We start from the raw sequence: 72,089 nt of genomic DNA on the forward strand, positions 1-72,089 counted from the left end.
GGGCAGAAAAATGGCAAATGCAATTCAATATAAACAAGTGTAAAATTATGCATATTGGAGCAAAAAATCTGAATTTCACATATATGCTCAAGGGGTCTGAACTGGCGGTGACCGACCAGGAGAGAGACCTCAAGGTTGTAGTGGACAGCACGATGAAAATGTCGACCCAGTGTGCGGCAGCTGTGAAAAAGGCAAATTCCATGCTAGGGATAATTAGGAAAGGTATTGAAAATAAAACAGCCGATATCATAATGCCGTTGTATAAATCTATGGTGCAGCCGCATTTGGAATACTGTGTACAGTTCTGGTCGCCTCATCTCAAAAAGGATATTATAAAGTTGGAAAAGGTTCAGAAGAGGGCAACCAGAATGATCAAGGGGATGGAGCGACTCCCTTACGAGGAAAGGTTGCAGCATTTGGGGCTTTTTAGTTTAGAGAAAAGGCGGGTCAGAGGAGACATGATAGAAGTGTATAAAATTATGCATGCCATTGAGAAAGTGGATAGAGAAAAGTTCTTCTCCCTCTCTCATAATACTAGAACTCGTGGACATTCAGAGAAGCTGAATGTTGGAAGATTCAGGACAGACAAAAGGAAGTACTTCTTTACTCAGCGCATAGTTAAACTATGGAATTTGCTCCCACAAGATGCAGTAATGGCCACCAGCTTGGATGGCTTTAAAAGAAGATTAGACAAATTCATGGAGGACAGGACTATCAATGGCTACTAGCCATGATGGCTGTGCTGTGCCACCCTAGTCAGAGGCAGCATGCTTCTGAAAACCAGTTGCCGGAAGCCTCAGGAGGGGAGAGTGTTCTTGCACTCGGGTCCTTCTTGCGGGCTTCCCCAAGGCACTTGGTTGGCCACTGTGAGAACAGGATGCTGGACTAGACGGGGCCACTGGCCTGATCCAGCAGGCTCTTCTTACATTCTTATGTTCTTAAGCACTCCAGTTTTGCATATAGCACCTAACTAAACTGTCAATTGTCTTACTTTAGTTCAGAAGGGATTCCGGCTGCTGTCACAGTTGCTTCTCTGATGGGGCAAAAGTTGTCTGGCCTCCACCTGTTCTGGTTCTATGCTTTTTCTCATGAATGTACACACACTTAAGTCATACCTCCTCAGCAGTGAACAGAAAATGAGCTCTGCTTATTGAGTAATGTGCTCTTAAACACACACACACACACACAGAGAGAGAGAGAGAGAGAGAGAGAGAGAGAGTAAGTTGTTGGAACCTCACATTTAGTAGGCCCTACAAAAGGCTTTACTCCAGTACTTGCTCTCATGAGTAAGCCCCACAGAATACAAGGAGATTTATTTACTGAATTTAATGAAGAGGATTGTGTTAGTAATCAGCAGTACTTCAAAAATTCATTTTAAAAATAAACAAAATACTTCAAGTTCATCCAAATGCACTTTTAGTCCATAATAATTTCTGCCTGACACAAAGCTGTTAAAGGCACAAGAGTGCTTCTCTCCCCCAATGCCAACCCTAAACCATACAGAGAATTCAAGTAAAGATTAAAAAGAAAAGATAAGCCACATTTTGGCAACTTGGTAATATATTTTAAATTAAAACAAACTTAAAAAGAGCATTTGTAATTGTATAAATGTGAAAGTTAGAGTGTTGGGCTAGGACCTGAAAGATAAGGGTTCAATTCTACACCCAGTTAAATAAAACCAGTGGGGCTTAATTCTAAGTAAACATGATATGATTATTGAATTATTACAGCTAAATAATACCTCCTTGTTGGTATACTTAATCATTACATATGTGAGACTATGTGGCATTTCCATAAAGAAAACAACAAATATTTTGTTCAGAATTATTATGTTTTATTTCAGCTATGCCTGGCTTATTCCCTGATTATAGGTGTACCCCTGAACTCCTTAATGTGTGTATACCCACTAGAGGCTCACAACTGCACCCTGAGAGCATAGCAAGATCTTTTGCTGGAATTAAAACCCGCATATTGCTCTTATGGTGTGTGTGAATCCACCCACAACCTTGAGAAAACCCACAAAAAGTAAAATAAAGGTTGGTTTATTGAAAGAGGAAAGAGGGAAAATATAAAGTTTCAATTACAATTCATTAACAGACAAAAAAAAGCCTTGTGGTTTAAGAACATACATATAGCCAACAGATAATTCTATCAAACTTTAAAAAGCAGGGAAATTGGGCAGCTATAGTGAATGCACCAGGGGAGCAGGAGACCTGACCTCCTCTCTGAGATATTGTACTGCCCTACAAATTTGTAAAAATGCAAACACCATTTGGGTTGGTCTTTCACAGTCCAATCCACTTCCTGTGTAGCTTGGAAGAATTTGGTAACATGTGCCTCTGAGCACATGGTGAGTGGTGGCAACACCTGCAATCAGGACTATACCTCCAAATATGGACAATTACATTTTTGTATGTTTGTTGGTATTCTTCTTACTTTGCTTCTTTCCTGTGCTACTACTGTTTCTACAGAGAATATCATCTAGAAAAGTATATTTCTTTCATTATTCATCCTAGAAATCTGTATCAAATTTATTTTTTATTAATTTCAAAGCCTTTTTATTGGTCAAAGTCATATGATGGTGAAGACAGCCTTTTGTCTTTCAAACTGGAGGTTATGTTCTATTTCTATTTTGGGTGCATTAGATTCAGTTGAATCTGAGAATGCAGTTTGATGTCAGCAGAAATATCTGTTGGCTATAGGTATGTTCTTAAATTGCAAGTGGTTTTTTTTTTTGCCTATTAGTGAATTTCTCTGCTTTTTATTCCCAGAGGTAAGAAATGTTGGCAAGTAAAGGGTTCCTGACTGTATTTTTCATAGCAGAGCAACAAGGCCAAGCAGATCACATGTCTGGAGAGTCCGTGCAGGTTTCAAGGACGTGTTTCCAAGACAACCAGCTGGCCTTATCTATAAGACTGGGAGGGTTAAGCCAGTCGAGTGTGGGGGGAAAGTTTGTTGGCAGAGAGAGAGAGAGCTTGCAATCGTGTGCTGAAACTTTCTTGTCAGTAAAGTGACTCTTAAAACCTAGTGCTTGTCTGGCTGATTGCTTTCAACGGGATCTAGCCTGTCACTATTCTATCCGGCATCCTGGGCCATCCACTGTGCACGATCTACACATCCAACAAGTGGTAGCAGAGGATGGTTACATGCTTTCATGGTTTCAATGCGCAGACGGATGTCCAGAGAAAAGCCAGAATAGGAGCAAAGAGGACAGGCGTGCGAAGAGCAATAGACGGCTAAACCGAAAGCTGAGCTGAAAGCTGTGAGAGCGCCGTGGGAAAAACTGACTGAAGGACGGAGGTGAGAAGCTCTAATTACAAAGGTGAAGAGACATGAAAGCGAAAGTATGTCTACGTCGTTAACAGCCGGGATTCCTCTCGAAAGGCTGAATGGGAAAAATTATGCCAGTTGGAGACAGAGAATGCAGGCGTTTCTAGTGAGAGAAGACGTTTGGCAAGTCATCGCTGAAGACCCACCCGCCATGGTGCCGATTCCAGCAGCTTGGGGAAGGCTGGATGAAAGGGCGAAGGCGTTAATAGTTCTTGCTATAGATGATTCACAATTACTGCACGTGCGTGACGCAGCAACAGCTAAGTTAACTTGGGAAACTTTGAGGAATATTCATGCGAAACAGACTGCTAGTAGTAAAATATATCTAGCAAGAAGATTGTATCAGATGCGCTTATCTGAAAACAGTACAATGTCAGAGCATTTATTAGAAATGAATAGACTGTTTGCTGAACTAGAAGAACGTGAAGTGGAATATTCTCAATTACAGAAAGTATACATTGTGTTGTCGTCTCTGGATTCAAGTTGGAATGCAGTTGTGAGTTCAATGGAAGCGATGCAAGATGCAAACCTGAATATGGACTATATCGAGGGCAAGCTTTTGCAGGTATATCAAAGAAGGCAGGAAATGGCAAAGCAAGAAAAGACTGAGTCTAAACACATGGGAAATCTGAACAACAGAGCAACAGAAGAAAGACTGTATGGACAAAAGGCATGTTATTTTTGTGGTTCCAGGCAACATCTACAGAGGAACTGTGAAGCAAGAAGAAGAGAAAAAGGAAGAAAACCATTTGTACAGGTGATATGTGCTAGCCTTAATAAGCAACGTATAAATAATGAGCAGGACAATAAATGTAATGAATTATGGGCTTTGGATAGTGGTGCTTCACATAGTATAATTAAAGATAAATCATTGTTTCATACTTTTTGTGATGTAGAAGATCAGGTGATATTAGCTGATGGAACTAAGAAAAACATAAAGGGAAAAGGGACAGTTAAACTAGCAGTTTTTAATACTATTATGACAGACGTGCTATATGTTCCAGGCATTGAGAGTAACATAATGTCAGTAACAAAACTCAACGAAATGGGGTTTGATGTGTTATTTAAAAGGGGCTCATGTCAACGAATGAGATCAGATCAAGGGGGAAAATTCACTGGACACTCATTAACTGAATACTTAGATAAAAAGGGGATTAAACAAGAGTTAACAGCCCCCTTTACTCCGCATCAGAACGGAATAGCCGAACGTTGGAATAGAATGCTTCAGGATTCGATGAGAGCAATGTTGTGTGATTCATCTTTGCATAATGGTTTTTGGGGAGAATGTGTTCTGTATGCTGCATACATTCAGAACCGATTATTCCATAAGGCTATTGGAATGTCTCCTTACAAGAAAGTATATGAAAGAAAACCCAGGTTACAACATTTAATTCAGTTTGGTGCAAAATGCTGGGTACACGTTCCTAAAAGTAAAAGGTCAGGGAAGCTGCAAAAGAGAGCAGACAAGGGGTTCATGCTGGGATTTGAAAACACATACTACAGGGTCTGGATGCCAAAACAAAGGTCTGTAGTATTAAGCAGAAGTGTGCAAGCAATAGAGCAGGATTGGGAAGAGAAAACATACGTGGATTTGGGACACACTGACGTTAACAATGCACAAGAACAGGTTGACACAATACCAATAAAACAAGAAGAAAAAGACAGCAGTAGTGAAACTGACTCCACCAGTTCTAGCTCTGACAAAGAAATAGAGGAAACAAAGGAAAAAGTAACAGTACGTAGGTCAGAGAGAACTACCAAAGGAATTCCACCAGAAAGATTTCGTATAAACACCATAAAAGGTCTAAACATTGGTGAATGGAAAAGATGGGATGATGGGTTACATGAAGACTAAACCACTAAGTGAGGACAGATTCAGAAAATTGGTGGGTCACTTAGGCATGAAGAGTAAATGAAATGAATAAAACATAAGAGATGCTGAATGTACACTGTTAAATGTAACTGTAAATGCAGAAAGGATGAAATGTAATGACTGAAATAAAAGGTGATGCTGATGTAAATATGACATGTAACATAAAGCATACTTAGAAACGTATAAATGTAATGTAATGTTGTAATGTTAAAAAGATATGCTAAAGCAGTAGGCTATGAAAAATAGGTGGGGGATGTTGGCAAGTAAAGGGTTCCTGACTGTATTTTTCATAGCAAAGCAACAAGGCCAAGCAGATCACATGTCTGGAGAGTCCGTGCAGGTTTCAAGGACGTGTTTCCAAGACAACCAGCTGGCCTTATCTATAAGACTGGGAGGGTTAAGCCAGTCGAGTGTGGGGGAAAAGTTTGTTGGCAGAGAGAGAGCTTGCAATCGTGTGCTGAAACTTTCTTGTCAGTAAAGTGACTCTTAAAACCTAGTGCTTGTCTGGCTGATTGCTTTCAATGGGATCTAGCCTGTCACTATTCTATCCGGCATCCTGGGCCATCCACTGTGCACGATCTACACATCCAACAAGAAAGGGGATCCTGTGCAAGTTTGCTGAGAATGGATTGATCATTTGCATGGTTATTGAGTTAAACAGGATTTACTCCCCCTTCTCTACCCCCTGATTATATATTACTAGCAGCCTCACACCCAGCATTGCTTGGGAATACTAAGAAACCAAAATATCAGTGCAGTTTTGAAAGGTTTGGATTGCCATCTTGATTCAAAATGATATCCAACTGTATACAAACATAAAAAAAAACAATGTTCCTTTATCTCAGGAACCATCATTCAAAATTTGGTTACAATATCTTAAGGGGTGTTAAAATGTATAGTGAACAAACAACTTTCCAAAGCATATAGTAGATAACTTTTTACATTACAAAATCGTCAATATCAAATGGAATGCTTTTCACCCTTAATTCGGGATATTTTCATTTCCATTGATGGAAACAATTCAAAAGTGGCTAGTTTCATTTCTGCTTAAAATTAATTCCATATAAAAATAAGAGGTTGATCCATAAAAGTAAGTGACTCAACCAATAAATAAATAAGACACTCACCAGATGGTAAAGCTCAGCTGCAGATGGAGATAAATGTAGGTCTAAAATGAGGACAGTTCCACCTAATGTGGGTCATTTGAGAGGTAGGTAGGATATACAATTTGTTCTGATAAATATTACTTTTGCACAAGTATCACAGTAATCATGATGAATAACTTAGTTCTATAAATCACCCAGGGACCCATGTGACAGAGGAGATAAGGCCTTTAGATTTCTTAATGATTTTTGAATGGGTCGCTGGGAAGGAAAAATCTTGCTCTTCTGCAATTTTAAAAACTTGCATATTATGGTTGAGGGTGAATAAACCAGCAGTCGCAACATTTTCCCCATATATTTGCTGCATCACTTCTTCATTCATTTCCTTCTGTGTGAATATCTTTGAATGAATGAACAAATCACCATAAATTATGTGCATAGTTGTGGGAAAGCATCTATTATGCCTGTGTACATTGTCATGGAATGTTATGATAACCAAACTTTCTTCAAGGAAGGATAGATGGGTAAGGTGAAAATGTTTAGAATGCATAAGTCAATCAATCAAAGTTTGTTAAGAGGCTGGTGACCAAGAGTGTTTTGCTGGTACCTGTAAGCCCATATAGAGTTAGACTATTCTGCCACACATTGTATTTCTGCACCTGAAGAAATCATACTTACCTCTTGGCAAGATGGTACTGAGGAAGACCAAGCTATCCTGAAAGGTCAGAAAGTGTGGTGAGGGAAGAACAAGACTTATGTGTCATCCTAAACATTTGCAAATTCAGCTCTGTACATTCTGTAACTTCAGGTGGCTGCCTTCCCTTCCTTCTTTCTACCATTTCCCCTCATGCCTACCATAACAAGGGCATAGCTCAGTGGTAGAGTATCTGCTTTACATGCAGAAGTTCACAGGTTCAATTCCCAGCATCTTCAAGCAGAAGAACTGCTTTCAGTCAGTGTATGAAGTGGCACAAATGAGAGTCCCCAAAGTGCTTCATGCCACCCCAGTGATCCAGATGTCAGAGAAATGTTGCAAACAAGCATCTACTAAAAGTGAAACTAAATGTATCTCAACTTCCCATATAAGGAATAACACTAGGGTGGGCAGATAGGGAAAGGGAAAGAAAAGACCAGAGTAGAAGAGGACAGAGGGAGAGCTCCATTGTGACTAGGGATCTGTCGATTTTGGTTTTCATAGTTTCTCATTTTTTTTAATTTTAAATTTGGTTCCCCACATTTCTGCAGCAATTTGCAATTTTTTAAAAAAAACTCATGAAAATTGCTCAGCATTTTAGTGTAAATGTCTCCTAATAAATATAATAATAATGTACATATTTTTGCAAGCAATTTATCCTAATATAATGCATTTTTGTAATTTTCACCAATATATTCATGTTATGCACACTTTTCCCTAATATGTGCATTTTTGTCAACATTGCTTGGTTAGAGAACTGCATCACAAAATTGAGATGTGCAAATTTCAAAGGGTGGCTGTATTTTGGTTCTTATCTTGTTTTGGAAAGTGAGAATTTGCTAAATTCAGCTTAAAATGCAAACGGAAATGAATTTCTCTCCCATCCCTAGTTGTAATTGACAGATCAAACTTGTAATCAGGGGGAATGATTACCCCAAAAGTAATTTTTTAGTTCTTTCCCCCCAAAATCAAATTTTAAGGTGCCCAGCACAAAAAAAACCACAGACCCATTTGTCTACAATTGGACGTTTCGTCACCCGTGGCACCTCTCTCATATCTGCAATTTTTAGACCAATTGCCCACATAACACTAGAGAAGATTAAGTGATTCCTTCTTTATTCACCCAAAAACTTGAACAGCCGCCCTTGAACCAATTCTGAAATTTGGCACTGAATCTATTCTGAAAGTTGGATTCATCACTTCAAAAGTCTTGACTGTGTAGATCCGATGTAAACCACCCAGAGAGCTTCGGCTATGGAGCGGTATATAAATGTTATAAATAAATAAATAAATAAGTCAGTTGTCAGAGGAATTAACCATTTACATTAATAAAAGAATAGTATCAAATGCAACCATATTTTACAGGTGCACACAAATGAGAAGATTCTGTCGGGGTCCTGCTTCAGTACTTCAGACAGTGGGTTGCTTCGCTTAGATTGATTCAAAGTGTTATTTGACTCATGCCCAAAATAGAGCAAGGAAGCATGTTTCACCATTGATTATCATGAAAAATAAAAAGGAATTAGTTAAACTTTTAAATTTTGACACAATTAGTTAAACTTTGCAGAAATATGGGCTCCTTTTGAGTGGAAAAAGTCCAACAAATTCCTGACAAATAAGTGCTTGGGGTTCTCTGCTAAATATTTCTGCAGTTAAAGTTGGTTGTTGTTTTAAATAGGTATGCCTATAACTTCTTGACAGAAGTGGATGAAATGTGCAGGTATAGTTGCCCATTGTGAGGAAATGAAGCCTACAAATTTCAGACAGATAGGTGCAGAAAAGTTTGTGTAAGGGGGGGTCTTTAAATTTGAGAAGGAAGGGATTAGCTCCCCAGCTCTATTTTGTAGGCAATTTGTATGAAACTGGTATACATTGCATAAATGTCCCTAGGCAAATAACCTGAAGAATTTCAGAGAGGTGAAGAATTTATTTATTTATTTATTTATTTGCTCAGCACAAAAATCTCAGAATGGTTTACATGGGCTGCCTTCACTCCTGGGCTATATTTAAGGTATGGTATTGACCTATAAAGTCCTGAATGATTTGGAACCCAAGAGTCTGAAGAAATACCTCTTCCTGTATCAGCTTGCCCAGTGCTTTAACCTAGGGGCAAGTACATCATGTAGAACTACTAGAGAGAGCCACTGGCTCCAAGTGTGAAATGCCCTCCCTCTGCAAGTATGGCTGGCACTGATGCCACTGGCACTTTGGCATGAGGTAAAGAGCACTTTCTTGTCAGGTCCTTTATGAGATGTTAGCTGCCACTGCAGTGAGGAGTCATGGGTGATTCCATAGGGATTTTATGACTGAATTTGTTAGTGGTAGTTTTATATTTTACTTGCTCTTAATATGTTTCTGGAAATGGTTTGTGCTTTAGTTGTATTATCAACCACTCTGGGATCACATGACAGAGACACTAAAGTTTTAATATATCTTTAAAATATAATAATTAAATGTTTTGTCCAAGTGGTCCTCAGGTAAAGAAATGATTAATGGTATCAATATATGTTACATATATTTAAAACAAATTTTCTACTATTACATTAAATTATATAGCTTTCACCAAAAAATAAAAGGGAAATATATTTGAAACAAAATTTCCCTAATTCACAGTTGTATCTAGCCCTGCTTCTATCAATCCAATACTTTGGAAAAAGTATTAATATTGATATTTTAAAGGAAATATTGATATTTTAAAAGGAAATATTGATATTTTAAAAGGAAATGTTGATAAATTAAAGGCAATATCAATAAATTGAAGGAAATATCAATCTCAATAAAATATATTAATATCAATATTTTAGACATGGATTTTTTTGAAAAAGTCCATTTCTGAAAATAGCCGTGGAAGATCACTACATAAAAAATCCGATCTGCAATAATAGTGAATAAGCAAATTAATGGAAAATTCAGTACCAAATCTGAATAGGGTAAAATTCTATGTACTCATCCCTAGTATATATGCACACCAAAACAAAAACAGATATAATCGTATATAGCGTGCATACAAACACATGCATGCCCACACACACATTCCATTTGACAGGCACAAATTACTAAATCCCTTTCACTGGATGCTTTCCAGGCCAAAAATGTATAGAAGTGGACAAGGAATTATGGATGGGCACTTGCAATTAGTGTTATTATTATTTTGCACAGCAATGCTCACAGCTGTAATACTCCCCTGAACTAGGAGAGGCATTTCAAATTTCACAGAGAGAACAGCAAGATCCAAAGGCCTGCACTTAGATACACTGAAGGTTTCAGTTGTTGAAAGGAGTTCCTCTGAACACAGGCGGATGGGGGGAGGAAGGCAAATGTTCACAAATATTTGCACTAGTCTGTGTTGATTGATTACATGCAATCAATTTAACTGTTCCAGCCTCCATAATTACATCAATGGCATGAATTATTTCCTGTATCAGTGCTTCATAGTCACTGTTTTAGCCCTTGCTCTGCATTGTGAAACAGCTTGGAATCCTCTGTATTTATTAAATTCTTTTATTTTGACATTCCCACCCATGGCTAAACTCTTAGCAGCTTTGATACATCACTCTGTTGAAATGCTCTAGAGTTTTCATGCTGTGGGCCATCCTGAACGACACTTAACATGATGTATTTCCAGGCCATATGACATGCCAGCACAGCCCACTGGGTATTCTAGTGAAGGGGATAGCCATCCTAGGAGCAACTCGTTCATCTTTCCAACTATCAGCAGGAAGCTGAGGGGGAAAAATAGCTAGAGTCACAGAGATATTATGTATGATGCTACAAAAGATTGACAAAAAGAACACAACTTTTTTCCTGGTCTTATGGACATAACTTATTGGGTGAAGTGCTTATTGGATGGAATTCATAGCTAGGAGTTTTGAGGTGCTGGTCGATCCTCAAGTCTACAGTAAGGTTAATAGATTATTGTCAGAGTGTATTGTAACAAAGACCCACCTGAGATAGTTCTATTCTTGTCAAGTAGAACAGCTTTCTCCTAGATCTGTCATGAGAATTTAGATGAAGATTCCTAGAAATTACAGAGTAACCAAAGTCCTTGTCAAGAAACTTCCAAAATCACTTTGAATTGTTATTTTGGTGTAATTATGGTAGCAACTGAAATGTATCATGAAGGAAGAGGCCTGGGGCTGACTCAGCAGTTCCTGGTATGGCAAGCCTGGAGGGCAAATACACTACACCCCTCCCCCCTAGCTCTCATAGTCCTGAAGAAATTTGGGACAAGTCCTGGTGCGGGTCGATCAATGACAATTTTGCATTGAAGCTGATAGTGCATCCCCTAGCTCTTCATTTGGCTCTGATTCATGCTGGTCCACTTCAGGGTCCAGGCACAGCTGCTCTTGTCTGGCATCGGAAGCAGCCACTGGCTCATTTTCTCTTTCCACCTGAGTATTTCCAGCATCCTGAGAGAGAACTTATGGAGCTGGGCTTCATCCTCTCATCTGGTCCACATGTCAACATAGCACATGACCATCTGGTGTTTCAGCCCTGTAGGACAATGGGCCCGTGGCTTGGGTCACAGTGGCCGGAATCCATGTTTCACCAGCACTGTAGTTCCTGACATACACAGGGTCACCTGGGGTGAACACCCATGCAGGTTCTTGGTCAGTCCTCAGTCAAGTCAGGATGCAACTGATCAAGCAGAGTCGTTAGTCATCTATTTATTAATAGTTCAGCTGAGCTCCTACCCATTGTGGCACAAGGTGTGATATGTTGTGTCAAGAGAAAACTTGCAAGGTGTCAGTCCCAGTCACCTTCTACAATCCATTTCAGTGCATCCTTTGTGGTCCTGACCATTCTATCGGCCTGGCCATTGGTTGCTGGATGAAAAGGGGTTGAAGTGGCATGCTGAATCAGCCCATCAGCCAGGAATGTGTGGAATTCCGCAGATGTGAACTGGGCCCCATTGTCTAAGACAATGCTGTTTGGCAACCCATGTGTTGTGAAAAACCTGTGTAAGGTCTTGATAACAATACAAGATGTCATTGACGATACTGGGACCACTTCTAACCATTTGGAGTATGAATCAACAACAATCAATAAAGTTTGTCCCAGGAAGGGGCCTGCAAAGTTGATATGAAGCCGTGACCATGGTGTTTTTGTTGATGCCCATGGGTGCATTGGGGCATGTGGTAGAGCTGGTCTTCAAACCTGACACTTCTCACATCTCTTGACACATTCTTCAATCTCACTGTCCATCTTGGGCCACCATACATAGCTGTGCCCCAGAGCCTTCATTTGTACTATACCAGGGTGTCCCACATGTAGGGCCTCCAACACCCGATGTCTCAACACAGTAGGAATGACAACTCTATTTCCCCTCAGGAGGCATCCCTTGTGCACTGACAGTTCATGTTGTTCGGATACAAATGGTCTGAATTTCTCCTCAAACTTCCCTAATGGCCATCCCCTCCACACCCAGTTGATGCTATCCCATAATGATTCACCAATGTGGTGGACCCCCGTGAGAGCAATGCCCAATGGTTCAAACCAGTCTAAGCCAAGGAGACTGATGCGATGCCCTTGAGCAACCAATAACTGTAAAGTTCCATGGAAAGTTTGGTAATGCACCTCAACTTCACAGACACCCTTTATTGGAACCTGATTTTCCTGGTAATCAGTAAATTTGGAGTGGAAAGGGACAATTTGTGGGGCCCCACAAGGAAATATTTGCTGGTAGGTTTCCAATGAGATGATAGTATAACCTGAGCCTGAATCAACTTCCATGGTGCATGGAGTGCCCTGGATGGTGACTGTCACCTTCACCTTCCTCACATTGGCGGAGTACTGCAACCCTGGCTTGATGTGGTTAATCACCTCCTCTGCGTTGTCATAAGTGGAAAACGTCTGTACAGTATGTGTGGTACTGCTTTGTGTCCTTGATGGTGTTTTCCCTTCCACCGCATTTCTGGGGGAGGCTGCTTTCGCTTGGCATACTCGCTCAATATGCCCAACTTTTTGACAATACCAACACTGTGCACCTGTGAAACGGCAGGCACACCATTCATGGGATCCGCCACAGCTCTTACATTTCACTGGAGAAACTTGTCTGTATCTTGGAGGTCCTGTAGCACCTACTCTGGTTGATGAGCATTTGCACTGCAGCCTGTGCATCTCTATAAGTTGTTGATTTGAATCTTTAGCTAGCTGAGTTTCTGAATAGGATGTTTCTTGCCAAGCGCACTTCTCAGGTGCTTGCTGCTTCTTCTTCGGTAGCCAGAGCTTCTTCTAATGCAGTCTTGAACGAGAGCTGTCCTTTTGCAGACGCTTTTGCAGGCCCTCATCATGCAACCCACATACTAGGCGATCACGCAGCATCTCCTCAAGGTTTGGGAAGTTGCAGTGTTTCGCCATGCGTCTAAGTTCAGCAACATACAGTGACACACTCTCCTTTGGGCCCTGATTTTGTTTGTAGAAAGAATTACATTGTGCTATTTCAGACAGTTTTGGAGAGAAATGTCCTTGTAAAGCATTCAGGATATCCTCATAAGATGTATTAGCAAGTTTTGCTGGTGCTAGGAGGGCCTGGGCTAAGTCAGAAATGTCTGCCCCACAGACACTGAGTAACACAGCAAGCTTCCTCTCTGACTCTGTAATGCCATTTGCTGCCAAGTAAAACTCCTGCCTGGCTGCATCACTTTCCCACTTGCTGGGACATGCAGGGTTAAATTCTTCAAGATGCCCTTGGGTGGCCATGTTCCACAATATACACACTGACCTGGAGTGCTTTGCAGTGGTTTCCACAAGGCCCAAGGAGAAATGTTCTCTCCCATTCAGTCTCTAATGCACGAAGAAAACACTCTGTGTGCCTTACAGAATCCGCTCCTCGTCACCAGTGAAAAGTATCATGAAGGAAGAGGCCACATAGATGATCTAAACAACAACAAGAACTTTATTATAACTAATCATATACAGGGAACAAGGCCCACAATCTGGTGCTGCTTGTAAGGCAGGCTTGGAACTGAAACTACCACAGCCTGGGGCTGACTCAGCAGTTCCTGGTATGGCAAGCCTGGAGGGCCAATACAATACAGCAATTTTAATCTTAGTTTTGCAGCCATAGATGTGATAGTTCCATGGAAAAACTACTAAGAGGGGCTTTCTCCAAATTCATTAGGATAAAGAGGGCTGTTTCTGCATCAGTCAGAGACACTATGGTCAGGATCTCACAAATTAAGCTCCATAAATAAAAACTGGCCAGTGATTAGTGTGAGTCAATGTTAAAAGTGAATGGTCCACTAAAAACCATGTTGTATTTTTAAGTTCACCCTTTTTCAGAAACCACATGTAGAATCCATAAACTTTGTTCCAGTCTGGCCTTTAGCTGGTTGAAAAATAGCTAAATTCTTTTCACACAGTTTGCACATTTTGAGACATTTTAACATGAAGTTACAAGACTAATATTTCTTAATAAGTATCTCCTTCCTGCTGACGTGAACAGACTAGTCACACCATTAATTTTATGGAGTGGGAATAATTGGAACCCTGTAATTATGCATTGAAATATACCTTGGAGTAATAATACACTAACTGTCTATGTATGTTGTATATGAAAACCAATCTTAGATTAGCAGGGCTGGTATGAATATCACCACACATGGTTTTTTATCTATGTTGGAAAATATAGCTGCTGCAACTCACAAGGAAAAAAATTTTTTTTGTTCCAGTGTCACCAACTACTATGAGCTTTCTTTATTCCTTTTCAAAGAGGCATTTACTGGAAACATATTAGGGGTAAAACAAGTTTTCTGAATTTCCTTGTTTTCCAGGCTTGACTACTGATGTATAATGACACAAACTGAACAGGTCCCCGTTGGCCTAATGATACCAATATAGGCATTCTCAGGCCATCCAGCTTTTCAATGGAGTTATCAGCATCCCCCCCCCCGATTTAGCAGCTCAGAATGAAGGAAAAATTTGGATCATTTTTATTTTTAAAAAAGAAAAGTGAAATGCTTTTTAAAAATGGAAGTTAAATTAATAGGAATCCTGCTAAGAGATCCAGAACATGTAATACATCTATCTTCTACAAAGATAAGATTTTAAACATGTAAGACTAAATGTAGAACACCTATTTAAATACATGATCTTGCCAAAATTAATTGCTTAAAGCTGCATTCCTTAACACATTTAAGGAGTAAAAGCATGTCTACTCAGAAGTGTCCTAGTGAATTCAGTGGGGCTTACCCCCTAGTAAGTGGAAATATGATTGAGGCCAAAGTCTCCTTGAACTCAGTTGGACTTCCTTGAGTTAACATGCTTACGATTGTGCTGCAAATCCCATTGATTTGAATGAGTTAGATAAGTGTGTGCTTAAATCTCTCCAGCTCAAATAGATTGGGACTTCAAAGGGACTTTCCTCTAAGTACAATTATTTGGTAGAATAGCATGAACTGTATGTGAAATATGTTCCAAAACTGCCTATCTCAGAGATGGGAATACACTACCAAGAGCAGATGAATGGCTAGTTGAAGCATTTCAACTTAGCCTGAATAAAGCACTTTACATATTTTTAATTTGAGAAAATACTCAATTTCTAGATCTTAGTTTTATAACTCCAAGTGTTGTCATGCCGATGCAATAATCAAGCAAATCTCTTCAGGTGGTATTCAATACTACTATTCTGAGTAGACCCATTGAAATTAATAGACATGACTAACTTAGGTTCATTCATTTCAATGGGTCTACTCTGAATAGGACTTAGTTGAAGACAACCCTTGGTTTTCACAATGATGATTAATCACTCCTTTTTTTTTTTAATAATTTTTATTCAAATTTTTCCAAAAACAAACAAAACAAAGTCAAAAAGACATAACAATACATCAACAAAAAAATGAAAATAAAATAGTTGACTTCCGATTTGTCGCAGATCAGCTATAAGTATATAATATACATCAAACCTGTCCCTTAATGTATACATACAGAGTCCCTTTTCTCCATAGGCTGTCTTAATTAATCTTCAAATCCCAGTATCATCATTTTATTTTGATCTTTCAACAAAAAGTCTAAGAGAGGTTTCCATTCCTTAAGAAATGTATCTGTCGATTTTTCTCTAAGTAAACATGTCAATTTATCCATTTCTACTAAGTCCATTAATTTCAATAACCATTCTTCCATTGTTGGTGTTGATTCCATTTTCCACTTTTGTGCATATAATAATCTTGCTGCCGTAATCATATATAATATTATTCTTCCATATTTCTTTTCTATTTGTTTATCCATAAAACCCAATAAAAAAAATTCTGGTTTTGACTGAATATTTATCTTTAGAATTTTTTGCATCTTCCTACCTATCTGTGCCCAAAATAATTTCGCCTTTTTACATGACCACCACATATGATAAAAAGATCCTTCTTGTTGTTTACATTTCCAACAAACATTAGAGACATTACTATACATTTTTGACAGCTTTTCTGGAGTCATATACCAACGGTACATCATTTTATAAAAAATTTCTTTAAGATTATAACATAATGTAAATTTCAAGCCTTTTTTCCACATATTTTCCCATTGATCCATTTGTATGTTATGACCAAAATTTTTTGCCCACTTTACCATGCACTCTTTTACTTGTTCTTCCTCCATATCCATTTTCAATAAAAGTTTATACATTTTTGCAATTATGTTTTCATCATTTGTACACAAACCTATTTCAAAATCAGATTTATTTATTTCAAACCCATACATTTTCTTGTCCATTTTATATCTTTCTAACAATTGTAAATATGCAAACCAATGAAAACTATATCCTTCCTTTATCAATTGTTCTCTCTCTTTCATTATGTATTCTCCATGTACATTTTCTAATAGTTCTTGATAAGTTAACCATTTCTCTTTTCCAGACATTTCTCTTCTATAAAACGCTTCTTGACTTGAGACACATAATGGTATTTTCGAATAAAACCTTGGTTTGTATCTATTCCATATTTTCAACAGAGGACGTCTTATAAAATGATTATTAAAGTCTACATTTACTTTTACTTTGTCATACCATAGATATCCATGCCATCCCCACTTCAGATTGTGGCCCTCCAAATCCAATAGTCTTTTATTCCTCAATAAGATCCATTCCTTTATCCAGACTAAACAGCAGGCAGCAAAATAAAGTCTCAAATTTGGTAATCCCAGTCCTCCTCTTTCTTTAGCGTCTTGAAGTAATTTAAATTTAACTCTTGGTTTTTTTCCTTGCCATACAAATTTAGAAATATCTTTTTGCCATTGTTTAAAAGGTAAATCAGAGGATATTACAGGTATTATTTGAAACAAAAACATCATTCTCGGTAATACATTCATTTTTATCACAGATATTCTACCCATTAATGACAGTTGTAGTTTATCCCATCTTAGCAAGTCTTTCTTAATCTCTGTCCATAATTTTTCGTAATTATTGTGAAACAACTTTGAGTTTTTATTTGTCATAATAATGCCTAGATATTTCAACTTTTTTTCTATTGTAAAATCTGTCTTGTCCATTAACTCTTTCTGTTCCCTTAAAGTTAAATTTTTCACCAACATCTTTGTTTTTTGATTGTTGATCTTAAATCCTGCTAAAGGTCCAAATTCTTTTAATTTGTCCATCAGTATATGAATTCCTTCCAAAGGGTTTTCTAGTACAATTAATCACTCCTAAGGTCACCACATGCTTTGCAGAAATAATAATAACCAAATCAGCAACAGAAGATCAGATACTTCAGATGTGGCTGTGAGTAAGTTTTAGTTGCTTGTATTATTTTCCTCCCTGTATCAATGTTTCCATTCCATTTGCTTCTTATTAGTTTATTACAACATCCATATAGAGAAGGTTTCTGACAACCCTTCTCTCTCACTGGTGTACTCCTTCCTCAGTTGTTTATTTTCTCAGCCTCACTTTCCCTTATGGGTTTCCTTTGATCCTTCCTCATGTCACAATTCGCAGATCGCTTTTGCCTTCATGACTCCCTTGTCTTCAGCTACCTTCCTTTCAAGGCCTTGTGCGGACTCTGATTCCACTCAGCCTTCCCACCTTCTCAGGTCCCACCCACTCTCTTTGTAAATGAGAGCTATATTGGAAGTCAGCAGAGTTACACAGCAGTTGCATCATATAAGTCTGTTAAGATCACTGGTAAAGGTCAGAAAGAAAAGTGAAGATTTATTCATTACTAACATACATATCCATCTTATATGTCACCTCTATAGACTGAGACCCCATCTACATTTAAAGACATTTAAAGCAGTATCATACCACTTTCAACAATCATGGCTTCCCCCAAGGCATCCTGGGAAGTTTTGTTTGTTGAGGGTGCTGAGAGTTGTTAGAAGACCCTTGTTCCCCTCATAGAACTAAAATTTCCAGAGTTCCCCTGGAAGAGGGATCGATTGTTAAACCACTTTGGTAAAATGCTTAGCTCAGCTTCATTTTATATGTATGAATGTACTAAGCTTGCTTCCCATGTCTCCTGATCCTGTACAGATTATTCATGCTCTTTTCCATGAGACAGAATTAATTGGTGCTGCTTCCTTTTGCCAGACAATACCTTCACCTTGTGACAGTCAGCTTTATCTCGTATCTGTTGTTGGATGGAATTGAACTAGCAAAGATCAGCAGAACCCAAGCTTCATAAAGTTTGATGTGGGAAGCAGTGAGAAAGGGACCAGGGGCGTCACTACTGGGGTGCGGGGCGTGCAGATTGCACCCAGGTGACACCATGAGGGGGTGACACCCAGAGCCGCACCCCCCCCTCACTCCCGCTAGTGATGCTGCTGCCCCCTGGCACCCGGTCCGGTGCGCACCAAAAGCAGGCGCCTGCTCGCTGGCAGTGAAGCCTGGACGGGCCTTCCACTGTCAGCCTGGAGCATATGCGTGGAGAGACCAGCCACCCCTGTCCATGCCCCTGGGAGGGCACGCGCCGGAGGTCTGCACCCCCCCGTACTCCCGCTAGTGACGCCGCTGAAAGGGACCCCAGGGTGATTAGTCTTAAAAAACCCACAGCTGCTTCAGTGGAAAGAGTTGAAGATTTGTCCATGAAGAAGTGACTCACTGGAACATGTCCCACTGGGACAAACTGGGATTATAGCATTAAGGCAGGAGTTACTTAATTTATTAAAATTTGGTTGAGCAATTAATGTTACCTTTGTGGCAAGTCTATTCTGAAGGGCAGAATTTCAGGTGTCTGAGTGGGGAATTAATTGAACTGCTGTTGTGGTGGTGGGAGGCCATCTATCCTGCAATCCCTGACAGCATTGCTTATTTCATGGTCTATATTCTAATTACCATAATCTGCAAGTTAATGTACTGTTATGTCCCCCATACAAATAACTATATGTAACAAACGTTTGACTTTTTATAATAGTCTTGAACTAAGAATATTTCTTCCATTTTTTCTCTCTCATAATATTTTGGTCAAGACACACTTATGACTTTGACTGAAAATGTTTGTCTGAAGCTGTTATTCAAGCCTTGGCCAGTTGTTTTTTTTATTTTGTTGTCTTTCCAAATCTCATGCATGCAAATGTGTTGCTCCTTTCAGAAATAATTTCATTCATAGCCCCATATGCACTGCTAGCAATTTATTTGCATCCCTGGGGTCTCAGAACTAAAGTGATGCCCTGTCACTAAAGCATGGAGCTTAGCAGGTTACAAAAAAAAGATGTCAGCCTCTTGGACTACTATGAATTTTGTAAGTTCGGGTTTCAAACTGAATGTGTGGTTTCACAGGAACCAATTTGCCTGTTTTTGGTTTTTTTATTCTGCTTTGCCAATTCCATGCTTGATTCATCAAACCTTTATTTCTTGGTCTATTGCTTTAAAAAAGTGCTGAAGCTTCTGCTTCTTTTAAGAAGAAAAGAGATGCACCTGTGCCTCTGTTTTCCAGGGCAGATTACTACTTTCTATTTGAAGAGTTCCCTGCAAAATCTTGCAAATCTGTTTGCAATTCCCTGCAAGCTCATGCAAAAATCACAGCAAGTGCTAACTTGACATTATTCCAATTAGAAGATTGTGAAATTTATTTTCTCTCTGATAACTAGTGAATAAGAATGCAAAACACCAGCAGTTTGTCCCGCATAGGCCAACACCCATTCTTAGGTGATAAAGGCCCTCTTTCCCCAGTTCCAGTTTAATATTCTTTAAAGCAGACACAAATGTAGGCAGCCATTGAAAATTGAAAGGAAATCTGATGTTCCAACCACCTTTTGCATTGTTTAATTGTTTTTAATTGTTTTAACTATTATGCCCTTGGGTACCAGCCTGCTCTGGGCCCCTCCACTCCTCCTCCGCGATCCACAGAACTTAAGCATCTGCAGACCGCAGGACAGGAGCTTCCGCGCCGCCCGCCATCCCCTACTATCCCCATGCTTCACCTACCTTTCTGTTGTTTTTTATGGCGCACGCAGGTTTGCCATCAATCAAAATGGCAGCCAAGGTTTCCCTAAGGGGCTGAAGTCTCTGCCACCATCTTTGTTGATGGCAGCAACGTGCGTGTGTAGCACGCATGCGTCCCACCAGCCAACAAGGCAGCAGAGGCTTCAGCCCCTTAAGGAAACCTCGGCCACCATCTTGATTGATGGCAAATCTGCACGCCACAAAAAACAATGGAAAGGTAGGTAAAGTGGGGGGATAGCAGGGTGATGGCGGTCCACGGATGCTTCCACTGATTGCGGAAGGAGAGTGGAGGACCCTCTGTAGCTCCAAGGGCCTTCGGGCCAGTACCCCACCTGGCCGCCCTTTAGAACTGGCCCTGGTTGTAATCCACCCTGGGACCTTAGGGTGAAGGGCAGGTAATATATTAAAACAATTACGATAATAGGAATTTGCCCATGGGATGACACTACAGCTAATAAGTCATATTACTCAATTTGGCATCTGTTGGTTCTTTACCAAGTTCAGGATCTAAAATGTAGCATTAATATGACAAGAACAATTCTGTTTACTTCTTGTCTCTGTCTTACAAGGAACTCATGTGTTAAACTAGGGGTGGGGAACTTGTTGCCCTCTGATGTTGCTGGACTATAACTCCCATCTTACCTGCCACAGGCTTCCCACATCTGTGCTAGAAAAAGATATAAAGAGCTTGTCAGGATCCCACCTGCTGCCACATCCTGTCAGGTCCCTCCAGTCAGGATCCTGGTTTTTATTTGTTCTCTCACTGGCTCTAGCACAGATCTCGCAAGATCCCACTGCTAGGCAGCACCACCAGCCGCTCCCTATTTCACAATGGTGCTTTGAGACTTTGTCTTAGTCTCCTTCTGGCTTATTGTTACTTTGTGTCTGGGTGCACTTGAAGGCCACAACCCCCCTGTATCTTTGTGACAATAAAGCATACAGCCCTGGATTGCCCTGGATACTTAATGATACACTATCTCTTCACTGCTGCCACCATTTGATACTTTTCTCCACCTTGGTAATTACCCTGCCCTCCCTTCTGGTCTGTGTAAACCCCAGCCAAGAATCAGGCTTTTGGTAAACCAATAAAATATTTATTTATAAACACCAGGAAATAACAAGATTACTTAAGGTATATTTAACAAGCGTATGGTTTCATATATTGTGTTCCTCTTTATGTTTCTAGTCATATATAATCTGCCTCAATACCACCCAAATATAATCCAACCCACAACCAACTCCAACCCACAACAACCAACTCAACCAACAGAACTCTTTCTCAACTGTCATCCTCTCATTTATACCTTCAGCCATTCAAACGCTCAGCCAATCACAATACAGCATTCTCCAGCATTCTAGCCCATGTACTCCCCCCTCACTCACTCTACTTACCACATTTACCCTACAAAACCGGCACTTACCATATTTACAGTAATATCTACATACAGGGACATCACAGAGCTCATGGACTTAGTTTTTTCAAAAGGAAGTAGCCCTTTCTCCTTCACCTCAGCATGCCTTGCTACAACCTGATTTTTATTTTTTTTTGTTACCAGGACTAAGTGAACTAAATCTGCCTAACACCTCCCACACAATTGCATACTGCAGCCTTGAACTTTTCATCATGCCCAACAACATTTTCTCACCCCCCACCTTTTTCTCCTTCAAATAAACCTGAAGAAAAGTTAAAATAAATCCAAAAGCTTACCTGCTTGCTTGTTAGTCCTAATAAGGTATTATATTTTTTTAATATCGGTTTGGAGACTTTTATGGCCATGATGGCTGCTTTTATAGTCGGAGGCAGTATATTTCCAAATACCAGTTGCTGGAAAAAATAGGAGGACAAAGTGTTCTTGTGTTCAGGTCCTGCAGGTAGGCTTCCCACAGGCATCTTCTTACATTCTTAATCATCCTGCAATTTTTGTTAATCTAGGGAGAAGGTTTTAAAGTCCAAGCTATAGTAGGGTCAGCTATCACTGTACGTTTGGTGCCAGTTGAAGAAGCAGGAAGTACCTTCATGTGGTTTTTTTTTCTGATGAGCAAAGCTTTGCCTCACTCCAAAACCAGATGCTTACAAATTATTGCCTGCATCACCCTAAGGACAGAGCATTTATTATTGGTGTTTAATTTGTAATGAGTTTTGGAATTTCTTTTCCAAGCCATTTACAAAAGAAGTCTTTGAAGATGGAATGACATTTATCAGACTAGAGGAACACTAACAATAGAAATGGAAGGATGCCTATTTGCAAAACATTCAGAAACAGCAGGCCATTGTTATCTCCCATCCTTAAGGGAGTGCTAAAAGGAGAAGCACAAGGTCAGATGGCTAATGCTGTTATGTTAACATCCTCTTTCATCCATATCCATCTGGCCCAAAAGCATTGGAGGGGAGAGGGATGGAGGAGGAGGTCACCTGCTGTATCTGCATGACCTGGTGCTTCTCCTTTCCCTAACAGGTCTTTAATATTTTAAAATTAATAATTAAGCAGCAGCAGCATCTTGATTTCAGCCCTGGTTGGCCCCAAGGACTCTAGCATTTGCCCTGTCATGTTGTCCTAAGGAAATAAAGGCATTTGGGGGAAAACAAAGATGGGGACCTCATTAGCTATCTGAATTGTGCCCATTCCTGCTAAGCTTGGCAGAGGGGTCCAAGGCGCATTCCATCTCCCAAAGCTCCAACTAGTATCCTCCCTTACAGGGTGGGGGTAGGACTCTGCCTAGGCTTATACGACTTTCCCCTGACCTGAATGGAGAAGCACTGAATGGATGCCTGCTGCTTGTACTCTTTGCGGCCTGCCACAGAGTAAGATTGCTGTAGGGGTGCCATCAGGAGGGATTCCTCCAGGAAGGTGCTGGAATGTCAAACAGCACCTGGCTGAGAGCCCCTTCAAACTGGTGCCAGGCCCGAAGAGATCAAAAGTCATTCACAACACAAAATTGTCACTTGACTCTTCAAATGATTTTGGTCTGAAGGAAATAAAGGATTTCTTCCATGTGTGGAAGGGTTTTCAATCCAGCAGCCAGATGGAAAAGATGGGGAGGAAACTTTTTGCTGATTCTTCCAGCCCCTATGCCACCAGCACCCAATTCCATAGAGTTAACCATCTCCAGAGCAGATATTTGAGGGGCACAGAAGGAAAAATCACAGCTCTCCCCTTCAGCATCTGCTGGTGGGAGCATTCCGTGATTCTCCAAGCCAATGTTTGGTCTCATTTATTTATTTATTACATTTATATTCTGCCCTTCCTCCCAGAAGGAGCCCAGGGTGGCAATATGGATGACTCTAATATGGAATCATTATGGTTTACAGGTGAGAAACTACTGGTGGGCAGTGGGGATGTTGCCACCCTGCTTACAGAAGCTTGGCTGATATGATTTATGTTTGTAATGAGCCATCTTTCAAATGGATCTCTGATTATGCATGCTGCTCCATATGTGCTATGATTTTTGATATCAGGGTAGACCAGAAATAACTTTAAATATGTTTCTTACAGTGCCATTCAAATCAAATGTAAAAAAATACAAACAAGTAATATGCTCTGCAAGTCACTCACTATCCAAATCATAAGAGAGCACTAGGAGGTTCCCTTCTATTAGTGCCAGCTGTGTGTGGCTTAATTTAAAAGTAATTCCAAATGCTTAATTCATTCACTTCATTTTGAAAAGAGGACTTTTAATAGTGAAGTACACACACCTGTTACAATGTAAATACATCCCTTGGTCTGATTTATTATTCTTATTATTTAAATAGTCCTTTTAAATAAATATGACGTCCAAATCACCAAATCACAGTCAGTTGCACAGGAAAGTAGTTTTGCAAGATTTCTTTCCTGCAATCTTATCTCACAGCTGCAGGTTGTCTGTTGATAATGCTGCCTTCATGTTAGACAAGCAATCAAATTATTTGATTGTTCTGTGCCTCAGAGCTGTGCTTTAAAAATTAAGACTGCTTGTGTCTTGTGGTGTGACAAAGTCTTTCAGTTTATTTGTTGGCAAGTTTTGAAAGCTGTGGCTTTCACGATATTTCCTTCCTTCTCCCTCTTCACACAACCAATTGATGCAATGTGTTTCCTATATTGAATTATTCACACCTTTATCCTGCTGTGAACTCCTTTCAGTGTTCTTCAAGCAGGCCAGCTGATAGGATTCTATGTGTCTGGAGAGAAAGGTAAGAATAAGGCTGAATTTGACCCATGTAGTAGAACATGTGGAATCCTGTTATTCAGAATATGTCTTTAGTCTATTTAGTATGTATTTAAACTTTGCCACATGGGGAAGAAACCACAGAATAATTAAAGAGGTTTCACACCTCATGCTGAGATCTTCTTTTAGCAATGATAAAGCAAAGGATGGGAATACTGTAATACTGGCTACTTTAACTATTATTTCTGCTGTTCTTTTTAAATGACTGATGAAGACACTTAACTGCTCAATGACCCTTAATAACTTAATTATTGTTTATACTGGTTCCCTTTAAACCAGGGTGGGGAATTTCAGGGCCAGGGGCTAAGACCACATTCATACCATATATTTGTACCACTATTATTCCACTTTAAATAGTCAGGGCTTCCTCTAAGGAATCCTGGGAACTGCAGTTTGTTAAAGGTGCTAAGAGTTGTTAAGTGAGTCCTATTCCCCTCACAGAGCTACAATTTCCAGAGTGGTTTAATAGTCAGTCCCTCTTCCCACAAAACTCTAGGAATTCTTACTCTATGAGGGAAATAGGAGTCTCCTAATAACTCTCAGCTCCCTTCACAAGCAACCCGCCCCAAGATTCTTCGAGGGAAACCATGAATGTTTAAAGTGTAATAAATGTATAGTGTGAATGTGGCCTAGATGTGGTTCTCTATACTTCTCTGTCTATCCTTTGGGACTATTTCTATGTGTCCTTGAAGTGTCATAATGGTTCTTATTTGCCTGGAAGGAGGTGTGTGTGTGTGTGTGTGTGTGTCTGTGAGAGAGAGAGAGAGAGAGAGAATGTATATCATAAATGTAAAAGTAAAATGTTAAAAAGTATTCTGCACCTATTAATCTGCAACAAAGTCCTCAAAATCATGATATTACTCTACAAAAGTAAGAATCCCAAAGCAAAGCACCTACTTAGTTGTAACTCAGTTGGATTGGCAACATTCTCTATGTAGGGCTAGTGCCCAGAATAAATGCCCTATTAGTTCCATAGATGTCACATGAATGTACAGGTGCACTTTCCAAATAAAGAAAGTAGATAAGTTGTTTAGGTAGGCTGAATTTTTGAGAAGAAACGCAGCATGCAAGTTTAAAAAAGCAACACAGTGTAATCTTAGGGATGCGTGAATAACATGTTTGCTCCATGCTGTGTGTTCTGATATGAAGAAAGCCTTGTAGAAAAGAACACAGAAGGAAACCAAGTAGCCTGGGAAGCTTCTATGTTACTTTTGTGTGTGTGGCTTCTGATGGCAAGGTATGAGGAGTAAGCAAACAATTGTACACACAATCTGGGACTGAAAAGAGTCCACAACTTTGTTTTCCAAATCTTTAAATGGACACCAGAATTGGTCTAAAACCAATGCAGGGACAAGTCATCACACCAGGTTTCCGGACCTTATCCGGTTACCAAAGACATGAGATGGGGAAGGTGAAGCTCTCCAGATTTCGCTGAACTACAGTTCCCATCATACCTCACCACTGGTCATGCTAGTTGGGGCGGATGGGAATAAGCATCCAGCAACATCTAGACAGGCACAGGTTCCCCACCACTGGCATGGGCTGGGAGGAAGAAGTCATTATGGCATGTCAATATACCATTTACAACAACATGGTATTAGAAAAGTGACTAGTACAGCTAGGGCCCTTTTATTCTTTGCCAGTTCTCAGGTAAGTAGCTCCTCAGTTTGGGTGCATATTTCAGGTCCCCCTACCTGAAACAGAGACCCTGCTCAGAAATAAACTTCCAAAAACTAAACTGGAACCTGAGAAGTTGTGATAGCCTATAAACTCCATGAACCGCTCACCCTGAAGCTTATTACATGGAAGGTGTCCCATGGTGGTCCACTAACTGGTGACCGATTGATATCCATAGTGTTTCCAGGGGTGTAGTTCTTGGGGTTCTTGGGGGGGTGTCTTAGACCCCTTACTTTTTCAGGAGCAGGGTCCCAGAATAGGGTCCCTATGTCTTCAGCATCCTATGAGCCATTCACATGGAAGGAGAGTATGTTAGCTATTGAGAAGATTCTTCTAACATGCTTCCTTGTCCTTTCCTGCTGATTGGAGCCAATCAGAGTGAGCAGAGATAATCAGCCACTGAGAAGACTCTTTTCAATAGCTAACACTTGCCCCTTTCATGATTATTGGCTCCTGGACATCTGCTGCTGTGGGAGAAGTCATTAACAAGGTTTTCATTGTCAATCCAGCAGCAAAAAAAAGGTGTGTGTGGATGTGACTATAATGAAGAAACCCTGCACTTCTGAATTTGCCACTATGCTGTTGAGTGTTCCTAACTTGAAAAGTATACATCAATAGACCCCACATTATGGGAAGACATGACCAAACTGATACTGGCCTTAGGAGACCTTTTGCTTGTTAACTCAGCAGAATTAACTTGAATTAAGCATTCTTAACTCAGGTCACTCCGCCCCCAGCGCTGATACTGAAGTGTGAGACTTGCCAGGGAAAAGAGATGGCTGGTTTCCATCTGCTGACCTGAACTCCTCCTCATTCCTCCTCCGCTTCTGGGCCACATGATCCAACCTGTTTCCACAGCTGGGCAGAAATATTAAGGAAGCGCATCAGTATACTCATCTGACTCCAGATTCACAACCTGTGAGGACTTGTGCCATATAGCTAGAAATGCTGTAGAAACTGAGCATTTTCTAACTGAATTCTCAGATAGTTTAATCCCATTTACCTCACAGTTGACATTTTGTTCCTTAAAATAAAGTTCTGGCAAATAGGATGAATTAAATGGTTAATCTTGAAATGAAACAGATGTTTCATTCAAAACACACAATTTGCAACATTGTTGAAATGATTTATCAGTGCTGACAAGTTTGAGGAAACAGGTGTCAATAGTCTCCCATCCCAGCCTTGCATCCCAAATATATATGAGTGAGTGAGTGAGTGAGTCCCCTGTATTCTTTCTTATTTCAGTATTCTGGTATATCTGGTGGTAAAATAATGCTTAGGAAAGAAATGTATTTCCCAAATGTCACTAGAGCACCAATATAACTTACTCTAGTAGGAAGTATTTGTTGGAAGTGGGGCAAGAGCAACTCCTGTTTTGTTCTTTTGTTTAAGCTCCAGAGGGAAGATAGGGCTAGGGTCCTCCAGATGGATAGGCTTCGTTTACCTTTTACCTGTGATGCTCTGACTGACTTCCTTCTGTTGCTAGACCGTGACGCCTTTAGGGAAGCTTACCTGTCCCTCCTCCTTCTGCCCTTTCCATTCCTTTGTCCTCCTGCTGACCAGGAGAGAGGAGACTCTCTTTGTCTCTGCTCTCTCTCTGAGCGTGGGGCTGACTCCTACACCTGGGAGTTATGCCTCCAACTTAGCTAGTTAGTTAGAACTAGGTTTGCCTTTTCTATCTACTATGTATTTCTATGAATAAAGTAGCTTTTCTTATTTTACTAAGTCTCCAGTCTCAGTGATGCTGATGCAGGGTAAAAGCCTGCTTTCTTAGGCAAACGCACGCACATGCTGGCACACTCGCATTTCAACATCTGCTGTTACTCTCTGCTGCTGTGGTGCTGCTTTTAAACGAAATTAGGCAACACAACTACACACAGCGCAACAGTATTAGATATATATGAATGCTTGGACTTCATTGACTAATGGTAATAGGGCATCAAAATGACTAGGGTACTTTCAGAACAGTTGGGGGGAAAGTTTGGTACATATAGTGTCCAAGACACACTGATTATTAAAAACATAAAATATGATTAAGGTGAAGAGAGGGATTTGCAATGATAGTTAAGAATATATCTCTTCATGAGATAAGCCATGCATGAAGCAGAAAAGAATGGTGTGGGCATTCCCCCTTCACATAAAGTCAATGCTGAAGTTTTGAAAGGTTTTTCATTGGGTTTTCCATGTAGAAATGAATATCTAAACTGGAACCACATAGTAGCTTTCAGCAATCACTTCCTGTCCTAGAAATATATATGAGAATGCTTCTATGAAGCATTAAAGGCTGAAAGATGGGATATAAGTACTTTAAATGCATACATATATTGAAAATGTTTATAGTCACAGAAGTAGCCTCTGAAATCTTCTGTGGTAGAGTTGGGGAACCTTCTCTGGCTGGCAGGCCAGATTCTTATCTCCCCACCCCCGGAGGGCCAAATTTAATGGGTGAGTGCGGCTGCCCAGTTGTCAATAAACTAATATCACAGTGACATGCTATGTTTTGCTATGTTTTGAAGACTTACTGTTGGGACATCAAAGCACAACATGGGGCTGTTTGAAAGCACTTCAGGAAACAGCCCTGCACTGTTCTTTAGGAGTAGTGTGAGGCTGCTTGCAGAAAGGCTTTCAAACAGTCCTGCATTGCACTTTGGCTGCATGCACCTGTTCCCTGCTGGTGAGCAGGGATTAAATCCTTTTCAGTTTGGCTGTATGTGCCAGTTTCCAGCAAGGGAATGGCTGCGCACAGCCAGTGCAGAATTAAGTCTACCCATCAGCTGATGTCACTTCCCCATTGGAGTTATGTCAGCTGATAGGCAAGTAGGCATGGTTTTCAAAAAATGGTCTTGCAAGCCAGAGGTTCCCCATCCATGTTTTGTGTGTTGTATCCCAACTAAGCTCTACTCAGAGTAGACCTATCAAAAGTAATGGACCTAATGTCCAATGATCCAAAAGCTAAATTGCCATTTACTGCAAAAAGCAGGACAAATCCTAGCCAGCATGGGATCAGTTTTCAGCAGGAAACTGGTGTGTGTGCCACAATCTAGATCAGGCCCCCACAGCTGGTTGTTCTTCAAAATGAAAGTGGATTTTTTAAGGACATTTTAAAAAAACAACGAGAAGATGAAGATAAAGAAAAAGAAGCATGAATAGCATGGCATATATTGAAAGCAGCATTGAGCCCCAAACTGTATGTCATGCTATTCTGCACAGTCTTACACTTCAATATGGCTTGAGTTGGGGAGCAAGGAGTTAAATTATTTCCTATGGTAGCCAACAGCTGAATAAGAAAAATAGTAACATACCATTATGCCTCATTTTTAGAACAATCTACAAACGTTTCCACAAAAATGCTAGGAAAAATATTTTCTCTTTTTCTGTTTCTATCAATATTTGTTTTTGGTGTGCCTGGATCATGTTTTCTTCATCTTTAAATTTGCCATCTGTGCTAGGACAGCCATCAGTGTATTATTATCTATGTAGTATTATCAGGTGGCCTCAGCGGCTAGGACTGCCTATTTCCAGCTCTGACTGGATCGCCAGCTAAGGCCCCTTTTGGACAGAGATGACTTGGCAACAGTACTCCATGCTCTGGTAACTTTCAGATTGGATTATTGCAATGTACAGGCATACCCCCCTTCAACATATGCAATGGAACCGGAGCATGTATGTAAAGTGAAAATGTACTTAAAGTGAAGCAATTATCTATGCATGTACTGCACTGCAATCGCCACTAGATGGCAGCGGCATCATGCCATTAAGTGTCCGTAATTGCAAAGCACATGTACGTTAAGTGGGATATGGTGGCGTATGGAGCATGTACGTTATAGTAAGGTGACGTTAAGTGAAGCAACATTAAGCAGGGTATGCCTGTACTCTATTTGGGGCTGCGCTTGAAGATGACTTGGAAACTTCAACAGGTCCAAAATGCAGCGGCCAGATTATGTGCTGGGGTTCCTTTTAGAACTCAGATACCCCTGTTCTAAAACAGTTGCATTGGTTGCCAGTTCGTTTCCAGGCCCAATTCAAGTTGCTCATGTTAGCGTTTAAAGCCCTAAATGACATAGGGCCCAAATTTCTCAGAGACCGTCTCCTTCCCTATAGACTCTTTGGGGGACTGATGGGATTTTCTTGGTAGGGGGCCTTCTTGGTAGTTCTGCCACCCTCAAAAGTTTGGGGGATGGTGGCGTGGGAGATAGCTTTATGTGTGGCAGCCCCTAAGGTGTGGTATTCCCTCCCTACAGAGATTTATCTGGCATCCCCTCTCTATAGTTTTCGGCAAATGCTAAAGAGACATGTCTTTACCTTGGTGTTCATCTCCTGAGATGTATGATTTCAGAACTCACCCTATTCTTGTGATTGAAATGTTAATTCTTTTTAATATTGTATTTTAGATTTTGTAACCCACCCCGGGACCTATTGGTGAAGGAGAGGCAAATTATTATTATTATTATTATTATTATTATTATCATTATTATTATTATTATCTGATTTTCTGATGTTATATAGTAATGCTAGTTTGCAAGTAAACAAGAACAAGCGATTGTCACCTTATTTTCCAATTTGCATTTGCTATGGTGGGCCTTTACAAACTGCTTTCCCAGCTGTACTCATGTTTATTTATTTTAGAAAATGAAACTGGTATTAATTTACAAATCTTGAAGGAAGGTTACCAGTGACAACTGTTAATTAGCTGGCACATCTGCCGTGAAGGTGTTTCCACAAGCCTTGTCTTAAGTATTTTCCAGCCTCTTCCATTTTGGGGATCAATGCTAATTTCCAGTGCTTACTAGCAATCATAGATGACTAGCAGTTAAAAAACCATCAGCCCTGTCACGTTTTTCAGTGAACAGAATCCCCTTCCAGATGGCCCATCATTTGGATAATGGACAGCCTGAGGGGATAAAAATGTCACCTGTTGAAGTGAGTTGATGGTATTAATATAAACCTCCATTCATGAAGTGGACAGCAACCTGAAATAGTTCTATGAATTTATTGTGCAACCATGAACCTTTATGGCTAGCACTTTTTACGTCAAAGATTTTATACAGCAGAAATCCTCTGCTGTATACACAGCTCTTTTTGTAACATATGCTGCTTCTCCATGGATCAGGATAACTTCAGGTGAGATAATTTATTTATTTATTTAAACCAATATGTAAACACAAACTGATGTAGAAAAGATTTATGGCCTAATCATGACACATAAATGATTGTGCTAGGAATTGGACAAAACCTTTCCCAGATTTCTGTTACTTCTAAAAAGAACCCATGAAAGCCAATTCTGTTATCTTGTAAAACCAGAGCCGACTCCAGGTTTCTGGGGGCCAATGGGTAAAGGCTATCAGTGTGTTCCTTGCCCTCTTGCTTTCCTTCTCAAAGCTCACTCCTCCTCCCTCTTGGTCTTACTCTTTTAAAGGAAAAGAAAAACTGGGGTGACAGAGGAATCAGACCAGGGGGGAGAGACAGAGAAGGAATGCCAAACCTCCTCCCACAGGACTGTGAATGCATTGGGACAATCCTACCATGGCTCCAGAGCCCCCCACTGCTGTCACCAAACACCTGCTACTTACCCTGCTGCGGAGCATACCATGCAAGGAAGCCTCCTTTTCCTCCTTTCATCCTCCATGATCCAGCCTGACTGCTGCCACAGCCACCATTCTGCCCATCCTTCATCTTGAGGGGATTTAAGGGGTTAATACCATAGGGATTTGGAGGCAACTAATCTAGACAATCTCAACATCAGCACTGAGTGAGACAATGGCCAAGTTGAGCAGGCCCTCTGGGCTCAGCATTTCATCTCCATGGTATTAACCCCTCAATTTTCCCTCTTCCCTCCTGATAGAGACAGAGAAGGTAGTGGGGAAAAAACACTTCCAGTCCATCAGGATAGGATTGGGTCAGCAACAAGCAGCAGATATCATACCACTCAGGCCAGTGAGGAGCCCCTCTGTGCTCCTGGGCCCCCAGCCAGTGCCTCACCTGGGCCATTGCTGGAGCTGGGCCTGTGTAAAACCAAATACGTAGTGATTCCACACTAGCATCCCCCCCCCCCGTGGAATTACCACCTTTGATAATTCTCTTTTTTACAGAATCTACAGATGGCCTTATTTTCCAGTTGGAGACTTCCAGTGAGAATGCTGCCTTATATCCGAACTAGACCATCAGGGGCGGCTCCAGAGGCCAGCCAAGTTGGGCCCTGGCCTGGGGGTCCCTGAAGGGACCCTCCTTAGGGTGAGAGGGTGGCACTCCCATTCCATGATCCATGGCAGCATAGGGTCCTGCAACCTGACCCTGCTGTGGATCACAGAGAGGGAGCTCCCAGGCACACCCCAATATAGACAGTGGAGGCTTCAATAAGCCTGTATGCATGCCCTGCCCCACCTACCTCTCTCATCAGTGTGAATGCTGTGCACACTGTGTGCACATGCCTGCCATCACTCAAGATGGAAGTGGGGCCTTCCCTACGGAGCTGACGCCCCTGCTGCCATCTTGGTTGATGGTAGGCATGCACTCTACATGCACACAGCATTTGCATGACACAAGAAGTAGGTAGGGCACATGGGTGGGCTTATTAGCCCCACCCTTCCTATATGGGGGGCATTGGGTTATGGTGCTGCAGGTCAGGATAGGCTGGTGTGCAAGGGCCCAGTCATGCTTGGCACTGGCCCTGTAGGCTATTGGTCCAGTAAGTTCTGTATTGTGTACATCGACTGGAAGCGGATCTCCAGGATTTCATACAGAATTCTTTCCAAGCCCTACCAACCTGGACATGAAATGATTCAACCTCAGACATTTTGCATGCAAAGCAGATATTAAAATAGGTTTCCCCCCATGTTCTTTTCCTGTGTTTTGTAGACCAAATTTGTGGCCATTTTTTAAAAAAGTAAACCCAATTGTAACTCCCTAGTCTGGACAGACAAAGAAGTATTAAGGCTTTCCAGGGTCTTCATGCCGTTAAGTTAAACATTTCCTCCTAGTTTTTGAAGGTATTTCTTTCTATTAATCCCTGCTGGTGAGAATTTTCCTCTGAAAAGACCATGCAAATTGCCCAGTGTCGGGTTTTGTTTCTTTTGTAGGGATGGGAATCTTTCGTTATTAATTTCCTCTCATTAATTTTTCTCTTATGTAAAGTGTATAGTTTTTTCCTCTAACTACTATTATGACTGGGGATAGTCCATAGGGCTGTGGTAGAGCATCTGCTTTGCATGAAAAAGGATCCAGATTCAATCCTTTGCATCTCCAGAAAGAGCTGGGAAATCCTGGAGAGCTTCTGCCTGTCAGTAAAGACAGTGGTGCTGAGCTATATGGACCAGTGGCCTGACTCAGTATCAGGCAGATTGCTATTGTCATGAGCCCTGCACAGCAGTCCTGGAGTGATGAAGAAGATGGATACAGAATGTCCTAGCAACTTGCAACCAGGAAGTGCTGAGACAGCAGGTTTCAGTACTTTTGTCTGGTACAGGTCCTCCCTCTTAGCTCCAGTTACAACAGAAAGAACGGTGGATCAGGAGCCTGTCCTTTCTCCTCCCCTCCATCCCCCCTCTGTTCCCAATGTGCTACCACCACACACACCTCCTCTAGAGGAGGAGGATCTCAGTGAGGAGACACAGCCCCATCACCTCAGGCATGCTGACAATTGAGAGGGCAGGTTCAGCTGGCCCCCAATTTCCTACCTAGGAGGAGCACTTGTGTGTGTGCACATTCCCATTCTGTGATACCTTCCTCACACAAGTAGAAAGAGCCCACCTGAACCTACGTAAGAGTTGTAAGGGGGTGTGTCTAATTGCTGTGACAATGTCTTAGCTTTGGGTAGTCATACCTAGTTATGCTGTGTATAGATGCAGAATCTTGTGTGACCTGTAAGCTGATCCATGAAGCACTCTAAACTGAAGTTTTTCATTAAACGTACTGGAGAAGACATACCAGTTTCCATACTGGAAAACATACTGATTCCAATGGGCTTGGCCAGGATACCTATATTGATTATTTATTTGTTTAAATATTTACACCCCACCTTCCCTAAAAATAATCCAAGGCAGCTAACTATCCTAACTATTAAAGCAATAGAAGATTTAAAATTCATTTACAAAATGTACACATGCATATAAGGGCGAAATAAAATGTAATCTATAAAAATGGTTCAGAAAACAAAACAATAATTGCAACTAAGACTTCATCACAGTAGCATAAAACCATCTCAGCTGGTTATTAAAGATGAGCATTATAGCCCAAAAGGGTCTTCTGTAAAGAATGGTCTTTGCTGTCAGTCAAAATGTCATACCACAAGGGGAAACGCAAACTTCCCTCAAGAGAGAATTCCAGAGCCTTGGTGCAACTAGGCTCTTTTCCTGGACGCTATTATAGCTAGTATGAGAGCCAGTGTGGTATAGTGGTTAAGGTGTTGGACTACGACCTGGGAGACCAGGGTTCGAATCCCCACATAGCCATAAAGCTCACTGGGTGACCTTGGGCCACTCACTGCCTCTCAACCTCATGAAAATCCTATTCTTAGGGTCGCCATAAGTCAGAATCGACTTGAAGGCAGTACATTTACATTATAACTAGTACACTAAAACAAAGTATCAGTCTCTTGGAAGTGCCACTGAAATCCATGTCATGTATCTCCAGCTAAATGTCATGATTGAGATGTGAAGTTTATAATGCCAGCCAAAGACGTTGTGCTGCCTGAGGTGAAGGGCAAGATCCCACTTCCTCAATTCCATGTACAGAGGCCAGCTGGACAGGCAATTGAATCTTATGGCTTCCTGCATTGCGTCTGTGAGTGCCAGGCTAACTTAGGAGGCACAGGGCAGACTGTGTGTAGAACACACTGCTCGGTCTTTCAACATCTCACCACCACTCTCAGTCCCCAGCACCTGAGGCAGCTGACTCACTCTGTCTAATAGAAAGGCTGGACTGATAACATGTTTTTCAAAATACAGTATTGTAATATTTGAGTTTTTACATTTATGAATCTGAAAATATTTTCTTTGACGAAAGGCACTAGGTCCTATACCTCAAGCACATAATACCACTGAATTTTATGGACAGCCATTTCTACAACAGACATGTTAAGTGCCCACAAATGATATTCAAGAGATTTACCAGAAAAGACTTTGAACTATTTATAATAGATCCATTTTAATGCTATAAATAGTTCAGTGTTTCTCCCAGTTTTCAGCAGATATTCATAAAGCATCATATTTTATCTCTTCTTGGGAGCGATATTTATTCATCCCTGTGCTGTGGAAACACCGCCATTTCTGTTCTTCTTTACTAGTTTCAGCTCTGCTTGATGGTTCTGAAGCCTTTCCCATATTATTTTTCTTCTTCCCTTGGGTTGATCCTCTTGAAAAATGCAGAACCTTCTTTATCGCTTCACAATGAAGCCTTCAGGTTTCCTTCTCTTTTTATCCTCATGACCAGGTCCTGCATCTCCACTGTGTTCTTATCATCCATTTGTCCTGCCCACCCTCATAATTATTCAATGATGGTGTTCTTTTTAACTTACCGTATTTTATTTCCTTGTGTGACCCTTTGGCTGTGTACATATTACCAGCTTAATACGTAGGTAGGTCTTTCTTTTTCTCAATTTGGATCACAGCTGGTTTGGAGGAAAACACATAAAAGCAGTATTTCATAAGCAATGACAGGATAGTTATGGACTGTGGCTAACATTATGTGTACACCACTTCCCAAACTAGTGCTGAGAGCACACTGGATGCAGTGTGTACACAGCCTACGTGTTTCTTCTTGTTGGTTAATGTATGTCCAAGTTTCTACCCTGTGCACAAGTTACATGTTCTGAATAATACTCCTTTAAGGTAATGTGTAGAAGGGCATTTAAAGACATGTGCATGTCTTTAAAAAAGAGAAAGGCATATGTGTTAATCAGTTGTGATTATAAACTTACTAGCATAATTGTAAGATAGCAGGCAGAAGCATGTGTATTCCCTCAAAACATGGATTTTTAGAAATCTCTTCTATGTTCTTTTGGTTTGTTTTCTAGTCATTATTCCACATAGAGATTTAAAAGTGGGGGGGGCAATCTCACATTAGAATGAATGAAAAAGACTTCAGATGATTTGGGGACAAGATTCAGTGCCCTGTAAAGAGCCTTCTCCCTGTGATTAGCATAAGCAGAATAAATTATACAAAATAAAATATGCAAATATACTTCACTTGTGTAATGTATACAAGTTACAGAATACCATTTTCATTGATGCAGAAAGTTGGTTTTTTGTTGTTGCTTTTCTTTGTTTAGTTTAGAACACACAGTTCTCAAGACATGGTAAATGGAAATGGACTGCCTTCAAGTCGATCCCGACTTCTGGCGACCCTATGAATAGGGTTTTCATGGTAAGCGGTATTCAGAGGGGGTTTAGCATTGCCTCCCTCTGAGGCTAGTCCTCCCCAGCTGGCTAGAGCCTGCTCAGCTGCCACAGCTGCATAAGCCAGCCCCTTCCTTGTCCGCAACAGCCAGCTGGGGGCAACTGGGCTCCTTGGGACTATGTAGCTTGCCCACGGCTGCACAGGTGGCAGGGCACATAACCCCCAAGCCACTCACTGTGGGGGTGATCTTTAGCTGGCCCTTTACACCCAGGAGACACGAATGGGGATTTGAACTCATAGACTCTGGACTCCCAGCCAGGGTCTCCTCCCCACTTTGCTGATCCATAAAGATGGTAAAGACAACATAATAGGCCTGTGTGTGCTATATGGAAGTCTGTTTTACAACCAAAGGCTTAAATTAGTGCTGTGCATTTTTATTTATTTATTTATCAAATTTATATCCTGCCCTTCCTCCTAGCTGTAATGGACCAGCCAGATATTGGCTTGAAATATGCCTAAAATGTGCTGAAATTATTTATATTTGCTTATAATGGCTAAACTTATAACTTAGTACCACATAAGTGGCATAGAGGAAAAATTTTCTCTTTTGAAAATGGGTTTTTCCAGCCCTCCCTTCTGATCAAAGCAATGTTTTCTTATGAAGCAGAGTATAAGATAAGGCATCCAGGCAGTCAGCCAACATTCTGCCTGTTTAAGAGGTTCCTTATATGATACAGTTAATACCACAGCATTCGACTAGTTCTTGACACTAGCCATACTTGCTGTCTCTAGGAGAAGGCATAGAGAGGCAGCTAGGACTACTTCTAACAGGCAGCATAACAAATAAGGCCATGGGAACACACCTTCCCTTTGATAAGAAAGGGTATAAAAGGCCAGGTTTTATAGCACTCATTACCCCTCAGTTCTGCTGGAGTGGGGGGGGGGTGAAAGAAAGCAGGAGGAACCATCCATCTATTTCATCCATGACATCTGATGGGTGATATTTTGACATGTATTTCCATGTGCTTTGTAATTTTGGCTCTGCAATATGACTTAACTCAGTCCTGCATCTATTGTAACTTGTTTTAACTAAGATGTGCCTTCAAAGTCTTATACTTTGATGTTTAATGGATATCCAGCAACTTGTTTCATGCTGATATGTATTCCTATTTTTCTGTTTCTGCAGTGTTGGCTAAGGCCACCTAGAATGCATTTTATTAGTTGCAGTGTACAAGATATGAATAAATAGCATATATTTATTTATTTATTAGATTTATTAGTTGCCCATCTGGCTGGTTGTCTAGCCACTCTGGGCAACGTACAGAATAAAAACATACAAATACATTAAAACATTAAAATCTCAACAGTAGTAATAAACCTAACCCACTCCAAAAGCCTGTCTGAAGAGCCTGGTCTTCAAGGTCCGGCAGAAGCTCATCATAGTGGGGGAATGACGGAGATAATTTGGGAGGGAATTCCACAGAGTGGGAGCCACAATAGAAAAAGCCCTCTCCCTAGTCCTCACCAGTGTAGCTGTTTTAACTGGTGGGATAGAGAGGACACCTTTTGAGGCTGATCTTGTTGCGCAGCATCCATATATTATAAAGACTGTTCTGCTGTCTGAAGTCTGACTCCAAATTGAAAATTTGTGGTACCTCTCAAGCCTAAGGAATTCTGGAGTGGTGTCTCCTCAAACCTCCGCCTGCACTGGACGACTGCTGTTGATAACCTATGAGCTTAGGTGAACTTGCATTTGACATACAAGGACTCTATGCAGATAGTGGGGGAAGGGAGAATGCAAGAACCCTTGACCCTGTGCATTCACTGGCAAGGGGACCGGCCTTGCAGGTATCAGAGCTCAGAGCAGCAATAATTTTTGCTTATGTCATCATGTTCTACAAATATCATTCACCTATGTCATTCACTTAAGGGCAAAAGAAGAAATAAGAAGTATGAGGAAATGCAGGACTGTTGATAACTTTAGAAGTGGGCTCATCTAGTCATAAGGCAACCTTGACATGTTTTGCTTTCTGTTATGAAACTGCACAAACTCATTTTCATTACTGAACAAGGTAGCTTATACATCATCAAAGATTATGAGAGATGAAACTAGTTCATGTGACATAAATTAGGAAGAAATGTGCTGCAAATGTCAGATGCTGAAAATAGTAAAATATTCATGTGTCTCACAGGCTGGTGCATTGCTTGTAATCAAAGCTATCCAAATTATAGGAAATAGTGTGTGTAGCAATCTTCTGTTCCTATTTTTAAACAGGCAAAATTTAGTGAAGCATTTTTCAAGCAGGGGTATAAAGAGAGACTAGTCTGTAGTATTCCTATCTTCTTATGAAAATGAACCTATGATAACTTGCTCCCCCAAGAATATTATCAAGAGATGGATGTAAGCATTTCTTAAGTGTATGCCAACAGCTATGCTTACAAGCTTTAAAATTAAGAAGAAAAAAGTGGAAGATGTATTGACTTGGTATCACTGAGCAGGCAGATGCCACTGGACCAATGCTAAACTCTGACTCTGACAGAGCTGTAATGGAGGGCTTTTCACAGAGCCATCACTCTGTTGCATTCTAAGCAATGGTGTAGAACAGTTACTGGAAATGGAATGTGTATGTATGAACTCTACGATCTGTGACCTGATAAAATGAGAAAAATAGATGGACATGCCCTTGAGTAAAATAACAAATCTAACTGGACACAGAAGCATGGTGAAAACACCCCAGGAAATAATGGTTGTTCTAAGTGCATTTTTAGAGCTCACAGTTGAAATTCATGACAGAATTAATAATGGCTAATCAATGCAATATTTTCATTTAAGGAAAATACACATTTGTGAATGCAATGGTAAACTCTAATACTGACAATACTTACTTGCCAAGCAGTTTGCAGCCAGCAGGGAACCATTAGGCAGAGTGTGGAAGGTGCTTCAGGTAGGTGATTTTGGGAGCCATGAAAGGGCAGCATTTTATTATTGTTGTTGTTATTGTCATGCTGGTCATTGACCGTAACAATAAAGATTGTTGTTGTTGCTATTATTACTACTACTACTGCCAGGGGTGGGGAAAGGAGCTTGTGGGATTTTCTGTCTCAGATGCCAACATAACTTGGCCAGTCTTGGGTACTGTGCCCCTTGACTTGGGCAGGGAGACATAGGCCTCTATCCAACGAAGTTGTCCTATTTGTGCAAGCACTTCCACTTGTGCAAAGAGCTTTCCCTCCCTCCCCTGGCCCTGCATAAGCCTTCCCCCCATCTGCTCTGGAGGGTTGGGGAAAACCCCAGAAGAGATCTGGGTCGGTGCACAGGGTGAGGAGAGGAGGGGTAAATTCTATTGCCGAAGCAGAAGTCCTTGTACACATGGGATAACTTCACTGGATACAACCCATGGTTCCATTTTCTGCTCTGCCTCATCTTTGAATAATAGTTCTAATTGATTAATGTAACTGCCCTTATCAGTATTCCCCCACTCACCCAATAAGCAAAAGTTCAGAAAGGCATTTATTTTTAACATACTCTAAATGCAGCACAGGAAACATATACCAAAATAAATAGTATAGCTGCCAATCTGAAAAAGAAAGCAACTGAGCATGCTGCTATGAAGCTTCTTCTGTGCACAATATCAAATAAAGTCACAGTTTTATTTAGGCACTTACAATTGTGTACAATGACTATTTTTATCCAAAGTTGTTTTCATAATGAATTCCTATTTCCTTATTTTCAAAGTGGCCTTAGCAGAACGGAGTGATTATAAAGCATATTAATCTTCATTTTTCACACTGAGATTCATTTCCTAGGGCTGGAAGCAACAACATCTAAAACCATCAGCATTTAGGATACAAGAATGTAATGTAGATTGAAAACCAAACACAAGGAATTAGTCAGCGACTTTGGTGCTTTGATGATTTCTAAGTAAATAGGCTTAGATTGATGTATGGGATGGGGCGAGGGAACCACGCAGGTAAGCTAGATAGCCAGAATGAAGATGTTTTAGAAAAGAAAAGAAAACATTTACGCTTTCATTATTATTATTATTATTTGCACATTTAATGGAGGGGGAATGAATACAAGTGTCTACTGTCAGTGTCGTCCTAGGGTAAACATTCATATGGAGCTGAAAACTCCTGTTGGTTGTAAGGAATATTTTATACTGTCATTTAGAGATGGATACGTATTTCAGATTGAAGGGGTCCTGATACCCTTTCCTATTCATCAGCCTGTCCAAAAGGGGGAATTCACCTTGCAGGCCAGGATGGAGTAGCAAGCACTGGAAACGTCTGTCAAGACTTTCCTCCTTTCCCCAGTTATTTCAGAACTTAAGATGTCCTGTCTCCTGTAAGAAAAAGACACACAAAAGCTTTTGAAAAATACTGTCCAATGACTGCTGAATAAGTTTAGCAGTCATGGGATAAGAAGAGTGGTTCTCTTGTGGACCACAAACAGGAAGCAGAGAGCAGAAATAAATAAACAGTTCTCCCAATGGAGGCAAAGAGAAAGTGGAGTCCCCCAAGGATTGGTATTGGGACCTGTGCTTTTTATGTTGTTCATAAATGATGTAGTAAAAAAGGTAAAGGTGTCCCTGCACTTATAGTGCGAGTCGTTTCCGACTCTTAGGGTGCCGTCTTGCAACGTTTACTAGGCAGACCGTATATATGGGGTGGGATTGCCAGTTCCTTCCCCGGCCTTTCTTTACCCCCCAGCATATGCCGGGTACTCATTTTACCGACCACGGATGGATGGAAGGCTGAGTGGACCTCGACCCCTTTTACCGGAGATTCGACTTCCTCCTTCCGTTGGAATCGAACTCCGGCCGTGAGCAGAGCTTCGGCTGCGTTACCGCCACTTACCACTTTGCGCCACAGAGGGCCATAAATGATGTAGAGTTCGAGGTAAACACTGATATGGGCAAGCTTGCTGATGATACTAAATCGTTCGGGGTCCTTAAAACAACAAGGGGCTGTGCAGAGCTCCAAAACAGCCTCTCCAAACTGAGTGAATGGGTGGCAAAATGGCAAATGCAATTTAGTGTAAAAATGTGTAAAGTGATGCATGTCAGGTGAGGGGGAATAAAAGCTTTTATGCTGAGCATGATTATATTAAAGGTCATGAACTGAAGATGTAATCAGCAAAATGAGCTGGCCTGGTTTGGTTTGGGCTGGATTGAAGCAGTTATCTGGAAGGAATAAACAAGTCATAATTGGTTAATTGTAGGTAGCTTAGGGGGAAAAGAGATAAGAGGGTGATTGGATAAAATTTGCCAAAGTATTGAGTCAAAACTCTGTAATAGGCTGAGAAAGTGGTGCAGTGTGACATAGTAGGGGGTATAACTGCTCTTGCTAGCTATTGTGCAACACAGAATTTCCTGTTTTTCTGTCCTGCAATGCTTTGCTGAATAAAGCTGGTTTTTACTCTTTTGGACTATTGTGTGAGCCTCCACGTTTTGAACCTTATTAAGGGGAAATTTTCCTGGCAATTTTGGTGTTAGCAGTGGGATGCATGGAACTCTGGCTGGCTGGTTGGTGTTCAGACCAGGAAGAGCGGGATCTCTGGAAGGCACCCAGAAAAGGTAAGATATTTTCTTTTGAAAATCTCCCTGGGGTTCCCGTAGTCTTCCCTGCCCAGCCCAAGAAGTCAGACTATCAGTAAGCGCTCCCTACATTATTTTGTACTAGAGTCCTAGAGTAAAATATTTTTCTGAGTGTGTTGAGTCGGCCCTCACTGAAGGGGCTTCGGCCCTAGGAGTAAAATCCACTGAAGATTCTGTTTCAGTTACTGTTTGCCTAGGCTGGTAAGGAGTCATTTCCTCTTTTGGCTTATCTCTGAATCTGCGCCATTGTGTTTTCTTTGGTCAAGAATGGAACAGTTTTCTGTTCTGTCCTATTTGTCAGGGACGCCTGATTCTGCTTTCCAGATTGCCTCTTTTCTTTCTGTCCACCCCATGACCCGAGGATAACAATGGGTGGAAAGTTTTCTTGCCAGACCTGAAAATACCTTTGGGATATATGTGCAAAAATTATGGCACATGATTGGGCCCAAAAACTGACCAGAAATTAGTGGACCTGGCCCATAGATGGAATGGCTTTACCTATGCAAAGCCCGATCTGCAGATTCTGGATGAGGGGACTTTCGACATTGACAAACTGACTTATTTGTGCCACTACCTAGAGGACAATAAGCCCAGACAAATGGACTATTGGTTTCTCTGGGATGAGGAGGCAAATAAACGCTGGCAAAAAATGCTATCCTTATAGATACAAACCAGAAATTAAGAGACTAATTGGCTGCCTAAGAAGAGAAATTAAATCTTAAAAATGACCCAAATTATAGAACAAATCAGCTTCATGCTCCATTATACCCATCCTTGGCACCCAACACTCCTCCTGTCTGTGACAGTAGAACCGATGACTTACTAGATGACTGGGTACCCCAACCACCTCTGCAAGGCCCGGAAAGCCTAAGTTCCTACCCAGATGCCGGAGGATCCAGTGTAACCAGAGACTTTAGCTACAGCAGCTCACCATGCAGTCACCCCACTGAATTTGCCTACCCTGCCATAAACTGAAGAGTGTTCCCTAGGCTGTACCCCTGACCTAGACCTGAAGGATTTTACTGAGGCAGAGGTACAAGCAGCCATGCCAAGGGAAACTCGGAAGAAATGGAGAGTAATAGGAAGAGCTGTAGATGACCAGAACCGCCCAAAAGTGACTTTAAAAAATTCTGGTGCCAAAATAATACATGTTAGTTTTAATGAAGTTAATTTCCATGCATTATTTCCAATCCCAAAAGGAGCTTTCCCACTCCATGAGTACCCACCAACTGTTCAGGGAGGGAGACCACTACAGTCCATGTTCCTTGGACACCGAGAGATGTAATGAACTGGTCTACTACATTCCTGAAACTCCAAGAGTCTCCCCAGGAATTTAAAGCTAAATTAAGCCAGCTTTTCTCAATATATAAGCCAAGCTGGGGAGACATAGAAATGCTCTTATCAGGCCTGCTAGCACCTGAGCAGAAAACTTCTCAATTGCACTAGAATTCCTGGGAAAGGAAGGAGGGAGTGGCCTCACACTGACCAGGGCCATGCTATCCCAGCCCAGCGAGCTGCTTTAGATGCAATGAAATAAACCTTGCTTGATGCAATCACAGAGATGGTGCCATCCCAAGTGGACTGGTCAAAAGTTGAACTTTACAAACAGAAACCAGATGAACATCCGGCTGAGTACAATAGCTGCCTTGATGCCATCATGGGGTGTCATGCTGGCATTGACCCAAATGATGAGGCTCTTCATAGCCTAGCGGTCAGCATGTATGTTAAAAACCTCCTACCAAAGATTAGGGAAAGATCAGAATCAGTTGTACTAGTTTGGAGAGTTAATTCTCTTGACTTCAGCAAAGCTTTTGACAAAGTGCCCCATGATATTCTGATTAGCAAGCTAGCTAAATGTGGGCTGGATGAAACAATTATCAGGTGGATCCACAGTTGGCTCCAGAATCATACTCAGAGAGTGCTTATCAATGGTTCCTTCTCAAACTGGGCAGAAGTAACAAGTGGAGTACCACAGGGCTCTGTCCTGGGCCCAGTGCTCTTCAACATTTTTATTAACAACTTGGATGAGGAGGTACAGAGCATGTTGCAAGTGCATTTGGAGGAAGCGGATTGTCTGGATCCATTTCAATCAGGCTTCAGGCCTGGACATGGGACTGAAACAGCCTTGGTCGCCTTGGTGGATGATATGTGGAGGGCTTTGGATAGGGGCGGATGCACCTTCCTTGTCCTCCTGGATCTCTCAGCGGCTTTTGATACCATTGACCATGGTATCCTTCTGGACCGCCTGAAGAGGTTAGGCATAGGGGGCACTGTATTGCAGTGGTTCCGTTCCTTCCTCTCTGGTAGGTACCAGAGAGTGGCATTGGGGGATGAGGTTTTGGATCCTTGGCCTCTCACTTGTGGGGTGCCACAGGGCTCCATCCTCTCCCTGATGCTGTTCAACATCTATATAAAGCCGCTGGGGGCTATCATCAGAAGATTTGGGCTGCAGTGTCACCAGTATGCTGATGACTGTCCAGTTCAAAGCGAGAACCACCAGTGGGAGATGAGGGTGCAATAAATTCTTGTTTTATTAAAGTAATGGATACATCAAAGGCGCTGCGCCTCATAGAAACCCTTATGCTAACTCACTACAATCCCTAACTGCACTCTAGACATGCTCTGCAACTTGTGAGGAAAGTTGACTCAGCGCCCACTTTTGGGCACGGTAGCCTCAAATAGAAGAGGTCTTGGTTCGTAACCACTCACTCTGTCGCACACACGCCTCCTTCTGCCCTGTCCGTTTCTCCCAACATTGTGAGCACGGTGAGGCGAGCCTCCGAGGGCTCATTGGAAAGCACAGGTTCCTGATCGGCAGGCGGGAGAGCGGAGGGCATTTCTAAGATACTGCTTGGTGAAGGAGGAGTGTCTGCTCTCTCAGAAGCATCCCCCAACAGTCCCGTGGGAGTGCTGGGGGCCTGAGCGCTGTCGCATTGAGGGGCAGGACCAGCCATGGGAACTGGCGGGGCGGGTGTCTCGTTCTCTTCCCCAAGGTCGGAGTTAGACTCAACAACAGCTGGATCATCCATGCTCCCTAACGGCTGAGGCTTCTGAAACTCAAGCCTTCCTCCTTCCTCAGGAAGGAGGCTGGGTCCATCACCCCTGGGCTCAACAATGACACGCAGCTCTATATCTCACTTAAATCTTCACTGAGGTTGGCTGTAGAAATCCTATCCAAGTGCCTGGAGTCGGTGAGTGGCTGGATGGGAAGGTATAAGCTGAAGCTGAACCCTGACAAAACCGAGGTACCGTTTGTGGGAGACAAGGGAAGGTTGGGAATGTTGACCTGGTGCTCAATGGGGTACAATTATCCCTGAAAGACCAGGTCTGCAGCCTAGGGGTCATTTTTGACTCCCAGCTGTCCATGAAGGCTCAGGTCTCAGCTGTGAGCCAGGCAGCACTGTATCAACTCCATCTGATATGGAGGCTATGCCCCTACCTTCCCAATCACCTGCTCCCATCAGTGGTACATGCCCTGGTCTCCTCTCGCCTAGACTACTGTAATGTGCTCTACGTGGAGTTACCCTTGAAAACGGTCCGGAAGCTGCAACTGGTACAGAATGCAGCGGCTCGCCTGACTAAAGGCAGCCGCCGGCGAGATCACATCACTCCAGTGCTGAAGGAGTTGCACTGGTTACCAGTTGTTTTCCAGGCCCAATTCAAGGTGTTGGTTCTGACCTTTAAAACCCTATACAGTTTTGGCCCAGTCTATCTGAAGGAGCACCTTCAACATCATCAGGGATGCCGCTCAACAAGATCAGCCTCAAAAGGCCTTCTCTCTATCCCACCAGTTAAAACAGCTAGACTGGTGAGGACTAGGGAGAGGGCTTTTTCAATTGTGGCCCCCACTTTGTGGAATTCCCTCCCAAATTATCTCTGCCATGCCCCCTCTATGATGAGCTTCCACCAGGCCTTGAAGACCTGGTTCTTCAGGCAGGCTTTTGGGGTGGGTTAGGTTTTATTATTATTGTTGAGATTTTGAATGTTTTAATGTATTTGTATGTTTTTACTTTGTACGTTGCCCAGAGTAGCTGGACAGCCAGCCAGATGGGCAACTAATAAATTTAATAAATAAATAAATAAATAAAATTCGCAGATGATACAAAATTGGGGGACATAGCTAATACTGTGGAAAATAGAAACAAAATTCAAAGGGACCTTGATAGGCTGGAGCATTGGGCTGAAAACAACAGAATGAAATTCAACAGGGATAAATGCAAAGTTCTACACTTAGGAAAAAGAAACCAAATGCACAGTTATAAGGTGGGGGATACTTGGCTCAGCAGTACGACATATGAGAAGGATCTTGGAATTGTCGCTGATCACAAGCTGAATATGAGTCAACAGTGTGATGTGACTGCAAAAGAGGCAAATGCTATATTAGGCTGCATTAACAGAAGTATAGTTTCCAAATCATGTGGAGTATTAGTTCCCCTGTATTCAGCACTGGTTAGGCCTCATCTTGAATACCGCGTCCAGTTCTGGTCTCCGCATTTCAAGAAGGATGCAGATAAACTGGAACAGGTTCAGAGGAGGGCAACAAGGATGATCAGGCGACTGGAAACCAAGTCCTATGAGGAGAGACTGAAAGAACTGGGCATGTTTAGCCTGAAGAAGAGAAGATTGAGGGGAGATATGATAGCACTCTTCAAGTACATGAAAGGTTGTCACATAGAGGAGGGCAGGGATCTCTTCTCGATCGTCGCAAAGTGCAGGACATGGAATAATAGGCTCAAGTTGCAGGAAGCCAGATTTCGACTGAACATCAGGAAAAACTTCCTGTTAGAGCCATACGACAATGGAACCAATTACCTAGAGACGTAGTGGGCTCTCTGACACTGCAGGCATTCAAGAGGCAGCTGGACAGCCATCTGTCAGGAATGCTTTGATTTGGATTCCTGCATTGCGCAGGGGGTTGGACTTGATGGCCTTGAAGGCCCCTTCCAACTCTATTCTATGATTCTATGATTCCATGACACAAATCCTTGTATCCACTACTCAAATTTATGATGAATTAGCTATGGAAAAGAAAGGAAGAAGGATTTATTGGCTAATTTGATGACTCAACAAACTAATTTGAAAATGGAAAATGGAAATGGACTGCCTTCAAGTCGATTCCGACTTATGGCGACCCTATGAATAGGGTTTTCATGGTAAGTGGTACTTTATTCAGAGGGGGTTTACTATTGCCTTCCTCTGAAGTGGAGAGGCAGTGACTGGCCCAAGGTCACCCAGTGAGCTTCAAGCTTCATGGCTCTGTGGGGATTCAAACCCTGGTCTCCCCAATCCCTGAGAAACAGAAACCAGAGAGACTTTAATGTACAGCCACAACACCCACAATTTCATAATGAGAGCACTCAGAGGTACCTCCAACAACAGCAACAGCCCAAAAAGTGCCCAATTCTGATGACATCTGTAATTACTGCATAGGATAGGGCCACTAGAAATTTGAGTGCCCAAATCGCAAACCGAAATTTGCACACCCAAAACCCCCATGGGCCCCAACGAAGCTACGACCTGTAACCCAAGGACTGGTTTTTTTCCAATGACAATTTCAGCAACCCTTGCCTAACAAGTCATCTCTGAATGCACTAGCTATGAATGTCGACTAGCCTGAAACATCTGTTCCTGTAACTGTGAATGGACAGAAAGTTGTGTGCTATTTGTCAGTGACATATTCTATATAAATGTTTTGCATAATTTTAATTAAGATACATTTTGTAGTAGTAGTAGTAGTAGTAATAATAATTCACATCTCAGTAATTTTGATCCAGGAAGTACAAAATAGTTAATGTTCCTAGAAAGCCCTAAGTCACTATGGTATGTTATCAGTTTTTAAAACTATTAAGTTTGCTATTGGAGAATTAGATGGGGAGGGATGGGACTCACGCTTGAATGCATCTTGTCCTCCAATTTTGAAAAGATCCCAAAGGGTGTGTTTTTGGTAATTGCTTATTCACTCTCAGAGCTTTTTGTGTTATCAGATAAATAAATGAGCAAATGTCAGAGAAGAAATGCTAGTCAGAGATGGGGAAATGCTAGTGGTTAGCACTTAGAAAATGGCTCATGCAGCAGGTGTGTTTTTCTGCCAAGGGTTTTGTTTCCTATTTAGAGAAAATGGGCCTCAAGTTGATACCAAACTCAAGGCCATGACTGCTGAAAAGTTGGATAGTTCCTCCTTTCAAATGTTGCTCAGAAAATATACTGGGTGCTTTTCTGAATCAATATTCACTTCTAGACTACACTTAAAAAACAAAACCTGTGAACTTGGCCAGGAGGATTGAGAAGAATGTATGTAAAACAATTTTGCTACAAGGCAGGAATGTGTATACGCCCTTACCCTTTTCTCATTTTTCTAAGACATTTCACAGGGGTGCCATATTGTCATGGAGTTTTGACCTTATTCACCGAATGGAGATTATCCCACAATACTGAACTAGAAAGGCTTTGGCAGGCATTTTTCCACCATAGAAGCAGAATCTTAGCTACTGTAGTGAGTAGACACTCTTTCTGAGAAAGTCATCCATTAAGGTTGGCTTGGCAATTTTGCAGGTTTTTTCCATCTTTGTCTCCTCCACTTTGCCACAAAAGGGCCGTATATCCTTCAGTTTATTCTGCTCATTAGAAATCACCTCTGAACATGATCCATGTAAGGAGATGAGATCTGTGGAAAAATATCACATTGGGAGCTGAATGTAGTGGATCCTAGCAAGAATGCTTGTGTTAAATACTCTTATCTTGGTAAATGGCAGAGAATGGTTGAGATGGAAATGCCTATCTCAGCTTTGTATTAAGAACTACCAGCGTTATTTTCTACAGAGTTTCACTGAAGACCTGCATTACTATTTTTGATGCTGTGATGGTTTTCTGTTCTGGTAGCCTATGCCCTATCCCCCCCCCCAGATGCACACCTTAACATGGTGAGGGGGTTTGAGAGTGTCAAAGAAGCTGAGAGCAATGCCGTCAGGAGTCTAGACCAAGAAGCTAGAGTCCTAGCAGGGTCACCCAAGGTGGAATAGTCAAAGCTGAGACACCAGACTAGGATGTATCCAGACTCGGAGGAAGTCAATGGTAAACCACCTCTGAATACCTCTTACTATGAAAAACCTATGAATAGACTATCCACAGTGCAACATGAGATAGTGCTAGAATATCAGACCCCCAGGTCAGATGGCACATCAAGCTACCGGAAGAAGAACGGACAAGTATGAGTAGCGCTGTGAGTAATGATGCAACTGGGTCAAAGCTGAAAGTAAGCCCAGAGGCTGATGCGCACAGATGTGAAAGGAGAGTCTGGAGTTGTATAACATACATAATAGGGACATGGAATGTGAGAAGGATGAACCAGGGAAAGTTAGAAATTGTCAAGCAAGAAATGGAATGCATCAACATAACAATACTTGGTGTGAGTGTATTAAAATGGGTGGGAATATGCAGGAAATGATAAATTAAGAAGAAATGGGGTTGCTCTAATAGTGAGCTAACAAAAGCAGTTAGAAGCTATAATGCAAGGTCTGAGCGAGTGATTATACAGCCACAAGAGTATATAGCCAGCGTGGATTTCTCACATTCTGCAATGTTAAATTGAAAATACCCCCCATGCCATTCTGATGCTTCCCATAAGCTCATTTCAAAACACAACCTTACAAAACGTATAGTACTGAACTCAGAAATGCTTGCTTAACAACCCTCTCAATTTTAATGGCGATAAACAAAACAGTCAGAAAGAATTGAGAGTTCAAAGTCTAAAGAGAGAGAGAAGAACCCCAGAGCCCTTTTGGACTTTTTTCTGTCGGAGTTCTCATAATCTATTGAAATTCATTAAAAATCAGCCATGTTCACAGAGGACCTGTAATCCTAATACTAACCTTGCCCCATACTCTGACCTTCATCTTCTGCAGTTTCAAAGTGAAAAAATGCCTGGCTAATTTTTAATTAATTTAAGAAATGGTGCATTAAACTGAATGATAATGTGGGGCATGCTCAGTAAGAACCAACTGTCAGTGTTCTAAAAGCCAGACTCACAGCTGCTTGGCTTGCCTAATCAAGGGGCCACACCTACACCAGACTTTGATTTCACGTGAGAAAGTCATGGCTTCCCTCAGAGAATCCTGGGAAGTGTAGTTTGTCAAAGGGTGCTGACAGGAGACTGCTATTCTCGTGACAGACCTCCAGTGGCCAGAGTGGTTTAACAGTCAGCAGCTCTGATTGAAGGTCTATGAGGGGAACAGGGCATCTCCTAGCAACTCTCAGCACCTTTCACTAACTATGCTTCCCAGGATTCTTTGGGAGAAGACATGACAGTCTAAAGTGAAATAAAGGGCTGGTGTGGATGTGGCCAGGGATAACTTTGGTTTAAATTTGAGTGGGAGGCTACATGTGCCTGCTGTAGAATAAAAAGTTGAGGGAAACCCTGAAAATCAATGATACTGTTCACAATGTTTTATTTTGGAAAGAAAAGGGGCTTTCCCACTGCCCAGTGCCCACCCATCCAATCTCCTCTCCTCCCCTCCTCCTCCCCTCCCTGCCCCTCCCCCAGGTCCGTGTTGGACTTAATCCTGGTAGACCAGGGTTTGAATCCCCACACAGCCTATGCAGCTCACTGGGTGACCTTGGGCCAGTCACTGCCTCTCAGCCTCAGAGGAAGGTAATGGTAAAACCACCTCTGAATACCATTTACCATGAAAAGCCTATTCATAGGGTCGCCATAAGTCAGGATCGACTTGAAGGCAGTTCATTTCCATTTTCAAACATGATTGCGCAGAAATAAATCCCATTGAACTCAAAAAGTATGCAACTGATCAAACCCACCCTCCCTTCTTCTCTCTCCTATACCCTCTCTCTTGCCCCTTCCCTCCCCCTTCCTTTGCCCCTCCCTCCCCCTCCCCATGGACAGTTTTACCTATCTTAAGCATGATTGCATGGGAGGAAATAACATTGAAAATAAGCATGCAAATGATCAAACCTGCCCTCCCCTGGAAGATGAGATCCCCAGGTCAGAAGGCACTCACCGAGCTACGGGGGAAGAACAAAGGACAAGGACAAGTAGTGCTGTGACTAATGACGCAGCTGGGTCAAAGCCAAAAGGAAGCACAGAGGCTGATGCACACAGATGCGAAAGGAGAGTCTATAGTTGTACGGCGCACACAATAGGAACATGGAATGTGAGAAGCATGAACCAGGGAAAGTTAAAAATTGTCAAGCAAGAAATGGAACGCATCAACATTATAATACTTGGTGGGAGTGAACTAAAATGGACAGGAATGGGAAATTTCCAATCAGGCAACTACAAAATATTTTATGCAGGAAATGAGAAATTAAGAAGAAATGGGGTTGCTTTAATAGTGAGAAGTTATGTAGCAAGAACAATTAGGAGTTACAACGCAAGGTCTGAGCGAGTGATATCAATGAGATTAAACGGGAAACCTATCAACATAACCATCATCCAAGTCTATGCTCCGATGGCAAACGCAGAAGATGAGGAATTGGAGAGATTTTACGCATAAGTACAGGAAGTAATTCATCACACACCAAAACAAGATGTGCTGATAATCATGGGGGATTGGAATGCAAAAGTAGGGAACAAAGAAGAATTAGGAATTGTGGGGAAATGGGGCCTAGGAGACAGAAATGAAGCAGGAGAAAGACTTATTGAATTCTGTGAAGCCAATAATTTGTTTCTTGCGAACACATTTTTTGAACAACCAAAAAGATGACTGTACATGTGGACATCAACAAATGGACAATATAGGAATCAAATTGACTATATAATTGGTAGCAGAAAATAGAGAAGTTCCATACTTTATGAGAAAACAAGACCAGGAGCGGACTGAGGTACAGATCATGAACTGGTTGTATCGAAAATCAGAGTAAAGCTAAAGAAGAACAACAAAGCAATCATAATGCCAAAATACAATTTAAATAACATCCCAGAAGCATATAAAGTTCAATAAGGAACAGGTTTGAGGCTTTAAACTTAGTTGACAGAGAACCAGAAGAACTATAGAATGAAGTCAGAGACGTTATCAGGGAAGAATGCAAAAAGACAATACCTGTAGTTAAAAAGAGAGAAAGACCTCAATGGATGACTGCAGAAACTCTTAAAATGGTTAAAGAGAGAAGGAAAGCAAAAGCAAAAGGAGATAGAAACACAGTCAGAACCCTAAATGCAACAATACAGCGACTAGTACGTAGGGACAAAGAGAACTATTACAATAGTTACTGTATAGAAATAGAAGAGGACAACAAAAAGGGAAGAACAAGAGCCCTGTTCCAAAAGATTAGAGAAATGAAAGGGAAATTTAAACCAAGAGTAGGGATGTTGGATAATCAACAGGGGAACACACTGACTGACAGAGATGAAATAAAAGGAAGATGGAAGCAATACACTGAAGAACTCTATAAAAGAGATGCAAGGATGACAGATTCATTCATGGAGGAACCGTATGATGAAGAACCAGAAATTTTAGAATGTGAGGTGAAAGCTGCTCTTAAAATACGTGGAAGAAACAAATCACCAGGAATAGATGGCATACCAATAGAGTTGCTACAAGCTACTAAGACTGAATCTGTCCAAATTTTGACTAAAATCTGTCAAGAAATATGTAAAACTAAAGAATGGCCCACAAACTGGATGCATTCTATATACATCCCAATTCCAAAGAAAGGGGATCCCAGGGAATGCAGTAATTATCGAACTATTGCCTTAATATCCCATGCAAGTAAAGTAATGCTCAAGATTCTACAACAAAGGCTCTTACCATATATGGAGTGAGAAATGCCAGACATTCAAGCTGGATTTAGAAAGGGAAGACGTACCAGAGATCATATCGCAAACATACGTTGGACAATGGAACAGAGCAAGGAATTTCAGAAGAAAATCACCCTGTGCTTTATAGATCACAGTAAAGCCTTTGATTGTGTAGATCATGAAAAACTATGGAATGCTTTAAAAGAAATGGGGATGCCACAGCATCTGATTGTCCTGATGCGCAACCTATACTCTGGACAAGAGGCTACTGTAAGGACAGAATATGGAGAAACCGATTGGTTCCCTATCTGAAAGGGTGTGAGACAGGGATGTATTTTATCAACCTATTTATTTAATCTATATGCAGAACATATCATACAGAAATCAGGATTGGACCAAGATGAAGGAGGTGTGAAAATTGGAGGAAGAAATATCAATAATTTAAGATATGCAGGCGATACCATACTACTAGCAGAAACCAGTAATGATTTGAAACAAATGCTGATGAAAGTCAAAGAGGAAAGCACAAAAGCGGGACTACAGCTGAACATCAAAAAGACTAAAGTAATGACAAAAGTTTTTTGCAACTTTACAGTTGACAATGAGGACATTGAACTTGTCAAGGATTATCAATATCTTGGCACAGTCATTAACCAAAAGGGAGACAATAGTCAGGAAATCAGAAGAAGGCTAGGACTGGGGAGGGCAGCTGTGAGAGAACTAGAAAAGGTCCTCAAATGTAAAGATGTATCACTGAACACTAAAGTCAGGATCATTCAGACCATCGTATTTCCGATCTCTATGTACGGATGTGAAAATTGGACAGTGAAAAAAGTGGATAAGAGAAAAATAAACTCATTTGAAATGTGGTGTTGGAGAAGAGCTTTGCGGATGCCACGGACTGCAAAAAAGACAAATAAACCAGAACTATCACTAGAAGCTAAAATGATGAAACTGAGGTTGTCATACTCTGGATACATCATGAGAAGACATGATTCATTAGAAAATATAATAGTGCTTGGAAAAACAGAAAGGAGTAGGAAAAGAGGAAGGCCAAACAAGAGATGGATTGATTCCATAAAGGAAGCCACAGACCTGAACTTACAAGATCTGAACAGGGTGGTTCATGACAGATGCTCTTGGAGGCCACTGATTCATAGGGTTACCATAAGTTATAGTTGATTTGGAGGCACATAACAACAACAACAGAATCATTGCTTAAGTATTTGATTTTACATCAAACTGCAGTTTCAGATTCAACTGTTAATGCACACAAAATAGAAATAGAACATAACTTCCAATTTGAAATACAAAAGGCTGTCTTCACTCTCATATGACACTGACCAATAAAAAGGCTTTGAAATTAATAAAAAATAAATTTGACACAGTTTTCTAGGATGAATAATGAGAGAAATAAAATTTTCTAGATTAGATTGCTGCCCTGGACTCCTGCTGGGAGGAAGCGTGGGATTTAAATCAAATTTATTTATTTATTATTTGATCTATATCAGTAAATAATAAATAAATAATTCTCTGTAGAAACAATAGTAACACAGGAATGAAGCAAAGTAAGAACACCAACAAACATACAAAAATGTAATTGTCCATCTTTGGAGATGGCAGGTGTTGCTACCACTCACCATATGCTCAGAGGCACCTGTTACCAAATTTGTCCAAGCTACACAAGAAGTGGATTGGACTGTGAAATACCAACCCAAATGGTGTTTGCATTTTGACCAATTTGTAGGGCAATCCAATATCTGAGAGAGGAGGTCAGGTCTCCTGCTCCCCTGGTGCATTCACTATAGCTGCTCAATTTCCCTACTTTTTAAAGATGGATAGAAATATTTGTGGGCTGTAGGTATGTTCTTAAACCACATTTTTTTTTTGCCTATTAGTGAATTCAGAGGTGGTTTTACCATTGCCTTCCTCTGAGGCTGAGAGGCAGTGACTGACCCAAGGTCACCCAGTGAGCTTCATGGCTGTGTGGAGATTCGAACCCTGGTCTCCAACACCTTAACCACTACACCACACGGGAAACCTATTAACATAACCATCATACAAATCTGTGCTCCAATGGCAAACACAGGAGAAAAAGAAATGGAGAGATTTTATGCAGAGGTACAGGAAGAAACTGATCACACACCAAAACAGGATCCTCTGATAATCATGGGAGACTGGAATGCAAAAGTAGGGAACAGAGAAGAACTAGAAATTTTGGGGAAATGGGGCTTTGGAGATAGAAATGAAGCAGGAGAAAGACTTATTGAATTCTGTGAAGCCAATAATTTGTTTCTTCAAAACACATTTTTTGAGACACCGAAAAAATGACTGTACACATGGACATCATCAAATGGTCAATATAGGAGTCAAATCATTATATAAAAGAAGCAGAAGACGGAGAAATTCCATACTTTTTGCAAAAACAAGACCAGGAGCAGACTGTGGTAATAATCACCATGGGAACACATTGACTAACAGAGATAATATAAAAGGAAGATGGAAGCAATACACTGAAGAACTATATAAAAGATTCATATTCATTCATGGAGGAACCATATAAAGAAGAACCAGAAATTTTAGAATGTGAGGTGGAAGCTGCTCTTAAAATACTTGGAAGAAACAAATCACCAAGAATAGGTGGCATACCAATAGAGTTGATACAAGCTACAGAGAATGGATCTGTCCAAATTTTAACAAAAAATTAACAAATATGAAAAGAAAAAAATGGCCCACAGACTGGAAGTGTTCAATATACATCCCAATTCCAAAGAAAGGGGATCCCAGGGAATGCAGTAATTATGGAACGATTGCCTTAATATCCCATGCAAGTAAAGTAATGCTCAAGATTCTACAACAAAGGCTCTTACCATATATAGAGTGAAAAATGCCAGATGTCCAAGCTGGATTTAGAAAGAGAAAAGGTACCAGAGATCATATTGCAAACATATGTTGGATAATGAAATGGACCAAGGAATTTCAAAAGAAAGTCGCCCTGTGCTTTATAGATTACAGCGAAGCCTTTGATTGTGTAGATCATGAAAAAGTATGGAATGCTTTAAAAGAAATGGGGGTGCCATAGCATCTAATTGTTCTGATGCACAACCTATACTCTGGACAAGAGGTTACTGTAATGACCAAATATAGAGAAACCAACTGGTTCCCCATTGGGAAGGGAGTGAGACAGGGGTGTATTTTATCACCCTGTTTGTTTACAAGATCTGACCAGGGTGGTTTATAATAGATGCTATTGAAGGTCGCTGATTCATAGTGTTGCCATAATTTGTAATTGACTTGCAGGGATATAACAACAACAACAATATGCAGAACATATCATACAGATAGTGAGTTTGGATCAAGATGAGGGAGGTGTGAAAATTGGAGGGAGAAATATCAATAATTTAAGATATGCAGACGATACCATACTACTAGCAGAAACTAGTGATGATCTGAAACAAATGCTGTTGAACATTAACGAGGAAAGTACAAAAGCAGGACTACACCTGAACATCAAACAGACTAAAGTAATGACAACAGATTTACGTAACTTTAACGTTGACAATGAGAACATTGAACTTGTCAAGGATTATCAATATCTTGGCACAGTCATTAACCAAAAGGGAGACAATAGTCAAGAAATCAGAAGGCGGCTAGGACTGGGGAGGGCAGCTGTGAGAGAACTAGAAAAGGTGCTCAAATGCAAAGATGTATTACTAAACACCAAAGTCAGGATCATTCAGACCATGGTATTCCCAATCTCTATGTACGGATGTGAAAGTTGGACAGTGAAAAAAGTGGATAAGAGAAGAATCAACTCATTTGAAATGTGCTGTTGGAGGAGAGTTTTGCGGATACCATGGACTGCAAAAAAGACAAATAATTGGGTGTCAGAACAAATTAAACCAGAACTATCACTAGAAGCTAATATGATGAAACTGCGGTGATCATACTTTGGACACATCATGAGAAGACATGATTCACTAGAAAAGACAATAACGCTGGGAGAAACAGAAGAGAGTAGAAAAAGAGGAAGATCAAACAAAAGATGGATTTACTCTATAAAGGAAGCCACAGACCTGAACTTACAAGATCTGAACAGGGTGGTTTACAACAGATGCTATTGGAGGGCACTGATTCAGGTCACCGTATGTCATAATTGACTCGAAGGCACATAACACACACACACACACACTAGTAGTTCTATACCACTACTATTCAAAAATGAAATAGTACACTATCTTGAATAAGATCAGGTTGGCTGGCAAGATGTAACAGTGCATTTATTTATACAATTTATAGCATAATTCTGTTGGTTGTGCAGGAGTGGAGAATGGCATACCAGATTCACTCTAAGTGTGAACTTTAAAAAATTCTCTACCCCAACTAGTACTTTGTAGTAATGGAAACATAACCCTGAATGGTAGGGGTGTTTTTTAATGTAACCATGTAATGAGCTCCTAGAAAAGAGGACTGCAGCTGTATATCCTATCTTGAAATTTCAAACTGTTATTGCCCATATTAGATCGAATCATGTAACAATCCTAAAACATTATTAGCACCCAATGATGTGGAGTCAAGTGCTTCTAGAAATGGCCTCTTAAGTAGAGTACAAAGAAAACAACAGCCAAGAAAGATTTCTGACAGAGGACAGCATATTAAAATGCTATGAGATGATATCCCAGCTTAGGTTTAAATAATTAATGAAGAACAAATGTTCCAACTGACATGTAAGCATGAAATTCTCTCTGTGGGCTGACCTTCATTCTTCTGCAGTTAGCTAATGAGGGTTTTCTTTGTTTTCTGTCTTGCTGGAGGACCTCTGGGCCTTGTATCATTATTGAATGAGCACAATGTCACCTCAGCTGGCAGAAATGTTTTGTCTTTTGTCAGGGAGAGAAGTTTGCTCATGCCAGCCAGTGAAAAGCATAATATGGCAACAGGCAATTGAGATCAGACATTTCAATTCGGTTAACTTAGCCCTGTGGAGATGTTTAACCTGCTGCTGTTGTTTAGATCAGAATATTTACGCTTCCTTGTTATATGACTCTTGTAGCTACTTCTGGAGTTTGGAAAGGGCTGTTGTAAATTAATGATCAGCCAAAGCAATTTATCTTGAGATCTGCTCACCACATTCCCTTTTAGCAGTTAATTATCATCAGTGGGCTGAACGGTATATATTTGGAAAATGAATACTTTCAGAGCAGCTGCTTTTTATCTTATTCATAACGGCAAGTATATTGTATCTATCAGTGATACTTACAGTTGGGAAAACACATCTGCTCAGGGAGAATTCTAAAGGCCTGGTAAATTGCATTGTTAAATAGTTCAGCATTTAAGGGAGCACCACAACGTACTTTGATAACAGACATAGCTTTGCAGATGGGCAAGAAGTCGTTTCAATAACTACAAGTGATTTTGTATTTGATTATTTTTGGAAATGGCATTTGCCTTTCGCTTTTGTAAAATCTGTTCTGAAAAGCCAAGTAAGACATTGGGAAAACATTTTGGCCCAACTCTGTTGTATATTTACATGTTATTAGTACACATATTATTGGCTTCTCAATGCCAATGCCTGGAGGCACTGTGGGGTATTGCAAGGGGGGTTGGCAAGATTGCCTGGAGGAGTGGGGGAGACTGGGGGTTGGGATTGGTATTTAAAGCATACAAAGGTGAAGCCCCTAGGTTAGTTTGTTTTTAATGCGTATACAAGATGATGAGCAGGCCTCAGCCAACACACAGTCTTGTCAGCTGTTATGGGCCTATTTCTGCAAAAGTTTGATCATCCCTAACATTTCAGACCTTTTTTCACTAAGCATATATATTATTCAATCCCCCTGTTTTTAGGCTAGGAACAACGTGACACCAATATGTAACTTCCACATGCATAAGGATTTTCTTCTTCCCTGAATTGCGAGGGGCAACATGTTTTCTCTTCCATTTCCAAAGACTTCTCGAGCCTATTTCAGACATGCACTACACCATATTATTTCTCTGCATTTGATTCCCATGTGAATTGTGACTACAGACTGATTGTTTGTGCTGACTCCATTGAAAAGCACTGCACTGGAGGTATTATGAACATTGTGTGTGTGGTATTTTATCTGAAGAACCATTTGCACATGCTGCAGCCATAAAATGAGCAACTTTGACATGTGCTTTATGACCACAGCTTTCAGTTCATTGGTATAGATTTTCAGCTATACTAGTCTATGTGGTTAAATGGTTATGTGCATGTTGATGCTATGTCCTCAGTTCAGTGGAGATTGCTTATTACCATAAAGTCATTTTGAGGACTGACTGCAGAGCGTAAGAATGTGGAGTTACATTCAGTATATAGCACTGGCATGCACATAACTACAACATGTGTCAACCTTCGTTGGAAGTCAACCATAGATTTATTGAAAACTGTGATGGTTAAATATGCCGAGAGGGATATAAGAATAGTCTGTCAGAGGCATTACTCATGCTCTGTATACATTCTGGGCCCAATTCACAGTACTGGCCTTAACCTTTAAAGCCCTAAATGGCTTGGGACCTGTATTGCCAAATGCCTAGCTCTGGCTGGCAAGAGACAAATTAATTTGAGATTTCAAAAAGCAATGAACACTCTGGCAATGAAGTTAAATGGTTTATTAAAGCAAAGCTAAATGGTATTGGCATTTGCGAGGCAATAAAACACTAAAACAAAACTGATGGCTTTCTCCCTCTACCTTTGCCCTTATCTTACATTTCTTCCTCACAGGGCTGGAAGCCTTACGAAACAGCCCAGCGAGGATTATTGCTTGATACTCTGCTTTCAAGACCCCTTGAGGCTTGGTTCTCCCTTGATGGTGCTTTGAGGCTTTTTCAGCCCTTATCTGCCCAGATCAAGGGTCCTATTTTTATACCCAAAAGACCCTCTGGGAGAGGGCACCTTATACCTATTAGATTATTATCTTCCCAGCATCCAGGTTGCTGGGGTCTTACACAGGTGGCCTTTGTTTAATTCTCATGACCCTGAATCTGCTACAATCTGGCCTTGGAAATACAGCTGTGACATTTATTCCCAGGTTTTGCTCATGGGCACAACTGCTTTATTTTGACTTTCTCTGACTTTTGTTTACATAAGCAAGGTGAGAACATTTGCAAAACAATTATGCTCACTGTCCCTTCTGAGCTTGGGACAGCCATACATAAGCCTACCTGGGGAAGCAGGAATATGAGACAGACTCATTGTTTTGGTTATTCTGAACAACTTTTCTCAAGCTCTGTTTTGAACATAGGCAGAGTGAAAAACTTATTCCTTAGCTTATTATAGCTAATGCCAGAAAACCTGTGCTTTAAGCTCTCCAGTTTCCAATACTATGCAATAACAGTGTGCCAGCAATAAGCACCCCAGTAATTCAGGGGTTTGGGGCAAGAATTATGGGACATAGACCATGCACATGCTATTCTAAGTCTCCTCAATTACATCTAGATTCTTCCGGAGATATCTGCCCCTACAGGACCAATACAGATATTGCTATTTAAAGGGTTATGGCCACATATACAATCCTGTCTATATAACTAGAGATGGGGAGAAATTCAAGTTTGTTTGCATTTTAATTCACACTTCTCAAACAAATATGTAAACCAAGATGTTAATCCTTCAAAATGTGCACTTCTTGCAGTGTAGTTATCCAAACAAATAACATGTACATGTACATATATTAGGGGAAAGTGTGCATTAGAATGCATACAGTAGTGAAAATAACATTCAACAATGCACTATATTATGGGAATGTTTTTATACAACGTGTATATTAGGAGAAATTCACACTAAAATGCTATAAATGAGTATAAAATCTCATTCTTGACACACTCACTCATATACACATATCATGGAGAGAAATATTTTTTCCTGAATATAATTGAGAAATAATAAACTTGAGAAGGCTTCAGATCTTATATGTGATTTATTTTCATTCTGCTGTTCCCTTATTGATCATTTATTTAGAAAACATGAATACTAGCCATTAATATGGGTATTGTAAATATCTAGAATGAAGACAAGGAGTGTCTGTGCTTTTGTGAACAGGACTACATTGTATGGCTGTACTAAGCTTTTGTTGTAGTCTCTTGATAATGACTTTATTGCAATGCTGTATAAATAACTCTCATGAGGAAAATTCTGTACTTTTATTTATTAGGATACATATGTTTAGTATGTTTCATTTCATAGTCCTTTAGTGTTTTTTTAAAAAAACCAAACAGCTGACAGAGGATATGATTTATTAAATACGTTTCTATTAATTATATGCAGATACAGCTCAGAACAGTCAATGGTCTATAATTTACTTATCACTACTTAATGACAAGAAGGCCAGTAGAGATTATGCTGATACCTGATAAAGTACACAATCTTTACGTATTATTATATTGAGAGTAAGGATGGTCTGATCATTTTTTCCCATTCCATCTGTTTCACTGTTTCCAATGGAAATTTCCTTGGAGTTCAATAATGCAGATTGTTATGAACTATCCAGGTAGCAAGCCGCTAAATTACATATGATTCACAAATAGGCAAAAAACCTTTGTGGTTTAAGAACGTACCTATAGCCAACAGATATTGCTATCAAACTTTAAAAAGCAGGGAAATTGGGCAGTTATTGTGAATGCACCAAGGGAGCAGGAGAATTGACCTCCTCTCTGCGATATTGTACTGCCCTACAAATTTGTAAAAATGCAAGCACAATTTGGGTTGGTCTTTCACAGTCCAATCCACTTCCTGTGTAGCTTGTAAGAATTTGACAGCTGGTTCTTACTGAACATGCCTCATTGTCCTTATCATTGATTCCAATGCTGAATTTCTTAAATTAATTAAAAATCATCCAGGCATTTTTTAAACTGCAGACGATGAAGGTCAGAGTATGGGGCAGGGTCAGTAGTAAGATTCCAGGTACTCTGTGAACATGGCTGATTTTTTATTAATGTTAACCAATTATGAGAACTCTGACAGAAAAAAGTCCAACAGGAGTTTGGTTTTTTCTCTCTCTCTTTTTACACTTTGAACACTTGATTTTCTCTGACTGTTGTGTGTATCACCATGAAAATTGAGAGGGTTGTTAAGCAAGTATTTCTGAGTTCAGGACTATAAGATTTGTAAGGTTGTGTTTTGAAATGAGCTTATGGGAAGCATCAGAATGGCATGGGGGTATTTTTAATTTAACATTGCAGAATGTGAAAAATCCATGATGGCTGTAGCATACAGCCACCTTTGTGGCTGTATAATAAATCATAGCTATTTGTATATTATTTGTAAAAACCTTGTACTGTTATTAACACATCTTCATACATACATATTTTCATTTTTTTGTATCCTAATTACTAATTTGGCTTCCATTACTAATTTGGCTTCCATTTGGCTTATCTTACATCTCCCCTCCTACTTCTTTTTTCAACATCACCTTTAAGTCTCTTGGATCATTTTCTCCATTTCCCACTTGTTCTACCTGCCTGGCCAGCATTGTTGTCTCTTTTCTCTACAGTTTTGACCAGCTCATTGCCAGTCTTACTTAAGGGCTGGAAATATACTTCTCCAAATACACACAGTGATACCCAACAGTGGTGTCCCACTTGCACGGACAAGGCTTACCCTTCCTTTCTTCCCTCCTGTGGCCGCCTCTCATGCCCCCAAAACTCTACTTGGGGTGTTTGGGGGACCTTCTGGAGCAGACTGAGTGGACCCAGGGAGCTGCAGAGAGGAAAGACAAGTCCTGCCATGTCTGCTGGCACAATGTTGATTCTTACTCATTGTTGTTACATTTTTATATGCATATTCAGTCTTGAGTGCAGAGATTGGAAAACCACATCTTAGAATTCAAAATGGCACATAAACTTGTGGAAAAGATGCTCCTGTGGAAAAGTCTATTTCACTATTTTTTCTGTACAGTGTGGACTCATAAAGTTTGAAAAAACTGGTGACATACTGATTCCTCAAGAATTCTTAGTTTGAGGTAGAAATGAAATAAACTGAATTCATTTTGGAAAATATGCTTACAAAAGCATATAATCAGCTAATACTTTTTAATGAAAACCACCAAATGGAATAGCTACTTTATCCCAAAGTTCTTTGTAAGTGATCATTCAATTCCCTTCTGTTAAGTGGATGTACTGTTTGGTAGTTCTGTAGTTTTGAGATTCTTTGGCTATGAGCATATCAACTCCCCTGCAAGGTAGGAGGATGCATGGCACCAGAATGCCAGCATGACCAGGTTACTCACTTTTATATAGATCAGTAGTAGCCAATGTGGTACCTTTCAGATGTCGTTGTTTCATCATTCCTGACCATTGGCCATGCTTGTAGCTCAGACCAATGGCAGTTGGAGTCCAGTAGCATCTGAAGGGTACCATGTTGGCTATCCCTCATATAGATGATTACTGTGATATAGAACATTATTGTAGTGATATTTTGAGTATGATAGGAGCAGAGAGGTATTTCTGATTATTTATTTATTTTAGAATACCTATATCCTGTTTTTCTGTTTGACTTCTTAGATGTCCAAGGCAGCTAACACCAAGAAAATGATCATATGTCAAAATTTATACAGCAGAGTAATTGTTAATGTTTAAACAGCCAAAAGGATTACTATTAAGTAAATAAGATATTGTGGATACATCCTTGGGAAATGTTGGAACCTCCCATCATCCCTAGACAGAACTTCATAGCCATCATAAAGTCATGTCTCTGTCCTGAATAAGTATTGGTCCAATATTGTGACAGAACATATTTCAGATTTAGCCTTTTGCAACAGACTGCTGTTCTCATTGAGCAAGAAGGAAATCTGATTGTTTGGATGTGTGGCAATCATGCTATTATCATTAGAGAGGTTTGTAGTTCCTTGGCTCAGAATACAAACCTCACCTCAATGTTCTCCTTCAAACTGATAAAGCTATTATTGATTCCATTGCTCTTTTCTAGCTTGGGCAGTAATATGAGCTGAAGAGCTACTCTCTTCCAACCAAAGTTATGCACTCAGTCACCCACTTATCTGTCTCTCACTCCTGTCCTCAACTGCCTGCTGCGGCTGCTTTGAAGGCTGTGGTGGCAGCAAGTAGGCCACTCCTGCATTCCTTTCCTCCCTCCCTCTCTTGATGTGTATAGAAACTGGTGTGGTAGCTATCCATTGTGCAGCATCCTGGGAAATGTAGCTTTCCCAATAGCAGTTCTAAGTTATAACAGATTTACTGTGCAATACTATGCATGCCTATTCAGATGTAAGCTCCCCTGAGTTCAATTAGATTTACTCCCAGGTAAGTGCATATTGATTTGTTGTTGTAGGTCAAAAAATCTGAGGCATCAGAACCTCAGTGTTGGCTACTTTATTGGGATCAATATGAGTCAGTTTTGCTTTCTTCTACCAATATAGAAATTCTGGCCTGGTGAAAACAGGTATAGGTATGACTGTATCTGTGTTAGAACCATACATCCTAGTCATTTGGTTCCTTTGTTGCCAGGGTCTTAATGCTCCAATCATTTGGCCCCTGAACTTAGATGCAAGGCTTCAAGTCATGGTGGTGGTGGTGGTGAGGTATTCTTCAATGAATAGTTAGCCTCCAGCATTGAGAGCACAAACTGATTAGTGCAGTCACATTCCATTGAACTTTTTGGAGATTTCTCATCCATGTGATCCAGTTCAACTTGAAGTGGTCTTGTTGTTATTTATTTAAATACTACAAAATAACAGGTTCACAGATTGCATGAATGTTTCTCAAAGGTAACCCCAGATGCATACACAATATGGTGGTTATTATTAAATACTCCCATTTATAAGGCTAACTTTACACAAACCTTAAAATTACAGTTGAGTAAATTGATAAATGTGAATGCAGGGCTCTGACTGCATATTACAATTATTCAAAACACAAATATTTACATGATTTTGGAAAATTATTTGCTACATTGAAACAGATTTTGGACAAAAAACTTGTTTCAGTTCTATCTGAAAATGAAACAAGGGAAGTGTGATTCATAACTCCGAATGTTATGAAACGTGCTAAACACTGAAATGATTTTTGTAACACAATTTTGATGTGTAAAGGTCATGTTCATGTTGTTTCTCACCTACATAAGGAAGTTTGAAAGTCGACATACAATTACTAAATATTAGTACAGTCAGTTGTAATCATAGCTCAGTGACATGACAGGCAAAAGTGACATGTGGCAGAAAAGCAATAATTTCATCACTGTCTACCTACAAATAGTACCATTCAGAAATATCACATACATTGCAGATATTTTAGTGTGTATTAATTTGCAAGCCCTACAGGGGACAGTCTCTTTATTCATACATAACAGCAGATGCAGTAGCATATGGCTTATCTGCTCATATTTATGGTAATTCAATGTAGATCAGATTTTAATAAGGTAACATTAGTTTGTGCTTTTTAAAAATATCACATCCCTCTTTAAAAGGCAACAGAGGCTAACTTTTATACTAGGCAAATGAAGAAAGAAAAGGCCACTTCTGCAGCTGTTAGCCATTGTTTCTACACAAAATTTATGATAATCTACAGCAGTGACAAGATCTTTACCCACTTTATATGTTTTCCACTTCTTATATTTATGACAGATGTCATTTTGATACTCAGTAAATCGCCATCTCTATTTACACTGCCTTGTTTATTAACTTCTAACAAGTTGTGGAATTGTTGTCTTGTTCACATATACCATTTGACTTTTGTGTTGGATAAAGTCAGATTTGTTATCTTTTTCCAGCACTCTCATCTGTTGTATTTGGACAGAATTATCACAGTAGACAATTGCATGAAGTACTGTACTATATAAATTATGTTGAAGCTGTACCAAGTCCATATCCTTTTTTAATTAATATGGGCAACTGCTTAATCCATCTTGGTTCCAAATGATTCAGCTAAAACAAAGTATCCCCCGTCAGAAAAAAAGTATTATTTTCAAGTTCATTCTGAAGTTTTGGGCCCACCATGTTCCTGGCAACATTATCAGGAGCACAATTAGACCCTAGCATCCCTTCCTTGCTTGAAAGACCCCACTTCCTGCCTTTTCTCAAAACTTATTTGGCAGTGGAAGTGGCAACAGGAGTGGCAAACTCATTATGAGGATTGCTGGTGCTAGAACCTTCATTATGTCTGAGAATGCTGCCAAATCAGTGTTCCAGGAACCTGAAGCCTTGGGAAATGTGCAGCTTTCCGGTAAGTTTAAGTGAAAAAGGAAAATGGCTGACAATGACTCCTGTTGTAGGGAATGGTGGCTGATACTGTATTGCATTGCATTGCATTGCATTTATTTCATTTATATTCCGCCCCCTAGCTGAAGCTCTCTGGGTGGTTTACAACAATTAAAAACATTAAAAACAAATATACGAATTTAATTTTTTTTTTTAAAAAAAGCAATTTAAAAACACATGCTGAAATGCCTGGCAGAAGAGGAAAGTCTTGACCTGGCATCAAAAAGATAACAGCGCCAGGCTCACCTCATCAGGAAGATCATTCCATAATTTGGGGGCCACCTCTGAGAAGGCCCTCTCCATTGTTGCCAAACTCCCAGCTTCCCTCGGAGTAGGCACCTGGAGGAGGACCTTTGATGTTGAGAGTAGTGTACGGGTGGGTTCGTGTCAGGAGAGGTGTTCCATCAGGTATTGTGATCCCAAGCCGTGTAAGGATTTATAGGTTAAAACCAGCACCTTGAATTGAGCTTGGAAACATACAGGCAGCCAATGCAAGGAGGCCAGAATCTGTAGGTCATGGGATGCAGTGTTTAGCCCTTCTCCAGTCACAACTGCAGTGAAAACTGTTCCCTGTGGTGCTACAAGTCTTGGGGGTGGGGAGCAACATACTGTACTCCTGACAAAAATTGGGTCTCCCTACATATATTTTAAAACCCAGAAGTAGTTTCTAATAGCACATTTAGCATCACATCTAATTTGAGCATAAGCCAACCTAATTCACTCAGTATTTTCTACAGTGTTTTATATTATCTATCATATTTTGACAACACAGTTTCAAATATTTATTTTAGCCTACTTTGGAAGAATTAGCGACTTTCCCCCCAGATTTATTATTTCCATATACTTTTTATGTTTTTCTTTTTTGTACTGTTATTAATGGCTGATAACTTAATTTGAATTTCCCCTTATGAATATCTTTGCCTTACTATTTTCCACTTTTTACTGAATATATGAACTTTTTAATTCCTTTCTGATTACTTGCGGCTTTCTCTTCCTACTCTTTTTTTATGATACATTTATAAAATCCTTCTTTTTGCTTTTTGTCACTTCACTGTTATTATTTTTCTAAACTGTTATGAGTATTTATTGTTTATATTATAATATGAGCTCTATTTGGGCATACAAAGCATGCAAAAACAGTTGTGTGGAGGGTGCCTGCGTCATGGCCCTGTTATTCTTAACCCTCCACACATCGGGGCAGGCATGACTGTAGCAGGGAACCTGCTCTGTATAGGTGAATCAGAGTTTCACATCAAAGGAAAAGCCTGGGCACACAGAACATGCTCCCTGCTATAACTGTGTACCCCAAAGTGTGGATGACAGGTATAGGGTGGGCAATGGATACATCATACTCTCCTCCTCCATCCAATTTTTGTTCACATAATTTGAGCACCATAATAGGAATATTGTTTCAAACAGGTCTTTGGTTCATGAAATGTGTAATACATTCATTCAGAAAACACTTTCCCTTCAGGGGGCGTGGCTGGATGAGCCACAAGATGGTCACTGAATCTCTGAGCATCTCTGCCCCCTGGAGAGAAAAAGCCCCCATTCTTAAAGCCTAGCCACTAAAATCCACAAATATTGATGTGTATGGCTGCAAGGGTATGATCTTCCTCCCTTAGGACCCAAGAAGGTGCATTGGAAGGATATTTTTGTGCAATTGGGCTGGATAGTTCTAACTCAACTAAAACGCCTCTAGAGGACAACATGGTGCCCAGTCACTCCAAATAGGCACAAAAGTCTCATGGAGACAGGGGACAAAGCAACTCCAACTTCAAGAAAGAACTGGCATTACAACTAGGAATGTTGGAGAAAAAGTTAGAAGGAAGACCTATAGATGATAAATTGGAAAATTGAACTCCTGGCTGGGAGAAATCGCTGCCATGGCCTCAGAAGCAATGGACATGGGTCTAACAAATTCAGAAGACATATTATTTCTGAAACATGAAAATAAAAACCTTAAAAACAGGCTGGAAGATCTGGAAATTCAAACCTGAGATTTCATGGAATTAAAGAAAATGCAGAACACACACCTTCAATGGCATCTTTCATTGCGGGATGTCTTGCCTCAACTATCCCTGACTTTGAAATAATAGCAGATGACCTCAAAAGAGCTGACCATGCACTAGTTACAAAACCTGAAGACCCAGCTCCACCGTGAGACAGAATAGTATGCTTTGCATGGTATGTAAAAAAAGAAGAGCTCCTGACAAAAATTAAAAAACCCTTAAAGACTTACCGTTTCAAGGAAAATCAATAATGGTCCTTCAGGACTTATGTCCTGAAACTTGAGAAAATGCAGGGAACTTCGTCACATCATGGCACTGGTAAAAAAAGGCAGGTATTCGCTATAGATGGGGCGTTCCTTTTTGTGTGATCATCCTACGGAATGGACAAATATTGTCAGCATCTACAGCACAAAAAGCATTATCAACTCTACAAACCTGCAACATAGAAAAACCTTAGGATCTGAATCTTATACGTTGGGGACACGGTTCTTTCTCTTTTCATTCCTGAATTTCAGGGAGAAGTCTACAGGGGGGAGGTAAAAAGTAGCAAGAAATGTTATTGTTAAAGTGTTATAAATTAAATTGTTATATTATATATGTTAGACGTTCCCTCCCGCTGGACACATTGTGATAACACACTGGGTAAAAGCCAGAGTCTCAGACCGGCTGGTGTGGGTGCAATCTCAGCAGATTCACAGGCTTGCATTGGCCAGACGCAACATTATTTAGTTAGTAGGCAATTGTTTCTTATGGTAAATGTTGTAAGGGGGAAAATTGGGGAGGTAGGGGGGTTAGAGGCAATGGTGATATATCAAGGAAAAGAGAATTAATTATATTTTAGTCTAGATATTCACAAAATATTAGTTGTCAAAATTCTTTTCTTTTTTATGAGAGATTTATTTATTTATCTATTTTATTATTTAATTTATATCCCACCCTTCCTCCCAGCAGAAGCATATGGCAGCAAACAAAAGCAGTAAAAACAATTTAAAACATCATAAAAACAGACCTTGTTGTTGTTGTTATGTGCCTCCAAGTCAACTATAACTTATGGCAACATACTGTTTAGAAAAAAGGTTTTAAAAAAACATATTAAAAGCAATTCCAACACAGACGCAGACTGGGATAGGTCTTAACTTAAAAGTCTCGTTGAAAGAGGAAAGTCTTCAATAGGCACCAAAAAGATAACAGAGATGGCGCCTGCCTAATATTTAAGGGGAAGGAATTTCACAGGGTAGGTGCCACCACAATAAAGGTCAATATCCTATGTTGTGCAGAACGGACCTCCTGATAAGATGATATCGGCAGGAGGCCCTCACTTGCAGAACGCAGTGATCGACTAGGTATATAAGGGGTAAGACGGTCTTTCAGGTGTGCTGGTCCCAAGCTGTATAGGGCTTTGTACACCAGAACTAGAATCTTGAACTTGGCCCAGTAGCAAATGGGCAGCCAGTGCAATTTCTTCAGCAGCAGGGTGACATGTTGGCAATGGCCTGCCCCAGTGAGCAGTCTCACTGCCACATTTTGCACCAGCTGCAATTTCCTGACCAACCTCAAGGACAGCCCCACATAGAACGCATTACAGTAATCCAGCCTGGAGGTTACCAGTGCATGGACAACAGTGGTCAGGCTATCCCGGTCCAGAAACAGCCACAGCTGTCTTATCAGCTGAAGCTGGTAAAAGGCACTCCTAGCCACAGAGGTCACCTGGGCCTCTAGCAACCAAGATGGATCCAGGAGCACCCCCAGACTATGAACCTGCTTTTTCAGAGGGAGTACGACCCCATCCAAAGCAGGCAACTGACCAATCATCTGAACTCAGGAACCACCAACCCACAGTGCCTCCATCTTGCTAGAATTCAGACTCAGTTTATTGGTCCTCATCCAGCTCACCACCGAGTCCAGGCACCGGTCCAGAGCTTGCACGGCCTCTCCTGATTCAGATGTTACAGAGAAATAGAGCTGGGTATTGTCAGCATACTGCTGACACCTGTTATGACATGTGCTCTTGGGAACCTGAGTGTGTGAACTTGCCACCCCCATGTTCCAGGAAACACACCTCCTTGAGAGGAGGGGGATCTTTTGCTAGGGATATGAACAAGCGCTTTGCCCTGAAGTGTGTCTAAATGGTGTGTTTATATTTTCCCCAAGAAATGCAGGTCCAAACCAAAATAAAGCAAAGCTTTCTTTTATTGAGAGAAAGAGTAGAATAGCATTACAGAATTACTTGGGTGTGTGGTAGCATTAATCATTAATATCCTAACCCATTCATAACTTTAACCGAAAGAAATCAAAGGACCCTATTACTATAAGAGGTGAACGGTAGGAGAGATTACCTACCCTATGCCTGGAGTGGGCAGTTGAATACAGCTGAAGCTATGTAGAAGAGCTCTGATCCAAAACCAGGAAGGAATCTCTTGGTCTCCGGGTTTAGCACCGAGACCCAGAGTCTCTCCCTGGTTCTATCCCTGCAGTCCCTCGATGCGTTCCTTGAGAGCATAGTACACATGTTGGAGCTCTGATCTTCCTCAGTCCCCTTCTTCTTCTTTAGATCCAAGCCTCATTTTTAAAAGACTTTTTCCTCTCTCCCCCTCCTGCCAAGGAGGGGTCTGAGAATCTGCTGATTTGTGTGTGTGTGTGTATGTATCCCCTTGCAAGTTTCTTACTGACCCTGAAAAATTAAGGCTCCTTCTAACAAACAATGGGATTTACTGTGGGTGAAGTCTGCCAAAGAAAAATATAACATTTATGCAGTAGCTTTTGGTTAATTTTGTTTCTTAACTTTGCCCTTGTTACCCTTCGCACAAAACCTCTGGAACGCATCACCAGCCATACCATTAGGTGAGAGTGGGGGTGGGAGTATAGTTCCTGGCCTTGCACCTCCTGGGTTCCACTTGAACCAAAATGGGGTTAGCCAAGCAATCGTAACACTCCCCCCATTGAAAGACATCTGTACATACTTATACAGATGTCCTTCACACCTCAGACATCACAGTCTTGCCCCCAGGCTCTAATGCTGACTTCCATTTGGTGTACCTGTGCCATTTGGGACAGGATCCATCTCACAAGGGCCATTAAGACAAAGACCAGAATTATTTAAACCATTAAAATCACTACAATGGGGTGCATTATAAGGTTTAAACCTCCTTTGGCACCTTCTCCCCAGCCAAACAGGGAATCCCACCATTTATGTGCCCCTATCTTTTTAATCTTAGCTGCAATATTAGTGATTGCATGACGATCATGTGTTATCTGGAGTGTAGCTTGCTCTCCCATTTGTTTAACTGCTTCTAACTGTTTCTGCAACACAGGATGAGAAAGTAACTTCTGGAGATCAGCTAGGCCATAACCTAATGCTGACCACTCCCAAGGGCTTCATATAGTTGTTAAACAGCATGGGAGACAAGATGGTACCCTGCGGCACCCCACAGCACAACTGCCAAGGGGCTGAAAGACAGTCACCCAATGCTATTCTATGAGAGCGACCTTGAAGATAGGATTGGAACCACTGTAAAACAGTTCCTCCAATACCCATCTCACCAAGTCGGCCTAGAAGAATACCATGGTCAATGGTATCAAAAGCCACTGAGAGATCAAGTAAGAATAACAGGGTTGCACTCCACCTGTCCTTTTCCCGATAAAGGTCATCCATCAGTGCGACCAAAGCCGATTCAATCCCATAACCAGGCCTGAACCCAGATTGGGATGGGTCAAGATAATCTGTTTCATCCAAGAGTACTTGCTATTGCTGTGGCACAACCCTCTCAATCACCTTCCCTAACAAGGGGGGATTTGCAACCGGTTGGTAGTTGTCACAAACCAATGGGTCCAGGGTGGGCTTTTTCAGGAGTGGTCAGATCACCGCCTCTTTCAAGGTGGCTGGAACCACTCCCTGCCACAATGATGTGTTGACCACACTCTGGATCCAC

The 72,089-nt window shown here is 40.9% G+C and overlaps 1 long non-coding RNA gene across 1 annotated transcript; it reads left to right on the plus strand.

Annotated features, from left to right (window-relative positions):
* Positions 1-24,292: 24,292 nt before the first annotated feature.
* LOC133382200 (uncharacterized) lies at positions 24,293-58,886 on the plus strand. Its single transcript, XR_009761840.1, has 3 exons — positions 24,293-24,534; positions 42,074-42,154; positions 58,770-58,886. It is a non-coding gene; the product is annotated as an uncharacterized LOC133382200 (long non-coding RNA).
* The last annotated feature ends 13,203 nt before the right edge of the window (positions 58,887-72,089 follow it).

This window comes from Rhineura floridana, chromosome 3 (genome assembly GCF_030035675.1).
Source record: "Rhineura floridana isolate rRhiFlo1 chromosome 3, rRhiFlo1.hap2, whole genome shotgun sequence".
Taxonomy (NCBI): domain Eukaryota; kingdom Metazoa; phylum Chordata; class Lepidosauria; order Squamata; family Rhineuridae; genus Rhineura; species Rhineura floridana.